Source organism: Myiozetetes cayanensis, unplaced genomic scaffold (genome assembly GCF_022539395.1).
Source record: "Myiozetetes cayanensis isolate MyiCay16 unplaced genomic scaffold, myiCay2020 scf26, whole genome shotgun sequence".
NCBI classification, from domain to species: domain Eukaryota; kingdom Metazoa; phylum Chordata; class Aves; order Passeriformes; family Tyrannidae; genus Myiozetetes; species Myiozetetes cayanensis.
The window spans coordinates 7,236,732-7,304,082 of NW_026087477.1; the positions used below are offsets into that span (position 1 = coordinate 7,236,732).

Below are 67,351 nucleotides of genomic sequence, written 5' to 3' on the forward strand. Positions count from 1 at the left end.
CTTGCTTGAAATCCCCATTGGGCAAACGGCCCCAAATCCTGAGCTTTTCACCCAAAATAGACTCAGGAACTTGAGGAGAATCATCCTCCTGCCTTTGGGACTGCAGTTCCCGCCCGGGGCCCTGGCAGCAGGGGGGCTGGGTGTCCCTGGGGGTGTCACAGGGACTTTCCTTGGTGGGCAGAGGGGTGTGGGTGTTTGTGTGCCAGGGTTTGGGGTTGGGCCTGGCCGGTGCTTCCCGTGGGGATCCCTGCCGGGATAACGCTCCGTTCCCGTCCGCCCCGCGCCGCAGGTACACGGTGCTGTTCTCCCACGGCAACGCCGTGGACCTGGGGCAGATGAGCAGCTTCTACATCGGGCTGGGCACCCGGATCAACTGCAACATCTTCTCCTACGACTACTCCGGCTACGGCGTGAGCACGGGGAAGCCCTCGGAGAGGAACCTCTACTCGGACATCGACGCCGCGTGGCAGGCGCTGCGGACGCGGTGAGCGGGGCAGGGCAGGCGTCGGTGCTGCTCCCAGGAAAACCCTGCTGTCCAGGGGGCTGGAAAACAGGAAACCTGCCCCGAGAGGGAGCGCTGGGTCGCTCGGAGCAGGGAGGGGCGATTGGAGGGCCGGGGGACCTGAGGGCAGGGGTGCTGCAGGGCAGGAGCTTGGCACAAGTTCCTGCACTGGGTTTGGGGTGCAGACCTGCCTGCTCTGCCCTGGCCTGGCAGCGTGACCCAGAGCTGGGGGCTGCCCCACAGGGCTGTGGGACCATCTGGGGTCTGTGAGCCCCCCATAGCCCTGCCCTTGGCAAGGGAGAGCCTTGACACCCTCACAGCTCTCCTGGCAGCTCAGCCCTGGCAGCCCCCTGGTCCTGGGGGTGCAGGGAACTGCCTTGGGCCCAACCGGGGGGACAGACACCCTTGGGAGCCTTGTGTGGGGCTGTGGCAGAGCAGGGCGACCCCTGAGCTGTATCAGGCACAGGGTGGGGTTCTTGGGGTGTCCCACACAGGGCTGGGAATGGGACCGGATGATCCCAATGGGCCCCTTCCCACTCCAGTCACAGTCCGTGATCTCCTGGCGCTGTGACTCAGGTGTGAGTGGGTGCTGACCTGCCCTGTGACCCCTCCCAGGTACGGGATCAGCCCGGAGAACATCATCCTGTACGGGCAGAGCATCGGCACCGTGCCCACGGTGGACTTGGCCTCCCGCTACGAGTGCGCGGCCATCGTGCTGCACTCGCCGCTCACCTCCGGCATGCGCGTCGCCTTCCCCGACACCAAGAAGACCTACTGGTTCGATGCCTTCCCTAAGTGAGTGCCCTGGGCAGAGGGGCAGGCAGGGCTGGCTCTATCCTGGACACCAGCCCTGGCCACACCCTTTCCTGTGATGGGCTTTAACTCCCTCTTTCAGGACCCTCGGGGGGTCATAACCCTCCCTGGGGTCACTGTACCCTCCCATGAGGGCTGTGCCTGGTGGACACCCCAGTCCCCTCTGGCATCACCTCCCAGCCACCCTGTCCCAGTGTCGATGGCCACCAGCATTGGGGCTGTTCCACTGGCCCCTTGTTGGGTGTTACAGGTCCTGGGACCCCTCTGTTCCCCATGGTCATTCCTCCGGGGTTTTAGGTGGCAGGAGCAGTGCTGAGGGACGAGCTCTCCCTCGCAGCCAGGCCAGGGGGGCCCAGGGGACGGTGCCCAGGGTGGAAGCTGTGCCTGGGCAGCCACCAGCCCACGCTCTGTGTCCCGATGACCTCGTGTGGCCTTTGGGGCCGGGCTGGGAACAGCAGGGCTGATCCTGGCAGGGGAGGGATGTCCTGCAGCAGTGCTGAGGTCCCCTGGGGATGTTGTCACTGCTGGCTGCTCCTCATCTGTCACACCAGGGCAGATCTTGTCCTGGGGCTTGTCCTTGGCAGAATTTCCGTGTCCCTCCCTGTCCCTGCGATCCAAGAGCATTTCCTGGTCCCTCTCCCACGGGATGTGCGTGGAGGCGGGGGGCGGGAGAGGATTGGAAGTGTCAGTCCCCGCACTCACCCCCCCTCTCCCCTCTCTTCCCCACCCACCCTCTTGGCAGCATCGAGAAGATCTCCAAGATCACCTCTCCCGTCCTCATCATCCACGGCACGGAGGACGAGGTCATCGACTTCTCCCACGGGCTGGCACTGTTCGAGCGCTGCCCCAAGGCCGTGGAGCCGCTCTGGGTGGACGGGGCCGGGCACAACGACATCGAACTCTACAGCCAGTACCTCGAGCGCCTTCGGAAATTCATCTCCCAGGAGCTGCCCAGCCAGCGCAACTAGGGCGGGGCGGGGGGCTCTGCTGGTCCCCCCGCTGTCCCTCCCCAGCCCCAGGAGCAGTGACTTTGTTCGGGCTCGGCGGCGCGGGCGGCGTTTCCTCTGGGACTCAAGCACAGCTCTCCCGGTGCCAGCCCTGGCGCTGCTGGCACCCCTGGCACGGCTGGGCAGACACGGCAGCTCCCTCCTCACCCCCTCCCAGAGACACGAGAGCCCCCCCTCCGACGGCGGATCCTTGGCTTCGGACACGTCCCCGTCCCCTCTCCCAGGACAGCGACCCCCGAGCCCCTCCCGGCCGCTCTGCTGCTCTGCCATAGCAATAATGCGAGCTGGAGAGGGGCTGGGGGGCCCGGCCCCCTCCCCGCTGGCCCAGGGGGCGGGACAGAGCAGGTGGCAGTTCCCACTCCACGGAGCTTTCCCGGGACCAGCGCTGGCGGTGCCCAGAGTTCACCCCAGGGCCGGGGCAGAGCCGTGTCCCCACGGGGACGATGGGGATGTGTGGAGGAGGTGCCCTCCTGCCCCACACCTCCTCCAGCCTGGCCCTGCTCAGCCTTCCCAGAGCACTCCTGGTGTTCTGGTCACCCCTGGCAAAGCTCCCCGGGGAGCGGGGCGAGGGGAGCAGGCACTGAATAAAGAGCAGAGGTTTAACGTTTGATCTGAGTGTGCCCTTGCCCGGGGTACCCCTGGGGGGCCCTCCCTGGGACCCAGCACCTCCCCTGGAGTGACCTGGGCTGGATCCCCAACCCTCGTCACCCTCCTCTGGGTTCTGGGAGGCCCCAAGGTGCCTGTGGGGGGAAGGTGCCCTTGGCCCCCCAGGACTGGGCTGCAAAGGTCTCTGTGTGGACAATGATTCTCCATTCCCCTGCCAACCCCTGTCCCTGTTGTGTCATTAGGGGATCCCAGGGGCAGAGGGAGGATGGTCTCAGCCTCCTGGGAGCTGTGGCATGGGGGACTCAGGTGTGCCACGGGGCCAGGGGGACATCCCCATGTCTGGCCATGTGCCAGGGCCAGCACAGCGAGGGACATGGGGGGTCCTGAGGGACACAGAGGGATCCTGGGGGCAGCAAACCTAATTTTTGACCTCGGTGATCCCTGGGATGTGCTGGCCATGGAGGTGTGGGGTGTCCCACGGTGCCCTCCTGCCACCAGATGGGAGCTTTGCCCCACAGAAGGGCAGAGGCTCAGGTTTGTGCTTTTGGGGTGAACCCCCCTTAGGTTCAGAGTGTCCGTGGGGAATCCCTGGCCCCAGCCCAAACAGCAAAGCTGCTCTGCCCTTCTCCTGCAGGGACCCTCGCTGGGCTGCCCGGTGCCAGTCCCCCCTCCCTGTCCCCCTGGTGTCCCCTCCTCCCCGGCGCGAGGCCGAGGGGCCCGGCCGGCTCATGTGAGGAGGGATAATCTCCTTAGGGAATGCGGGGCCGGCCGGGGGGGCCTCGCTGCACCCCCCCTGCGCTCCCGGCACTCCAAAGCCCCCATTGTTTGGGGCTGGGAGGTGAGGGGAGCCCGGGCAGGGGGGCACAGGACCCCTCGCTCCTCACACACTCTTCCCCTCCCCCAGGACCACCACGGGGTGCTCCGGACGAGGAGGAGGGGAGACCCTTCCTCAACGCTGAGGCTGTGCCGGAGCTGCAGGAGGATGTGGATGTTTTGGGCTGCCTCCTTTCCGGGGGGATTTGGGGATCCGGGAGCTGGGATGCCTTGCTTCTCCCCCAGCATCCCCCCCAGCCGTCCCCTCCTGTCCCATCGGGGTGGTTCGGGAGCTCTGGGCTCACACGTGCTGGAAGCCAAAGCTTGGTCGGGGCTCCCTAATCCCGGCACAGAGCCCTTCTGTTCGCACCCGGGGGAGTTTTATCCTCTTACTGCTGCCGCTTTCCTGTCGAGCCGCGGATGCTCCGGCCGGCTCAGCATCGGCGGTGGGACGGCCCGGGGCCACCGGAGGGGCAGGGAGGGGAGCCCCGAGCTTGTGTTTGCTGCCTCTCGGTTTAAAACAGAGGCAAAAGGTCAGGAGCGTTCAGGCCGGACCCCAAAATTTAGTGCCAGCTCGGGTGTGTGAGACCCCAAAGGGGAGATGGACATCACCTGGGGGTGAATTCCATGGCAGGGAGCCGGGGATGGCATCAGGGATTGGGGCTTTTTGGGTCTGGATCCATCAATGCTCCCGGTCCAGGAGGGCTCAGCTCTGTCCTTGCCTGGCCCTGAGCAGCTGGAACGAGGAGGGGGAGATGGGCACTCACCCCTCCCAGAGCTGCAGGGACCCCAAACGGTGGGAGCTGGGGGTCCTGGTGCAGCAGCCCCCAAGGTGGGGCCAAACTGGGCCACAATCCACTGGGATGGCACTTCTGCCCCCACTGGGATGGCATTTCTATCCACACTGGGATAGAACTCCTGTCCTCACTGGGATGGCACTTCTGACCCCTCTGGGATGGCACTGCTGTCCCCCCTGCTGGTGCTGTGGTTGGAGGGCAGGAAGGGGGCTGAGTTGGGTCAGTGTTGGACGGGGTTGGTGCCTGGAGGGGACTCTGCAGGGTCCTTTCCAGGACAGAGCCAGGCCTCGAGTGTCCCCACAGTCCCTCCTTAGCAGGGCAGGGCCAGGGCAGGTGTCCCCTGGGGCGGTTTGAAGCCCCCCAAGGGGGGCCCAGGGGCCCAGGCCAGGTGTGGGGGACGGTGGGTGACCGGCCAAGAGGGGTTTAAGTCTCTTTTGGGGCATAAATGAGGCTTTTGATGGCCGGGGCCTGCGTGTCATGAGACCCCGTTCAGAGGCCGAGCTCAGTCATGGGATCCAGGAAACTGAATTAAAGCGTCTTAAGGAGCTTTTTTCCGAGCTCTGCTCTGGTTTTCCACGTGCTTGTCATATGAACAAAGACGGTATAAAAGGGCAGAGGGGAAGGATCCCGTCGGTGGTCGGGCTGGGAGAGGGGAGGGCGCCACAGGGTGCCAGGGGGAGGTGGAGGTGGAGGGCAGGGGACAGGAGAGGACAGAGGGGAGCCCCTGGCTCTGCCCTGCCTGGGCAGGGAGGCAGAGGGCTGGGGACAGCAGGGACAGCGGGGACAGGGATGGTGGCAGAGCCAGGGGAGCAGAATCTGTGTCCCCTCTCCTCGAGCAGCACAGAGACCCCGACAGCGGCGGCACCTCCCTGGTGAGACACTGAGGGGGCATCGCGGCACGGGGAGGGGGCACGGGGGGCAGGGGGCACCCAGCACCCTGGGGGGACACCCAGAACCCTGGGGGGACACCCAGAACCCTAGAGGGACACCCAGCACCCTGGGGGGACACCCAGAACCCTGGGGGGACACCCAGAACCCCGAGGAGGCACCCAGCACCCTGGGGGGACACCCAGCACTCCGAGGGGGCACCCAGAACCCTGGAGGGACACCCAGCACCCTGGGGGACACAGCCCAGGGCACCCAGTACCCTGGAGGGCACCCAGAACCCTGGAGGGACACGCGCTCTCAGGGCACACCTGACCAGTCTGGGGACACCCGCATCCCAAGACACTACGATCCGAGGGGACACCCAGAACCCTAGGGACACCCATGACTCTGGGGACACCCAGCACCCTGAGGGGGCACCCAGAACCCTGAGGACACCCAACCCTGCACTTCTGGCTGGGAGGGGACAAGGATGGGGGCAGGGGGGCCCTGGGGGTCCCTGGGCTGGGTTGGGTCCCAGGAAGGGAGCCTGGGACTGAGAGGGCACCCACGGGATGGACCCCCCAGCTCTGTGCTGTGCACCCACACATGTGTGCACAGACCCCCCAACATGTGTGCACACACGTGTGAGCCTGCAGGCACACACACAGACACAGACACACACACACACACACACACACAAACCCCACAGTCACTGCTGGGCTGTGGCCCCACTGGCACCTTACTCCCCCCTCCAGGGGCTGGAGGGTCCCCAGGGCTGGTGGGTCCCACCGGGGAGACCTGTGGGTGGGTTTTCAGCTCCTGGAGATGTGGGGCAGGCTGGGGATCCCGGTTCCCCTTGGATCCCCCTATTCCCTGGGATCCCCCCACTCCCCTTGGATCCCCCAGCTCCCCAGGATTCTGCAGATCCCTGCAATCCCCCAGCTCCCTGGGATCCCCCAGCTCCCCAGGATCCCCCAGTTCCTCAGGATCCTGCAGCTCCCGGGGCTCTTCTGTCCTACCTTCCCCTCACGTGTCTCCTCCACCCACAGGAGCCCCTCGGAGTGCGGGGCCGCAGCCCCTGCCCCCTGTGAGCTTCCCTTTGTCATCCTATGCCTGAGCGATGCCTGGAGGCTGGGACGGCCAAGGGAGGCCCACGGGCTGCCACAGCCCCGCGGTGACGGAGCCTGGACCAGCACGCTGGGACCCCCCCGAGGGGATGGGACACGAGTCCTGGGGGGCTGGGAGCGCCCCGAGGGCTGCAGCGTCCCCACGGGACACCAGGAGCACCCCGGGGGGCTGGGAACCTCAGAAAAGCGTCCCTGTGGGGTGCCAGCAACATCCTGTGGGGTTGGAGCGTCCTCCTGAGGAACTGGGACGTTCCCGTGGGCTGGGGCTGGGCAGGGGGGACGGCAGCCGTGGGTGGGATCGTGGGGTGTCCCCTGGCTGGGGAGGAGTCTCCCACACGGGCCAGGGTGGGTTCCACGTGGGGTGGCACCAGGACGGGGTTCCAGGAGTGGCGGTGTCACCACTCCAGCCAGCCCCCCTGCAAGGACACGACCCCGTGTGAGGATGCTGCGGCAGCTCCGGGGGTGCCTCCTGTTCCCCCACCTCCCTGCTTCCTTCTCCAGCTGGAACCTCGTGTGGGGGCCACGCTGGGACGATGGAAAACCGCCCGTGTGGATGCAGAGAAAAATCTGTGGCTTCCCCCCCAGCACAGGGAGCAGAACCCCCCGCGGAGGGCTCGGGTGTGGTGCTGCAGAGTGAGGAGCAGGGCGCGGGGGCTGCGGGGGGGAGGCTCCGGTCACGGCAGCATCTCCGGCTGGGTTCTATTTTATTTTAGTCTCTTTTCCCCCCAAAAAAACTCGCCCCGGCTCACCTGGCTGTGGGTTTGGGGCGGGGTCGGCTGTGGGGGGGGCAGGAAGGGGGGGATGAGGTTCTGGGGAGAGCCAGGGGTGGGTCCTGCTCCAGCAGGAGCATCCCCAGAGCCACATTCCCGGGTTGGATCCTGGTGTGTGTGGGTGCCCAGCACGGCGTGGGGCCACCCCAGCCCCGGGAGGGTGTCCCCTTTGTCCCCCGGCAGCAGTGACAGTGTGATGTCACCCCGGCAGCTCCTGTGGGGGTGGCCCAGCGGTGCCATCCCCCTGCCTGGCTCTCCCGGGGAGGAAAGGCACAAACCTGTGTCCCCCACCCTGTCCCTCAGGGTGACCCAGGGGTGCTGGCACAGCCCTGCCTCATGTCCCACGTCCGGTCCCCTCCCGAAATTGGGGATGTGAGCCCAGGAGGGGCGGCCTGGAGGGGACCCCTCACCTCTCTGAGGGGGCTCAGGAGCTTTGGGGGGCTGAACTCAGCTTTGGGGACCACCTGGATGGCTGAGGAGGCTGCAGTGGGTTGGGGAGATTCCTGTGGGATGAGGGGGTGGGCTTGCATCCAGCAGGAGGGGTGAATTTGGGGGTCCCTGCTCTCAGAGGAGCTGCCTCGGGGTGCAGAGGGGCCTTTCCCAGCGCTGCTGACTGGGAGCTGAGTGGGAATCCCAGTTAACCCAGCTGCCCCTTCCTGGGTTGGGGAGGCAAAAGCACAGTCAAGATGGCCCTGGATCAATTTTGGGGAGGTTTTCCACATTGGGTCCTCCAATTTAATTTTATTATTTATTTAATTTTATTATTTATTTAATTTAATTATTTATTTAATTTTATTATTTATTTAATTTTATTATTTATTTCCCTTCATTTTTGCTGGTTGGTGGCTCGAGGAGGCACGGGGTGAGAATTAAAAGGGAGGGGAATGCCCCATGTGTCTCTGGGTCTTTCTGAAATCCTTTCTACTAAAGCTGAAATTCTATAAAATAGATTTATCTGTACTCTGCTGGGACACCATGGGCAGGGAGAAGGCAGCAGCACGTGCCGAGTTTGGAAAATAAAGTGTTTGTTTTTTTTTTCCCCACCCAAGCCTGCTGTGAAATATGAATTTTGCCACCCTTCCCCTGTCCTTCCCTCTCTCCTGGCACTGCCCTGGAGGTTCCCACCTCTCCCTGCACAAGCCATGAGCCTCTCCTGGGCCATCCCTTCCCTCTGGGCTGGGCTGTCCCGCTCCATCCCACGGGATTTCTCCTCGGAGGGCTCGGTCCTTGCTGCCATCCCAAAACCTGCTGAAGGTGGAGACCCCAAGGCAGGGGCAGCTCCAGGCGATTCCCAGGATTTGCAGATGCCCCTCACATGGGCGATTCCCTCCAGGATCGGCTCCGAGTCCCTGCTCAGCTCAGACAAACCTCTGTCACCACCTCTGTGTCCCCAGGGGTCAATTGGGGTGTGGTGACACCCCGGGGCAGGGGGGGCTGGGCCCTCATGGGGGCTGAGGAGCCAGTTCTGGGCGAGGCCTCAGGGGAGTTATTTGGGCTCAGGGCCACCTGCCCACACCTGTCCCCTGTCCTGCTGCTGTCCTGGAGGCAGAGGGGCTGTGCTGGGGCAGTGGGACACGTTTGGGGTGGTGGGTCATGGTGGTCCATGCTGGGGACACTGGGACAGGCTGGGGCTGTGGTCCATGTTTGGGGTAGCTGGTCCATCCTGGTCCGTGCTGGGGTGGTGGCCCACGGCAGGGCTCAGGCTGTGGTCCATGCTGGGGACACTGGGACAGGCTGGGATGGGGGTCCCTGCTGGCCAGTGCTCCGTGGTGGTCCATGCTGGGCATGCTGAGCCAGAGGGCCACAGAGCAAGGAACCCAGGATGTGCCTCAGCCTGCAGCTCTGGGGGACTCTGGGGGTGCTCAGGTGGGTGCTCAGCAGCAGGACAGGGGTGCTCTGCCATCCCTGTGTCTGCTCTGCCATCCCCTGTGTCTGCTGCAGCTCCTCAGCCCGGGCAGCGGGTCCAGGGATGTGCCAAACCTGGCTGAGCTTGGATTAGAGAACCACAGAGCATCCTGAGCTGGGAGGGACTCCCAAGGACCATCCAGTTCAATCCTGGCCCTGCCCAGCACACCCCAACAATCCCCCCTGTCCCTCAGAGCGTTGTCCAAACGCTCCTGGAGCTCTGGCAGCCTTGGGGCCGTGCCCACTGCCCTGGGGAGCCTGGGCAGTGCCCACCACCCTCTGGGGGACCCTCACGGTCACACCATCCCAGGGGCTGCTTTCTGGCAGCAGGCACAGCTGAGGGGCCTCCCCTGAGCCACAGACAGGATCCAGAGCTCAGGCTGGGGGCACAAACCCAAGGGGTTCTCCACTCCTGACCCGAGCCCAGCAGCTGCAGCAGCTCAGGGTGCAAATCACACAGAGCTGCAGAGCTCTGTCCCTGCACCACACACACCCAGCCAGGCACCTTCCAGCCCTGGCATCCAACCTGCAAAGCCTCGGCCATCCCAACACAACATCCACACAGCAACAAAACCGCCCCACGAGCTTTGCACCACTCAGGAAAGCACCGGGCAGCTCAGGAACCCCCCTGAGAGCGAAGCACTGCGGGAGGGGCTGAAAGCCTGGCTCTTCCCAGCTCACGGGAACACAAGGATCGGGATGCCAGGGAAGGGCTGGAGCTGTGCCAGGGGGGTTGGGATGGATCTCAGGGAAAGGTTCTTCCCCCAGAGGGTGGTGGGCACTGCCCAGGCTCCCCAGGGCAGTGGGCACGGCCCCAAGGCTGCCAGAGCTCCAGGAGCGTTTGGACAACGCTCTGAGGGACAGGGGGGGATTGTTGGGGTGTGCTGGGCAGGGCCAGGGGTTGGACAGGACGATCCCTGTGTGTCCCTCCCCGCTCGGGACGCTCCGCGCTCTGTGGCGGCCCCGCCGTCCCCTCACGCTTTCCCCCCGGCTCAGGCGCTGCTCGGGCAGCCCTGTGAGGGCAGCGGCTTCGCGGGGTCCTCGGCGCGGCCGCGGCGCTGCCAAGATGGCGGCGGGGCCGGTGCCGGCCGTGTGAGGCGGGAGCGCTCCCGGGCCCCTCGGCCCGCCCGGCCCGGCCCCGCGCCCCGCCGCCGGCATGCTCCGCTCCACCGGCTACTTCCGCGGCATCGACTGCCCCTTCTTCAGCGCCGGCGGGACGGGGTCGGGCGGGGGGTGCCGCAGGCCCTACTGCCACTTTCGGCACCCGCCGGCGCCCCCCGCGCCCTCCGGAGACCCCGGCGCGGGGATCCCGCTCGGACACGGCGCAGGTATCCCCCCCTTCCCCCGGCTCCGTCCTGCTCCTCCTTCCTCGAGCTGTGGCTCTTCCAGGTCCTGCCGCCCCTGCCTGGTTTCTTCCTCGGCCCCCCATCCCGGTCCTGCCCCCCATCCCGGTCCTGCCCCCCATCCCGGTCCTGCCCCCCCATCCCGGTCCTGCCTCCCATCCCGGTCCTGCCCCCCATCCCGGTCCTGCCCCCCCATCCCGGTCCTGCCCCATCCGGTCCACCCCCCATCCCGGTCCTGCCCCCCCATCCCGGCCCCCCCGTTCTCCCCCTGTAAGGGCAGGCCCGTGCCGGGTCTCCTCCTCTCTCCGGACGCCCACCAGGGCCTGGATCCGCCTCCCCCTCCCCTGAAACCCCCCCGGTGCCCCCGGGACCGGCTGTTTTCATTCCGCTCCTCCCCGCTGGGCTCCGGGGGCATCACCCGGCGGGGCAGGCGGGCCCCCCGCGTGTGCTCAGCCCTGCGCTGTCCCCTCGTGTTCCCACCAGGGAGCTTTCCAGCCCCGTGGGCGCCTCTCCCACCGCTCCCACCGCACAAAGGGCTGTGTGGAGCCGCTTTCCGGGGTGCCCCGGGGTTTGGAACGGGCCCGCTTGTCCCCGGCGCGGCTGCGGGAGCTCCGCGCTGCCCTCAGCCCGCTGTGTTTTTGTCGCTCCGGGCGCTGAGGTGTCCGGGCCCCGTTCCAAACGTGCTGACAGCTCCGGCTCCCGTCAGATCCCGGCAGGAGGAGCTGGAGGTGCCCGTGCCCTGCGGCCGGGGCAGGGAGGCAGGGCCCGTGCTGGGCTGTTCTGGGGGGCTGTGCTGAGCCAGGGGGGTGTGGGGGGAGGCACGGAGCACTGCCAGGCTTCCCGCAGGCAGCTTGGCACAAACCTCCCCGGGAATCAGTGAATCAGGGACTGCCCTGGCTTGGAAGGGCCTCACAAGGATCAATAAGTGAGTTATTGTTCTCCCTTCTCCCAGCAGCTCCTGTCGTTCTCCTTACACGCATTATCAGCTGCTCTGCTGATTTATCCAGGCAGAAAAGCCTTCCCTCTGCTCCCCAGGAGATCCCTGCTGGCTTTCCTTTTGTTAAAGCTTTGTAACTTTCTGTCGGTTTTCTCTCAAACCAGAAGCGGAAATTGCCAAAGTGGAGCCCCACTCGTGGGGTTTTTGGGTTCTTGCTCAACTCTTTGGGTTGCTCAGGAGTTTGGAAGAGGATTAACTCTCTGTGTCCCCTGGTTACCAGATCAGCTCAGCACCACCACTAGTTTAGTTTAAAATAAAAGAAGCGTAAAAGTGCTGTCGCAGGCAGGTAAAACACATCAGAAAGACAAAGGGTTTTGCCTTTTTCTGTGCTCTTTTCAATTTTAAAAGCTCCCTGGAACCCTTTAGGATGGTCCTTTAGATGACATCATAAATGCCTTGCAGTGTGCTGTTCCTGTGTGTCTTTAAATATCTGTGGGGTGTCAGTTTTGGAACCAGAACTGCTGATTTTGGTCTGTGCCAGGTGCTTGGGAGCAGCTGGGGCTGGGTTTGGGTGTGGAGATGGGGAAGTGAGAACAGGTTTCCAGTGAATGTTCCTGGTGCCCCTGGAAGGTGTGTGCGGCTCCTGGAAGGGTTGGGGTAAGAGCTGAGCGTGGAAGGCAAAAAAAACCACCCCAGTGTCTTGCTGGGCCTGGCCTGGCTGAGCCAGAGAGCCAGGAGAGGCATCCTGAGTGCTGGGGAGTGAGGGTGGTTTCCTTGGAGTCCTGAGGGTTGGGAAAAGACCTCCAAGATCAAGTGCAGCTCTCAGTGCAGCCCCTCCACCACGGTCACCACTGACCCCTGTCCCCAAGGGCCACATCCACACCTTGTTTGAACACTCCCAGGGATGGAGACTCCACCCCTGCCCTGGGCAGCTGTGCCAGGGCTTGACAACCCTTTCCATTCCGAATTTTTTCCTGATGTCCAACTTAATCTACTCTGCTGTGGCTCTTGGAGAAGCCCTGGCTGGTGACTGTAGGGTGGGCCTGGTTTCTGCCACCTGTGAAAGGAGCAGGATCCCGGAGGAGAGAAGGCTCCAGGGAGACCTTGGAGCCACTTCCAGAGCCTCAAGGGGCTCCAGGAGAGCTGGAGAGGGACTGGGGACAAGGGATGGAGGGACAGGACACAGGGAATGGCTTCCCAGTGCCAGAGGGCAGGGAGAGATGGGATATTGGGAAGGAATTGTTGGCTGTGAGGGTGGGCAGGCCCTGGCACAGGTTGCCCAGAGCAGCTGTGGCTGCCCCTGGATCCCTGGAAGTGTCCAAGGCCAGGTTGGACGGGGCTTGGAGCACCCTGGGCCGGTGGGAGGTGTCCCTGCCCATGGCAGGGGGTGGGATGGGATGCTCTTTAAGGTCCCTTCCCACCCAAACCATTCCAGGATTCCATGATTTCAGCTGAGAAATGGGAGATGAGCAATGGACCTGCTGCAATCCCTGGATTTCAGAGGGGCCCCCAGCGGGTCATGGAAGGTTCCTGATTTCTGAAGGAGCAGAAGACACACCCTGGCAGTTGCTCTGTAGGCAGTGCTTGGCTCAGCTTCACCAGCAGGATTCAGCTCGAAGTGCTCCTGTCATTCCCCTGCCTGCCTGGAGCTCCTGGTGCCTGGCAGGATCTGTAGGATTTACACTAGAGGGTGTAGTAGCCCAGCCAGAACCAGGCAACCATCTTCTGGGAGCAGGATCTCCCTTCCAGCAGGACTTGCTCCCTGCCAGGGGAGCTGCCTGTCTCCTTTTGAAGCAGCACTTGGGCAGGTTTGACCCATTTAATCACATCACTCGATAAATAAGCTTTAAAAGCGTTGTTTGTGTTTTTTTTTTTTTACCAGAGCAGGTGGGTCTCTGCAGCCCAGATCGGTGTTTTCTGGGATGGTGCCTGGAAATGAAGGATAACATCTAAGGAAGCAGCCTGCTAAGCATATTGATTCCAGGCTGGGGCTGGCTTTGATGTCTGGGAGGACTGGAGGACTGGCAGGAACCCCCAAAACTCCTGGTACAGCTTTGGAGCCTTTGAAAAGTGAGAGTGGAGCTGGCCCTGGCAGGTTGTGGAGGGAGGAGGCTGTGGGCACGGGCCAGCCGGAGCAGAGAGGATGTGGAAAGAGGAATTAGTGGGATGTAGCACCGTTCCCCCTTTCTTTTGTGCCACCCTCACCATTCCAGCCCTCTCCGAGGGCAGCTCGGTCAGTGCAAAGGTGTGGAGGGAGGAGGGAGCTGTTGAGATGTGTCTGGTCTCTAGGGCCCGTGTGAAACAGGGCCTGGAATGTGGGATATCTGGCATGGGAAGTCTCTTCCCATGTTTTGCTGCCCAGACTGTGGCTCCCTGGAGGCTCCTGGAAATCCCAGGCTGGCTGGGCACTGAGGAAGGGGCTGGAGCTTGTGCTGGGTGAGGGTTGGGGGGGAGGAATTTTCTGTGCAGGGCTGGGAATCTGGAGGTTGCCAATTCTAATCCTGACTTGGCTGAAGTGCTTTTTCCATCTGTGAGATGACTAAAACCCACCTGCTTCAGAGCAGGATGAAAAGATTATTGAATGTGTGTGAAGTGCTTTGAAAGCGGGTGGTGTAAGGAGGAGGGAAGAACTGCCTTCAGTCCTAAAAGCGTCTTTTCAAGAGCTGTAGAGGGGAAAAATAGGTCTCTCTTTAAAGTCTGGGTCCTGAGTGTGCTGAAAGACATAAAAGAGGCATAATTCAGCTCTTCAAAAATATCTTAAGGGAAGCAGCTCTTTGGTTTGCTGGGTTTCAGGGCTGTCAGGAAGGTGTTTGGGGTGGATGTTTTTGAACCCAGAGCAGAAAGTTGTGTCCTGGTCTGGAGCTCGGAGTTCTTTTGCCTGCTCTGATCGTGGAATCCTGGAATGTCCTGAGCTGGAAGGGACCCACAGGGATAATCCAGTCCAATCCCTGTCCCAGGACACCCCAACAATCCCCCCCTGTCCCTCAGAGCGTTGTCCAAACGCTCCTGGAGCTCTGGCAGCCTTGGGGCCGTGCCCACTGCCCTGGGGAGCCTGGGCAGTGCCCACCACCCTCTGGGGGAAGAACCTTTCCCTGAGATCCATCCCAAACCCCCTGGCACAGCTCCAGCCGTTCCCTGGCATCCCGATCCTTGTGTTCTGTGAGCTGGGAAGAGCCAGGCTTTCAGCCCCTCCCGCAGTGCTTCACTCTCAGGGGGGTTCCTGAGCTGCCCGGTGCTTTCCTGAGTGGTGCAAAGCTCGTGGGGCGGTTTTGTTGCTGTGTGGATGTTGTGTTGGGATGGCCGAGGCTTTGCAGGTTGGATGCCAGGGCTGGAAGGTGCCTGGCTGGGTGTGTGTGGTGCAGGGACAGAGCTCTGCAGCTCTGTGTGATTTGCACCCTGAGCTGCTGCAGCTGCTGGGCTCGGGTCAGGTGTGGAGAAACCCTTGGGTTTGTGCCCCCAGCCTGAGCTCTAGATCCTGTCTGTGGCTCAGGGGAGGCCCCTCAGCTGTGCCTGCTGCCAGAAAGCAGCCCCTGGGATGGTGTGACCGTGAGGGTCCCCCGGAGGGTGGTGGGCACTGCCCAGGCTCCCCAGGGCAGTGGGCACGGCCCCAAGGCTGCCAGAGCTCCAGGAGCGTTTGGACAACGCTCTGAGGGACAGGGGGGGATTGTTGGGGTGTGCTGGGCAGGGCCAGGATTGAACTGGATGGTCCCTGTGGGTCCCTCAGGGATCTGTGGTGCTTGGTGGAACCTAAAGAGGCTCTTTAAATGTTAAACCCCAACTTTAATTACCCCCTGCCCAGGTGTCACTGGGGGATCCTCACGCAGCCCTTTCTTGAGGGGATCTGCTGGGTTTGGTGGGAGCAGCCTCAGCTCAGTCTGGGATTGCCCTTCTCTGACTGCCACTTGCAGTGTAGCTCCATTCCACGGGTACAAAGGGTGACAAAAAGGGTCTTTCCAGCTGCGTTTTCCTCCCTGTTTTTTATGTTGTGCAAGATCAGCTCAGGAAAGAGCTTTTATTATTACTGTATTTGCTACAGGGAAACTGAGGAGAGATGGAAACCCGTGAGGTGCCTTCACTGTCACCCCTGATAGAGGAAAAAGTTGGTTTAGTGTTGGGCCCTCCAGCCCATGGACCCTGTGTGGGGACATTAATTCTGCTTTTTCTGTGTTCAGGGCAGTAATAACCAAAATGTCAATAATAACTAAAATTTATTTTTAACTGAAGTTTTTGCAATGAAGACTGAAAACCCAGCTGGTGGTAAGGTCAGGATGTGTCTTTTCATGCCGTGGCTCCCCAGCAGTTTGGGATTTGGGATTTGGGGTCATTTAACTGTCCCAGCAGTTTCCCGTGGGTGGGCAGGGGCAGCTGGGGGATGTGCCAGGATTTTGGGGTGGGGCTGACAGGACACTGGGGTTTTTTGCTCTTTCTGTGGCTGTGGGCAGGTTCAGCCCCAGGTCAGAGTGTCCCCACGTGGCTGTTCCTCGCTCCAGTGGAAAAGCAGGAGGTGGGAGCAAATCTCCACCAAACCAGAAGGGTTTTGGGAGGTGAAGGTGCTGGGGCGCTCCCACAGGAGCCCTTCGTCCACTCTCAGAGGATCTCCCTCCACCGTGCAACACCTTTTGAACACTTCCTCTGATTGGTTTTATTTTATTTATTTTTTTTTAACCTCCAGCCAAGCCCTGCCCCGCTGTGCTAATGGGCAGCACGATTCCCTAATCCCGGCTTTCCCAGCCCACGTTCCGGTGCTGGGCGAGGCCGGCGTGGGTTCGCGTGGGTTCGCGTGGGCCTCGGGCAGGCGCCGACAGGCATGGCCAGGCTGTGTCCCTTGTCCCTGCCCTGCTGGACGGGGGTTGTGGGGCCGGGGGCACGGGGGGATGGATGTCGGGGAACCCACAGCCACTCGTGGGGGGCCCGCGCCGAGCCAAAAGCCGCGTGTGCAGCTGGGGAGCGGGCACAGCAGGTGGAAAACTGCCCCGGGGGTGACGGGAGCAGCTGTAGGAAAGAGGAACCTGGTCAGAAAACCCCCGGCGACACGGAGAGCCCGGGCGAGAGCTGGCAGGGAGCGAGGGGGAAGGCGGGTCCTGCCCCGAGTCTCTGCCCCTGCGGGTGCAGTGTCAGCACACGCGCGGCGTGGGCAGCCGGCAGCCCTCGCCGCGGTGCCTCGGCATGAACAAATACCTGCAGTGTTTGTTGAGCACGGGGAGCTCAGGTAACTCTTCGGGCCGTTTTTTTGGCACGGGGTGGACTCGGGGAGGGGGGCGCGGCCGGGAAGGAGAGCAGAGAAGCGGCTGCTCCGGGAGGCTTTCCCGGGGTGCCGCTCATGGAACAGCAGCCCCGGCTGCTCGGGCTGCTTCCCCCGGAGCACAGCGACCGTGCAGGCAGCTCTGCTCGCCTTGGGGGGATCTGCTGGCACCGGGGTTTTCCCTCTCCCTGCGGATCGTGGCTCTTTATCGAGGAGAGGGTTGTGCTGAGGGGGTTAAAAGCTGTGGAGCTGCAGGAGTCCCGAAGGAGCTGCGAAGTTTTAATTCTGCCTTTCGGGTTGTCCGAAGCCAGACAGGTTTTAAAACCAGCTTAACTCTCCCTTTTAACCCTTCATAACTCACAGCTGAAGTTGTGTTTTGGTTTTCTTTTTTTTTTTTTTTAAATATAACACAGCTTGAAAGGTGCTTTTCTTTAGCTTTTGACATTATATTTCAAGGTGTCCAGTTGTGGCTGTATTGGAATAGTTGTGGGGGTTTTTTTCCCCCTGAAATAGTTAAAGAAACAAGACAGGTGTTAAGGAGATAACTTATCTTGAGCACACCAGAGAAAGGCTGGAAAATTAAAGCACTGGTGGGTGTAGCTGCTTTTGACTGTGCTGGTCAGAATAAGTTTTCAAGGTGGAGTTGAATAGAGAGAAGACAACAGATAACTTGAAACACCTAAATATTTCCTTCTTTCCTTCTTCTTTATAAAGAACTCTTGCTAATGCTCTGCTGATGAGATTTTGGAGCAGATCCCAACAATTTCCCCTTTTCCTGTATTTTGAGGGATAACTTTAAAGCTGGGATGAGAGGGAGAATGGCAAGATCTCCAAGGAATCCAGACATTGAATATCCAGATTAACCTTATCATGGCTCTTCAAGCAGTGGGATGCCTCTGACAGGCTGTGGGGTGGGGGTGGCTTTGGGGTGCCAGCCTTTGCTCTCTGGCAAATGCACCAGTTATGGCTCTCAGTTCTTTCCTAAGTCATGGGAGAAATGTGCCAGTGGAGTGATTTCCTCTTAGGAGAACATTCCCACCCATCACAGGCCTGGATGTTCTTTGCTGTTTCACACTGGGGCGGGTGGGACTGTCAGGGCTGGTGATGGAGGGGTGGGAGGGATGGTTTTGTGTGGCTTTTCCCCCCTTGGATTCAGCTGGTGGGGCCGTGGGAGGCAGTGACAGTCCCAGCTGCCCCCCAGGGCTGTCTCTGAGGCTGTGGATGGGGTGAAGCTGCCACGTTCAGTGGCTTGAGGATGCTTTAGGTGTTTGTCTTGCTGTGCCAGAGGCAAAATTGCCCAAATTTGTGTTCCCATGAATGGAGTGGGGGTGTGTGCTGTGTCCTGGGGTGTTGGTGCCTGAGCTGCCCTGTGGGACGTGCCCTGACATTCACCTGCAGGAGCTTCCCAGCTGGAGCTGTTCCCTGCTGGAATGAGCCCACTCAGGCAGGGCTGTGTCTCAGGAGAGCTGGAAGGGCACTTAGACAAGGGATGGAGGGACAGGACACAGGGAATGGCTTCCCAGTGCCAGAGGGCAGATTAGCTGGGATATTGGGAAGGAATTCTTGGCTGGGAGGGTGGGCAGGCCCTGGCACAGGCTGCCCAGAGCAGCTGTGGCTGCTCCTGGATCCCTGGAAGTGTCCCAGGCCAGGCTGGACGGGGCTTGGAGCACCCTGGGCTGGTGGAAGGTGTCCCTGCCCATGGCAGGGGGTGGGATGGGATACTCTTTAAGGTCCCTTCCCACCCAAACCATTCCTTGATTCCCCCCTGGCAGGATGGGATGGCCGAGCTGAGGGAACAGCCTGTGGATGGTCCAGGGGGGATGTCTGGCTGCTCTTGTCCCTTGCTGTGACCCCCCCTCCCCATGCTGGTTGTGGCACCTCTGGGAACCCCCCGCTCAGCCCCTCAGGCTCAGGTGGCACCGTTGGTGGCTACAACACCAGCTGGAGAAACCAGCCCTGACCCAGAGCAGGGTTAAAAATACCCTGTGAGAGATGACTGTTCAGCTTTTTTCAGCCTCTCATTTCTCACATTTGAGTCCCTTTTTCCACTAAAGAAATGACTGTAGGGGGGTTCATGATGTACTTTACATTAAAACACCTCCCTTGGAGTAACAAATCCGAGGATTGGGGTGATAGGGACCTCTCAGACCTTGCTGTCTCTTGATCAGCACGAGGCTATCCCTGCTTGTAAAATTTAACTTGAAGAGTTAAAATTTACTACTTAAAAAGAGAAAGAAGGAGCAAACCAAATTCTTAGGACTAAGGTTATATCTAAAGTTGAAGACAACATTTCTTTTAGCTCCCCTTCCCTGCCCTCCTGACCCATTTCCTCTGGACAATTACTCGAAAAGTACTATTTTAAATCTCAGCATTAATTACTTCCAAGCGGTTGCCTATTATTGTTTGAATTAATTGTTGGGAATTTGCTTTGGGTCCTGGCAAATGAGCTTTTGTGCCAAGAGCTGCCATTTCTTTTGCACTCTGAAGAGGAGCAGAGCTCACTCAGCCTGCTGGTAAAGCCTTTTCTGAAACGTGTTTTTTTTTTTTGTTGTTCTGGAGGAGCCACTGTCTCCTCTGTGAAGCATTAAATGAGAAGCAGAAAGCACCTTTCCAGGGGTGCTAATTTCTGTGTGATTGCAGGGGCTGTCCATTTGCTGGGTGCTGGCACAGGCAAACACAGGGAGCTGTTAAACCAACAAAGCTCTTCCGATGACGTGAAATAAAAATACCTTTTGTTTGTTGGGGTTTTTTTTCCCTCCTGTCAGGGATTGCAGAGCCAGAAGGTCCCCCCTGAGCCTCCTTTTCTCCAGGCTGAGCCCCCCCAGCTCCCTCAGCTGCTCCTGCTGCTCCAGCCCCTTCCTAGCTCCCTTCCCTTCCCTGGACACGCTCCAGCATCTCCATGTCCTTCTTGTCATAAAATATTGTCAAGAAATGTTTGCTGTGCAGGTCCCACTGTGCAGCTTGACCAGCAAAGCCTTTTGTTTTGAATTCCTAATTGCTGTAAATTTGGAAGTTTTTAATTTTTGCCACCTTTTTACCTGGCAGCAGCAGCAGCTCAGTAGCTCTGTCAGGTCTGGAAGGGAGGTAGTTGGTTGTCACCCAATTGCCCAGAGCAGCTGTGGCTGCCCCTGGATCCCTGGAAGTGTCCAAGGCCAGGTTGGACAGGGTTTGGAGCACCCTGGGCTAGTGGAAGGTGTCCCTGCCCATGGCAGGGGGTGGCACTGGGTGGCTTTAAGGTCCCTTCCCACCCAAACCCTTCCAGGATTCTGTGCCCCACGTTCTGCACCTGCAGGTTTGCACTGACCAGCAGCCATCACACATTTTGGCTTTGCTGTGTTCAAAGCATCTCAGGTATGTGTTGTGGTGGGTGCTGGGGGAAAGAAAAAAAAAAAAAAAGAGACATCTTTTTCTCCAGAGTGATTCACTGCAGAGTAAGCTTTACCATCACACAGGTGACCTTGTCCTCCCATTCTTCTGTAATGTCAGCTTTGTTTACTGCCCTTGCCTGTTGCCCAAACTAGAAGGACCAGGGAGGAGCTGCTGGATTAGAGGAGCTCTGTAATAAAAGCAGCTCCACCTCAGAGCTGAGACCTCGTGCTCCCAGGAGAAAGCCCAGCCAGCCCCGTGGTTTTGGCAGGATCTTGTGTTGTGCCCCACATTCTCTGGGCTGGAGGGGCTGACTCGAGCACAGCTCAGTTTGATGTGTTCTCAGGTAGTGCTGGGTTAAGGAAGATCCTCAGTGGGGTCCTGTGGAAATCAGTAATGACTTGTTTTGTGTGCTGTTGGTGGGAACTCCACCTCTGTGTGTCTTAGGAGGGTTATTTCGTGTGTCTGAGGTACGTTAATTTATTAAAATTGTGCTTTAAGGAGTGCCCTGATGGCAGTTTTCATAGTTCTGTCAGGGCTTGGCATCTCAAGTCTCATTATCTCCTGATTCCCAAAGGACAGTTTAGACTCTTTCCCAGAATCCCAGAGAATCTCCTGAGCTGGGAGGGACCCACAGGGATCATCCAGTCCAACTCCTGGCCCTGCCCAGGACACCCCAACAATCCCCCCCTGTCCCTCAGAGCATTGTCCAAACGCTCCTGGAGCTCTGGCAGCCTTGGGGCCGTGCCCACTGCCCTGGGGAGCCTGGGCAGTGCCCACCACCCTCTGGGGGAAGAACCTTTCCCTGAGATCCATCCCAACCCCTCTGACACACCTTCATGTAAAACACCCCTCCAAAAGTGTTATTTCAACGTGTGATGCCTCTCTTTGGCTTCAGCAGGAGCCACAGACATCTCTCACATCACAGCAGCAAACCCAGTGCAGTTCCTCCTGTACTAATCCCCCTTTACATCCTGAGTGTCCAGATGAGTGAAATAAAAAGAGGAATAAAAGCACAAGGTGAACAGGCTCCTTTGAGTCCGGGATCCCAGTGGTACAAAGGGATCTGGGCTTGGGCACTGAGGGATCCCTTCCCTCTGCTGGGTTCCTGGGAGTGTAATCAGGCAGGTCTGATTTGAGACAGCAGGTTGATTTCTCTGGCTTTGGAGGCTTGATGGCTCTCTCTGTTTATGTGTGTGTGTGTGTTCATACAAACAAACCTCCCCTCCTGCTGTGTTTCCTCTGCATTATCTGCAGATGCTCCCTGACCAGAGGTGCTGGTGCTGATGAGCTTGGTGGAGCCACTTAGAGAGTCTTTCATGGCCAGGCAGGCTTTGATCAGCAGTGCTGGGTGATCCATCAGGCCCCCTCCACAAGAGCTCTTTCCTGGCCTGTCTCAAAACCTGCTGGCACGTCTGGAGGTTGTAATGTGTGTTTTCATCTGCTCCCTCCACCCAGGGACACAAAAGGTGCTGTTGGTTTTGTCCTGCAGGTGAACAGCGGGGGCTCAGACACCAGAGCTGTGCTTGGCTTGCCTTCTGCTTTTATCTGATCCCGACTCATTTAAAGCAGTTTGGTTCCCTGGGTGGACAGGATGCCTTTTGTGCGGTTTGGGTTTGTGTTTTTGCCCATTTTGGCAAGTCTTTAGATCCAGACTCTTGTGTTCTCTCTTTCCAGGCTGCCAGGCTTTCAGCTGTTCCCTGGAAATGCCTGTGTGCTAAATTTGAGGTCTCAGTCTCGATTCAGAGGGTGATAGCTGACTCCTCAGCTGGTCTTCTGTGGCCCCACGGAGCTGATGTTTCACAGGGTGGGGAGGGAGATGAGGTGGGGGGTATGGAGAGCTCCCTGCTCCTTGTCAGCTCTCAGGATGGTGTTTACACCTCCTAGTTTTGATAATCTGCACACACACTCGCCTTGATGCTGCTGCTCCTTTCATCTGGGTTTGCTCCTGGTTTTCCCTTGTTACCCTCATTTCTTCCTGGTTTCTGACTGGGCTCTGCAGTCAGCCTGGGCAGTGTCCACTGCTCTGGTTTGCCACCTCCTCCCTCCCTCTCCTGCCACGTGTGAGCTGTGCTGGGTGTCACAAAGGGGAAGGGCACTCACTGCTTTGGGAAATGCTCTTGGTGTCGTCACTAAAGCTCTTTGCAATAGCTGGAGGGGAACTGCTTGTAGAAATAACCCCTTGTTCCTCCTTCCCCTCCTTCCTCCTTCCCCTCATTCCTGGCTCTGACAGTGCCGTGGAAGGTGGTGACATCACTGTGTGATTGCCCAGAGGCCTGTTCAATCAGGAGCTCACTGGTTTGGAAAAAAACTTGGCAAACCCGAGGGGGGTATAAAAAGTATTTTCAGAAATCACTGCCTTTGTTTTAACCTCTCTTACTCTGCTTCCCCAGGGGCTGATTTTACCAACTGCTGGACAGGTTCTTGTTACCAAAGGAGGCTGTGCATGTGTGGATCCTCTATCAAAAAAATACCCCAAAAACCCAAAACAACCCCCTCAAAACCCTCAGTCTTGCGGGAATGGGAGAAACGGCTCCTTTAACGCTTTCTGACTTCCAAGGAATTCTCTCATCCCTCTTAGAGCTGAGAGGTTTTTTATGTTCTGTCTTTTATCTCTCTGCCTGTTGTCTGGTTCTTCTGCGTATCCATGTTGGAAAGGCAGTGTTACTGCTGTCCTTGTAGGAGAGAACAGAAGGTTTCTCTGGGATATATCCAGAGGCACTCTGATAAAACAAGCATTGAAAACAGTTCTGAGTCCAAAAGCAGCTGTTAATGCACCTGTAGCTTCTGTCAGCTTGCTAAGTGTGGTTTTTGTAGGAATCATGGAATGCTTTGGGTTGGAAGGGACCTTAAAGCTCATCCAGTCCCACTCCTTTTCTTACTGGAATCCTCTTCCCACCTTGGTTGCTCTGCTGAATTAAGCAGATAATTCTGTGTGCACTCAGCTCCTCTTGGGCCTCATTCTGTGATTATTCCTTGGTGCCCTGAAGAATATTTAATTTACAGAGATTTCCATGAGTAGCAAAAGCACTTTGTTAATGGATCTTTAATCCTGGGAGCAGTTTGTGCTGTCTGGTCTAGTCTAGGCCAGAGAACATCACTGGTGGCTTTTGGTATTCAGTGTTTATTTATTCTGTGGTGCTTTTGCTTGTCACTCAACGTTGGGTTTCGATAAGAGCAGGCCTTACAAAGACCTCTTTTAGATTTTACTCCAAAGAAAATGCCCCTTGAATTGCTGGCAGTAAATGATGTTTAATTCCTTTTTTATAGAGCGGGGATATGATCCCTACAACCCAGAGCTTCCCAGGGCCTCGCTGGAGACGGAGGATGGCACCCTGGCCGACCTGACAGACGTGACCCCCGGGATTCTGGAGCTGGAGCTGGTCAACAAGGCCATTGAGGCTGTGAAGAACGAGGTGGAGAGAGAGCAGAAGAAATATGAGGAGCTGCTGGAAACCACCAAGGAGTTTGGTGCCTCAGAGGGCTCCTCCCTCCTCTCCAGCTCGCCCGTGTCGGCTGCTGGGACTCAGAGCGATTCCTTTGCCTCCTTGGAGTACAATCCAGGGAGCTACAACTTCAACAGCAACTCAGACTACAACCCCACCCCTCTCAGTGCTGCTGGCCGGTCGAGTAAATACACTTTGGACTCCTCCCGATCCAAAGGGAGCTCCCTGGAATACATTCCCAAGGCTGTGGTGCAGAGCAAAAAATACAGCAGCACTGTCGCCACCAACAAGTACGTGATTGATGACTCCAAGCCTTCCACAGACTTGGAATACGACCCCCTTTCCAATTACTCAGCCAGGCTTTTGAGCAAAGCCTCAACCAAGGAGCCCAAGGGGTCCAAGAGGGAAAGGGTGGCTGATTATGAGGACTCCTACTCTCCCTCACAGAAGAAGCTCTGTGAAGACCCCGATGACTACGAGGTGTTGGCCAGGTTCTCCTCCTCCGAGGATGAGGCTGATGTGGAGTACAAAGCAGCTTCTGGTAGCTCCCCATCCAAAGCTGGCTCTGAGGGTGAGTCAAACGAGCTCTCCAGCAAAGAGCTGAGCACCAAACTGGATGGCTCTGCTTCCCAGGAGAGCAGGGAGGCGGCACAGCGTGGAAGGGAGGACCTCCCAAGCTGGCAGAAAAACGTGGCCAAAAACCTGCCGGACAAGAGCACAAAAGCTCCGGTGAAACCCTGCTCTGGTAAGAACAGCCAGGAGGCTGAAAATAAAAACAAAGACTCGAAAGACAAAGCAAAAAGGAAGAAATCAGACCTTAGTAAGACACCAGGCCTCGGTGAGGCCGGGAAGAAGGAGAAGAGTAAAGAGACAGAAAAGGGCAAAGTGCTCAAGAAAGAAGAAAAATTGAAAACCAAGAGCGAAGAGAAAAACTGCAAAGATAAAAGCGTCAGGGCGAAAACAGAGGGGAACCTGAAGAGACCTGAGAAGCAGAAGTCAGAAAAAGCAGATGGGCTCAAGAAGGAAAAATCCAAGTCCAGCAACAGCAGCAGCAGCTCAGGAAAAAGCAAGAGCGAGGGCGTCCCCAAGGGCTGCGGCTCCGAGAAGCTGGGGAGCAGCGGGAAGGACTCCCAGAGCAGAGCGGGGGACGTGAAAAACGGGAAGGAACCCTCGGGCCGGAAAAACAAGGAGAAAGGGACCAAGACCGCGGGGGCGGAGAGGAAGAGGGAAAAGGTCAGTCCTGCGGGCCAGGGGGAGCCCAAGAAGGGCCGGAAGCAGCGGAGCTTGAGCCACGTGGACCTGTTTGGGGACGAGAGCGGCGAGGACGATGCCGAGGGCCGGCCTTTGGCCTCCTCCCGGCGCGCCCCGAGCTCCGACTCGGACGGGGAGGGCTCGGGCTCGGCCTCGGAGGGCACCGGGGAGAGGGCACGCAGGGCCAAGCGCTCCCGGCTCTCCAGGTCCTCCTCGTCCTCCTCCACCTCCGACGACATCGACTATTCCATCCTGGAGAAGGACGTGGACTTCGAGTCGGACCCCATGGAGGAGTGCCTGCGGATCTTCAACGAGTCCAAGGATGTGAAGACCGAGGACAAGGGAAGGCTGGGGAAGCAGGTAATGCTGGGGTGGGTTCTGCCTGGGTTCAGTGGTGCTGCTGCTTTCAAGAGGCTCCGTGGGTTGGAAGAATCTCATCCTTGTCCTGGCTGAGTGCTCGGAAGAGCTTGCACCTGAGTTTTCACCTGCGGGATTGAAAGGATCCAGTTCTCTTTTTGTGGGGGAGGCCTTTAGCTGTCAGAGTTATCAGTTACTTCTGTCTCCATCTGGCCTGGGTGGCTGGAGAAGAGGCTTCAGAGAGCAAGTTTTGGGGGTTTCAGAGCTGAATTTGCCAGTTTGGGAGATGCCTTCTTGTTGCAGCAGAGTTTAAGGAACACAGGGATGAAACCTGGGCCGTGTATTGGGGCAAGTAAAGTCCATGTGCTTGTCACTGGATACTTTGGAGACTCCACAGATATTATATAATATTTACTATTTTGTGTTGTTTGGTCTCAGTAGTGAGTCAGGAGAGGGTTGGGATGGATGTCAGGAAAAGGTTCTTCCCCCAGGAAGAACACTCTCAGTCACAGGGTGGGACTGCTGGGCAGGGCCAGGAGTTGGACTGGATGATCCTGGTGGGTCCCTTCCCACTCAGGATATCCCAGGATTCTGTCATGCTGCAGGAACAGGGCACTGTGGTGCTTTTCCACCAGGAGGAATGGCTTTGTGGGAGGGTTCATCAGGGGTGTAAGTGAATTAACAGACCCTGGAGTTCCCAGAGTAGTTCAGTGGGAAGTGCTCATCAGAGTCAGATCCCAAGTTCTTCAAAAAAACCCCACCCCAAACACCCCTGGCTTTTGTAGGAATGCCAGGAGAGGTGAGGGGTGTGAGTGGCTGGCAGGAGAGGGGTGTTCAGGTCTCCTGTGGCGGGTGTGGGCTGTCGGCAGTTGTGTCACAGCTCGTGGAGTGGGGACTGTCACGCTGCTGTCCCTTGGCTTTCCTGGGGGCTCCTGGGGTTACAAACCAAGGTTTGTGTCAGCATTTCAGCAGCTGAGCACATGTTCTCACCTGCCAGCTGCCAGGTTAACCCCAAAGGAGACTTCTCCCATCTCCCTGTTGAGAGGGGTCTTCAAGTCTGCTTGGTTTCAGGAGCTTGTTCTTTTTCTTTTTCCAGCCATCCAAAGAGGAAGCAAACGAAGAAAAGGCAGAAGATAATTTAACTACCTTGTTTCCTGGCCAGAAAAGGAGGATCTCCCATCTTGTCAAACAGGGAAATGTAAGTGCAGATTTAGAAGCAGAAGTTTAGATCCTTTCAAGTGAGGATTTTCTGTCCTGACCCTGGAAAAAGATGCAGTCCTGGGGCCAGGCAGGGGCACGTGAGTTGTTTGTGCTGGAATCAGTCTAATTCCTAAATAATCCCCATGTTTAGGCATCTGTTAAAAATGGCAGCAAAACCCTAATAAAATTTGTAAGCTGTGGAAGAGTGAATGGATTCTGCAGTCTGTAACCCTTTGGGATAGGTTGAGATGTTCATTTTTCTCCACTATGGTTCCGTTCAGCGATTCAGATAAAAAAGGAGCTGGACACAAGGTCACTCTGTGCCTGATGGGGCTTTTCTGTGTCTTGTGGACCTGAAAGCTGCAGGAAATTTTGTCAGATGTTTAAAACCATTGCCTTACATTTGTTCTGAATCAGCCCAGAGCATCAGCAGTATCTGTTTGGATACTCTTCTTTCCCAACTGTAAAAATACAGAGATGAGAAGAATTAAAGCCAAAAAAAAACCAAAGAAAAGGCAGGGAAGATGTTCTGATTCTTTCATTCCTTTCTCCCTGGGATTTTAATTCATGTTTTCTCTGAGGGTTTAATGTGTTTCCCTCCAGGTGCTGAGCACAGATTAGTTTTATGTTCCAGCAGGATAAGAGAGTGGAGACTTACACACTGATTTGAGCTGGGCAGTCCAAATTAATTGTTCTTCCTTTCCTCTCTGCCTAGGAAAGGTTTTTTTTTTTCCTTTTTGCTTTTAATAATTTGAAGCCCTGAGGTCAACACAATGTGTTTTATTTAACTACATATCTTCAGCCAGTTCGTGTGGTTTGATAAGGGCCCTTTCTTCCCAAGTGAAGAGATAAGAGACTGAAGCAAATGGCTTGGAAATTCATTAACTCAAATATTTATCGTAAAGAGGCGCCTTTTAGGCATGCACAGCCCTTTAAATATATTTTCTTAATGTGACAGCTGATCCCAAAATGCTTTCCAAAGATGGGAGCCCCAGCACAGGCCCTGCTTGGGCAAACAGAGCCAATCTGGTGACTCGGCTCTGGGACCGGCATTCCCTGGCGTGGCCCAGCTCCCCTGCTCAGCAGGTGCTGGCAGACCTGAGCTGCTGCTTTTCCACCCAGAACTGAGCCCTGTGCTTTGCCATGGCCCTCCAAGGGCAGTGTTTGCTCAGTGCTGCTCATGATTTACGGCTCGAGCGCTGAGGGGAGGGAGCCGAGGTGGGGGAAATGATGGGCCAGAGGAATTGGAGGTGAGGCACAAAATGAGTGACCTGTGCTGCTCAGAAGCCTGTCATTAGAATTAATGTCTGACTGCACTCAGTTTGGCATCCAGAAGCTGGTGGCAGCATCAGAGAGCAGGAATGCAGGAGGTGCCAGCTTGCCCCCGATTTGCCGTGTTTGCACTGAGCCTTCTCCGAAGGGATTCCGGGAGGCAAGGCCTGCTCCTCAGATTTCTGAGGTTTTAAGAAGTGTGGAGAAGTTTGTACTGCTTCTGCTGCCAGAAATCTTCTCTCTTTGCTGGCATCATTCCTGGCACTTTTCCTGCAGCCCAAATTTGGGCATGGGAGGAAGTGCACGCGGAACCTGTCGGTGCTGGGCACGGCTGAGGTGCCTCCAGAGGTGGGCAGGGACAGAGCCTGCTGGAAGTGCAGAGCTCAGCTTGTGCACTGCTCTAACCCCATAAATACATATCTGTGAGGCTTTCAGGTAGCTCCAGAGTAGAGACCTGGAAGGAGAGTGCCGAGAACTGGGTGTGCAGGGAGAGAGCTGGGAAACTCAGCGTCGTGCACAGAGGGGAGTGGAGACTAATTGTCACTTCTTCCTTGCAGTACAAACCCAAGCAGGCAGCACAGGGCTACATTTGTGTTCCAGTGCAAGCCTCAGTGTTGGCAGAGCCCACAAGTGGGTTAGGCACAGGGATGGGGGAACATCCCACCATTAAGAGCAGTTCAAACACCACCTGCCAGCCGAGGAGCGTGCTGGGAGGCCTTCCCCGAGGGTGAATCATTAATGCCGTGGGTTTGGATGGGTGACTCTGCCTGTTTTGCTCTGAGAGACAGTTGGCATCCTCTCCTCCCAGAAGCCTGAACGTGCCCAGAGGAGGGGGGGTGAGGAGAAGAGGCCTCTGTGGGGCGGGGATGGGGCCGGCGGGGGTGGCTCTGACGGCGGTTTGTGTGTGCAGGCAGAGGCCCCGAGCAAGCCCGTGGTGCGGCCCTACCGTCCCCCCACGGCCCAGGAGGTGTGCTACCAGAGGATCCAGCTGGCTCAGCAGCAGGCAGCTCAGCTGGTTCAGAAGGCCTCTCTCTCTTTGCCAGGAGAAAAGAGGAGGATTGCCCACGTGCCAAATGCCGCCCTCACCGCAGCAGCCAAGCAAGGTAAGTGGTGCTTGGGATCGCCGTGCTGTCCTCCCCCCCTGGGAAAACACACTGCCTGGGGTTCAGATTCCTCCAGGGCAGATGTGAAGCTATCAGGAGATGTGTTGAGACTTGAATCTTTGCTGACAGTGACCAGTGGAAGGCCTCTCTCTGAGGACTTCCATCCTGTTCTGAAAAGCAGCAGGCCAGACGTCCAGCCCCATCTCTCACCCTGCCTCCCACACTTCAGCCTTTCCTTTTTCTGTTTCTTGCTTGGGTTGGGTTTGCTCCTCATTCCCCCTTCCACTGAAGCCTTCAGAGGTGGCACAGAGCAGGAGGGAAGTGCTAATTGATGCTTAGTGCTGCCCCTTTGTAGTCAGAGCTGACGTGACTCAGTCAGTGCCTTGCAGTGACAGTCACCCCTTTTAAACTCTGCTGACTCAGTTACCCCAAAACAAACAGAAATGAGGCACCTTTCCAGGCAGGAGGTTCCTTCATCCCTGCCTGGGAGCTGGTAAAATTACCCAATTTGTATCCCTTTGGAGACTTGGCTTTGAAAAAAAAAAATCCCAGCTTGCAGCCTGTGATAGCGAGCTCCCTCTGGCAGCCCGGAGCCCGTGGCAGGATTTGTACCTGGCTGTTTCCTGTCCCCTGCAGGCCTTGGGAGCAGCAAGGCAGCTGTTGCTGGCAGGAGTGTCACACCTTCCAATGACTCTGAAGCCCCCAGCCTCCCTCTCAAGGCTTGCACATTAGCTGGGATGGCTTCCAAGACCACCAGCACCGTCGTGCCCAAAAGGGTCGCCCACGTTCCCTCCTTGCAGGTAAGGGAGATCTGAGTTCTTCTCCTCTCGTTCCTCGTTGAGGGTGGTGTGTTTGATCAGGCTCTTCCAAACTTAGCATCCCCTGGCAGGGGGGTTTTGACTGGGTTGATGAAATGGGTTTGTTTCTTCCTGGGGTTTTCCTCGATGGCATCGCATTAAAGAACGGAGCGCTCTTGGGGGCAGGAGTTAAAACAGCCAGAGGGACCTGAGTGCTGCTCTGATCTCTTTGGGAATTGATCCCTCCTCTCCTTGTGCTCGCTGCCCAGGTGTGCAGCTCTTTGGGGCAGGCACTCAGAGCCCATGGAGTTCAAAGGACACGGATGGATTAACGGCCTTCCCGGGCTCTGCGGGCCAGGCTGGGGCGTTGGGAATAGGAAAATGTGATCACTGAGCCTCGTGCTGCTGTAAATACTTTGGGGAAAAAAACCTGTTTGTTTGTTTGCTTTTCATGGTTTGCCTTTTTTTTTATTATTATTATTTATTTTTGTGGGAGGAGTGCCCAGGCTTTGGGTGCTTTTGCTGTGTGAGTTTCTCAGCAAAGAAATCACTTACCAGAATGGCAGGAAGAGGGGGAATGGCCTGAAGATGAAGGAGGAAAAGGAGGACAGGGTTAGATGGGATATTAGGAAGGAATTCTTGGCTGTGAGGGTGGGGAGGCCCTGGCACAGGTTGCCCAGAGCAGCTGTGGCTGCTCCATCCCTGGGAGTGTCCAAGGACACTTTGATCCAGGTTGGATCAAAGGAGCAACCTGGGCTACTGGAAGGTGTCCCTGCCCAAACCATTCCATGATTCTACAAGTCCCTCCTTTCCCCATGAGCACTGGGAAAACACTGAGACAATTCAGAGTAGAATTCCTGATGGCAGGAATGTGGTTGGTGCCCAGATATTCTTGTTGCTGATATCTTGTGTCAAGATAATGGGGTAACATGCTCTGATTACTTCTGTAAGAGTGAAAAGCCGTTTTCTTCTTTCCCCACCCAAACAGCAGCCCCAGTAACACAGAACTCACAGCTGATTAAAAATAGAAGAAACAACTGAAAGGATAAAATATTTACCAGTGTTACAGAGGTGCTTAAGGGTATCATGTTAGAGATTGAGAAAAATGTATATATATATTTAATGGAAAGGACCAAACCCCCTGGAACAGGGCATTGAAGTGGAAATGTCCTGGGTGAAATGAGCACTTTTCCCATTGAGGAAGGACCAGTTGCTCCCCTTGGAACGTGCTCACATCTTCCCAGAGAGCTGTTTTTACTCCAGACTGCAGCAGATGGTTTGGTTTGTGGATGTCTCTGGGGTGGGGTGGAGAGCAGCTGGGTGTTTTAGAGGTGAATGTGCAACTTCCTCTCTGCAAAAGAGGCAAACTCTGTGATTTGGGGGGGCACAGACTGGTGTTAAATGGAAAGCTGCACTGGAAGGTCATAACATGCTGTGCCTGAGGAACTTGTCATTCTGCTGAAGGGGGAAATCCTTTCAGCAGCACCATGACTGGCATTAAACAAGGAAGAAAGCCCCCAGTGCAGTAAAGCTGCAGGAATCCCCCGGGAAGTGGGGTGGTTTTCTTGGCTGCCAAGCCTGGCAGGAGGGGCCTCCTGTTCCCTCCTCACAGCCAGAGGGCCAAACCCCACGTCTGTGACGGCACCCCAAACTGGTTTCCCGTGTCACAGCTCCAGTTCAAAGCCTGGCACCGTCCTCCTCCTGAATGTCCCGGTGGGAATGTCAGCATTTTCCTGCCCTGGAATGCTGTGTGTGCATGCAGGGCTGTGACTAAGGCCACTGGAGGCCTTGCCCCATGAGTGAGTTGCAGAAAAAAACGCTTGTTGTTTTCTGGTTGAAGTGCTGCAGGTGCCACAGGACCTCCAAGGGGTATTTTTAGTACCAAAAATGGTGCAGGTTGTGTTTGGCTCCTGGCAGGTTTTCAGAAGGGAAGTCACAGCAGTATTAATAACAGCAGGAAATGGGAGAGACTCAGAGCAACTTCCTAAAGCCTGACCAGCCCCTCTCTCTCTCTCTCTCTCTCTTTCTCTCTGTCTCATCTCCAGAGCCCCAGCTTACAGAGGCCTGTTATTCCCACAGAATTTGGTGCTAAAGTCCCCACAAACATTCGTCAGAGGTATCTCAATCTCTTCATCGATGAGTGCCTGAAGTTCTGCCCCTCCTCCCAGGAAGCCTTTGACAAGGTCTGTACAGCTCCTTCCTTCCCAGCAGGGAATAAAGGCCAAGGCCTTCTGAAATCGTGGCAGATCCAGAAAACTGCCTTGGGTTTGTCCACCTGGACAGCAGGAGCTGTTGCTCTGGCACAGCAGAATCCACAGTAAAATCCACGGTGCTGAGCAGGGGGAAGTGTCTGAGATACACATAATTGGTTGTGAGCTGTTCCCTGCTCCTTCTGAAGGCTTTTAAGGAGATTTTTAAGGAGTAGGAAGAGTGGAGTAGGATTTCCAAAAGCAGAGTTGAGGCAGGAATAGGTTTTATTGGAAAGCTTTGGCTGTTAGTGTAAGCTGGGTAAATGCAGGCCATTGTGTGGTGTGTTCTGTAAGCAAAGCAGGTGCCCACGGGGATTTCTCCCGTGGGATTTCACCCTCACAGCTCCCTGGGGAAAACGCTCCTGTTGCATCCCAGGAGCCACCATTTGCCAGACTTATTGTTCTTAGCAGTGAAGATCTTGTGCTGCACCAGAGTGGGGGACACAGCCTTTCCCAGGCAGTTCCAGAACTGCTTTGTTCATCTCTCAGGGCAAGCTTCCCATGAAAATGCTTTTTTCAGCACTTTGCTTAGAATCCATTATTTTTTTCCCTCTGACCCTCCTGAGCAGGCCCCAAACCAGTGCATATTTGTGCCACGTATTCATGACTCAATTCCTTTGTCAGGCAGGGTTTGTTTTTTTTGCTGTCTGTGTTTTTGGAGTCTGTATTTGAAGAGCCAAACATTTCTTTTCCCCGAAAGCAAGAGCAGCTGTGGCTGCCCCTTCCCTAGAAGTGCCCAAGGCCAGGTTGGAGAGGGCTTGGAGCAACCTGGGCTAGTGGAAGGTGTCCCTGCCCATGGCAGGGGGGGTGGAAAATGATCTTTAAGGTCCCTTCCAACCCCAACCATGGTGTGATTCTGGCAGGAGGGTGTGGTGGTGATGGGCTGTGCTGTTCACAGGCTCTGTCAGAAGAGAAGGTGGCCTATGAGCGCAGCACCAGTCGCAACATCTACCTGAACGTGGCCGTCAACACCTTGAAGAAGCTCAGGAGCCTCGTGCCCAACTCCCCATCCAGCACCAACAGTAGGTACCACCCTTGTGGTTTAATCACTGTGAGCCCTGCCTGGGGCAGAGCCCAGGGAGAGGAGGGTGTAGAAGATCCAGCCCCCGTTTCTCAGCAGCCCCAGCTCAGCTTTTTATAGCCTGGCAAGCCCTAATGGGCCTTCAAGAGGCGAGTCCTGCAACGCTTTGTTGGCTCTCTGAACCTAAATGGAGATAATGCCACACGGATTCATTTATATATATATTTTTTTTTTTTAGCACAAGTCCTTTAAAATGAAAAGCCCTGCTAATGGAGTAACTTTCACATGATGCCTTCAAAGTGATAGACTCGTCCATCACCCCAGAAATCTGTTACACACATTAAGCTTCAAGAGAGAAACGAAGAGGGTTAAGACATTTCATTATTGGCTCTCGAGAGGGTACATTAAACAATCAATTTGTGCTGTTCTTGTGGATTTTTTTTTTCTTCCCCCTGGTCTCTTCCCTTTTCTCCCCTCTGTCTTCATTACGTTCCTGGCCATTAGTCGGAGCGGCTGAACTTGGGAAGCCGGCCTTTGTGAGAGGGCTGCCAGCTAATGATTAGTAAAAAGCCCCCTCTCTGCCATTATCTGATGTGCTGAGCATATCCCAGAGCTCTGAAGCTCCTTTTCTGAAAGAGCTTGAAAGATCCAGCGTGGGAGGCTGATCTGCAGGGCCCCAGCAACAAAGCTGCTCTCGCGGGTGGCTGATGTGATGGGGTCAAGTTGCTTCTCTGCTTGGTCCTGTCTTGCTTTTGGTCAGTGCAGGGTGAGCAGGTAGAGAGCTACGAGGTTCTGGAAAAACTGTAAAAGTGTCCTTGCTGCCCTTGTGGCCTGACAGTGAGAACTGAAAACTCTCCATAGTGCTGGGATGAAAAGGCTGGGCCGGCACTTTACACACAGAATCCACTTCTGCAGCAAAGCAAAGAATCCAAGAGGATAAACACAAAGTTCCTCTTGCCCACGTGCAGTGCCCCAAACTGGGACTGAAGTCACTTGCTGCTGCCTGATCTCTGTCCTCCTTTGCTGCTCCCTCCTTTCTGCAGAGACGAGTAACAAGAAGGTGGTGTCCCACGAAGCTGTGCTGGGGGGGAAGCTCGCTGCCAAGACAAGCTTCACCCTGAACCGCTCAGGGAGCCTGAGAGCTGAGGATTTGACAGGTGAGACCCTGCTCCTGTGGGGCTGTAAGGTGTAGGGCAGAGCTGGAGGTGCTGCTGTGACTGGGGGAGCAGGGTCAGGCTGGTGTGTTCACCTCCACACAGCTCACCCCAGTCCTGGGGGCTGTTTTGGGGGCCACGGTGTCAGAGGGATCTGAAGCTGTTGGAGAGTGTCCAAAGGAGGGACAGGGAGCTGGGGAAGGGTGTGGAGGGGAAGGGTGTGAGGAGCAGCTGAGGGCACTTGGCTGGCTCAGCTGGAGCAGAGGAGACTGAGGGGAGACTCCTCGGGGGCTGCAGCTCCTCCCGAGGGCAGGCGGAGGGGCAGGCGCTGAGCTCTGCTCTGGGACCAGGGACAGGAGCCAGGGAAGGGCTGGAGCTGTGCCAGGGGGGTTGGGATGGATCTCAGGGAAAGGTTCTTCCCCCAGAGGGTGGTGGGCACTGCCCAGGCTCCCCAGGGCAGTGGGCACGGCCCCAAGGCTGCCAGAGCTCCAGGAGCGTTTGGACAACGCTCTGAGGGACAGGGGGGGATTGTTGGGGTGCCCTGGGCAGAGACAGAAGCTGGACTGGATGATCCCTGTGGGTCCCTCCCAGCTCAGAACATTCTAGGGTTCTGTGATTTGAAGTGCTGGCCTTTGTCTGAGGGCAGTGTTAGATTTTATTACCTGGGTGCAGCGCAGAGTCCCTCAGTGGGGGGGTGGCACCACTGACCAGTGCCCTGCCCGCTTCCTCCTCCTGCTGCGAGGTCACCGCTGCTCCCAGCCTGGCTTTGATGGAGCATCAATAACCACTCAGAGCTGCCTCTGGGGTCTTCTGGGTATTATTTTAGTTTAACATTTCTTGCCCTGCAGCAGTGCTTTTACACCGGGCCTGTCAGATTGAAAGGCAAACTTTACAGATCTGCAGCCGCTCCCACCAATGCCACTGGAAGGTCGTATCGTAGCCAAAGGGCTGTGCCACGAGCGTTAATTCACGTGGGCTCCAATCACTTGATGGGTGTTGTGGTTGCCAAGAGATGCAGGCAAAATTGTTGAGGAGATCAGAGGAAGAGAACGGGGAGGCCACGGAGCAGAAGGAATTGACGTGGAGGAAGCTTGAAAGGGCCGGCAGAGCTCGGCTGAGCGACATCAAAGGGCACCCAGCGCTATTGGAAGGGTTTATCCAGCAGAGAGGGCAGATATTGAGCAGAGGGGGGAAAAGTTGGAATTACTCTGTGAAGTGAAACGAGCAGCCTGAGATGGGCAGCAGGAAGAAAGCTGCAGATAATGAAGTTTTTAGGGAGCTGTGGGTGGTCTTTGAGGGGTGCTCTGTGTGGCAGAAGACTCACATTTAGGGGTAGGACAGGGGAGAATGGCTTGAAACTGCCAGAAGGCAGGGTTAGATGGGATATTGGGAAGGAATTGTTGGCTGGGAGGGTGGGCAGGCCCTGGCAGAGGTTGCCCAGAGCAGCTATGGCTGCCCCTGGATCCCTGGAAGTGTCCAAGGCCAGGTTGGATGGGTCTTGGAGCAACCTGGGCTGGTGGAAGGTGTCCCTGACCATGGCAGGGGGTGGGAATGAGATGATCTCATTGAGAAGGTCCGTTCCAACCCAAACCATTCTGTGGCTCTGTTGGTAACAAAAAGGCCTGAAAATGAGCCTTTTGGATGAATTCTGTTTTCAGCTGTGCTTTCCAAGCTTAATGCTGCTTGTTCCAAGTGGTTAAAAATCAGCTGGTGCACCCAGTGACCGGATTTTAAAATATACCACCCGACAGCTATTTCCCTGTCCATCCTGTGATGCCTTAAAACACACATTATGTAGACACTTTGGAATAGGACTTTTAGCTGATTACCTTTTGCCCCAAATTCCAGAGATATTCTTCAGTGTTCTTCTCAGGAATTTCAGTGGATAAAGATTCCAGCAGGACCATCCAGTCTGTAGGAGGTGCACCTAAAGAACACAGGAAGCACATTCCTTGATGCAGCCTTAGTCTGAACTGCCAGAGGAGGCCCAAAATCCCTGACAGAGAGCCAGGCAGGGCACAGGTTACTGATGGAGACATGGGGGCTTGGGACCACCACCCCAATTCTGGGAGCTGTTGCCTGTGGCAGGACCTGGAGGACAGACAAATTTGGGGCTGGGTGTATCCCCCTGAGATGACAGTTAGATATTACAATCAGATGGTACTGTAAGTTTGTAAAACCTGTGTGTGGGTGTGCATATACCATCTTTGTGCACCTAAGACTTCTTACTAAAGAGCTTTTGTAACCTTTCAATACCAACACCGTCCAGAGAATTATTTCTTCGATTTTTTTAGGCAACACAACGGGCGGGAAACGCATTGAGAGCAGTGGGAACACCTGCCAGGGGGGGCTTGATAAAACCAAAAGCAGTGAGAGGAACGTTAAAGATCTGCCTTGTGTGTGCAGGAGCTGCCTTGTACCGGCGCCTCAAGGACTACCTGCTGACGGAGGAGCAGCTCAAGGAGAACGGGTACCCGATGCCTCACCCCGACAAGGCCGGCCGTGCCGTCCTCTTCACTGCAGAGGAGAAGAAAGTGCTTGACTGTAAGCCCTGCTGGCTCTTTTTCCTTCTCTGTGCTGTGGAGAGCAGAGCCCTGTGGCTGCACAGCCCTGCTGTGTTCCTGGAGGATGAGCTTTCTCTCCAGCTTGGGAATGTTGTTTTGGACCCGAGGTTTATGCTTTGTGGCGTGTGGAGGTTTTTAATTTCTAATTCCCCAGGTAATAGGGTCAGAGGAAACGGCCTCAAGTAGTGCCAGGGGAGGTTTAGATTGGATTTTAGGGAATATTTCTCTATGGAAAGGGTGGTCAGGCAGTGGCACAGGCTGCCCAGGGCAGTGGTGGAGTCACCACCCCTGCAAGTGTTTAAACAACATGTGCACGTAGCACCTGGGGACATGTTTTAGTGGTGACCATGCTGGGGTGATGGTTGGACTCTTGAAGATCTTGAAGGTCTTTTCCAGCCTTAGCAATTCGATGATTCTGTGCTGCCAAAGAACAGGAACTGGGCAGGTTGTCTCCCTGGCCCAGCTGCCTTTGTCCCCCCCTGCAAGGACACATTTTCACTTGGGTTTGGACCCCAAGGCAATAAGTGCAAGGGAAGTGGCTGGAAAGAGGCTCCTGTTCCACCCCTGAGGATGTTCACCTCTTCCAGGGGAGGATTTTTCCTGTCTCTCTGTGTGAGCTGCTGCTGTGTTGGGATGTGCACCAGCCTTGGGCCAGGCTGGGTTTGTGGTGGGTCCTGCCCTGCTGGGCTGGAAGGGACCTTAAAGCCCATCCAGTGCCACCACCTGCCGTGGGCAGGGACACCTCCCACTGCACCAGGGTGCTCCAAGCCCTGTCCAACCTGGCCTTGATCCTGCTGGTTTCCTCAGGATGGGATGGGCTCCTTGTCTGTCTGAATTTTCTGAACTCCTGGCAGGGTTTCAGCTCCCCAGACACTGATTAAGGCAGTCTGTGCTGCAGCAGGGATAAAACCCAGAGTGAGGATCTCTCTTTGGAGGGGCCTTTCCACGCTCCTCTGAGCATCTCCTTGGAGAGACCTCTCTGGAGTGTGTTAAGTGCTCATCCATGTTAACACCTTGTGCCTACATTTGTCCCGTGGTTGCTGAAGCAACCTGGACTAAACCCTCCTGCATTAACACTCTCAAGAGCTGTGTTTGTTAGAGCCCTTTTCTCCAGGTGACCATCCAGCTCTCTTCTGTGCTCCTGAGCTCGTGTTCCTGTAGTTTTCCTGCAGATGTTGCAGGATGTTTTTAATTCCTTCTTGTTCAGCTCGAGCTGTTGCCGGTCTGTCGATGCTGTGAGCAGTGGGCACCAATGGGCTGGGAATGAGCTGAAATGCTCACACTGGCACTCAAAGAACTGTTGGAGATCAGAAGGGTGATAGTCAGCTCCTTTACAGTGGCTTTTTGCATCCCCCTTCACCAAAATTCGGGCAGCAGGAGCACAGCTGGCAGGAGAGGACAGTCCCTTACTTGCTGGGCCAGGCCCTGCTGGGAGTTGTTCCTGTTTTTAGGTGCTGGGAGTCCTTGCAGAAAAGCTGTGCCCTGGAAGGAACTAAGATGTCATTTGGAAGTGACAAGGCACAGATCCCCTGGAAACCAGGCTTCATTAGCCCTGGTGTCCAAAGAATGACTTATTTATCCTGTTTCTTAAAATAACCGTGTTAGAGTCCAACGTAATTTGCTGAGGATGGGGAAGCAGGGCAGCAAATGCTGATGGAGCTGTGGTGCAGCTGATGCTGTGCACCAAACCCACCAGAGAGCCCTGTTATTCACCCCTGGGGAGCGTTCAGTGGGGCAGGTGCCACGGGGGGTGCATTTTCAGAGGGATTGCTGTGCCTCTGGGGGAGCTGGGAACGACATTTTCGGAATCCTTTCCAGCAGGGAAGCGTTTCGCTGGGTGAGTCTGGTCTGGCTGTGCTTGGGTGAGGGATTTCTGGTGACCTGACTGTTGTTTCTCTGCTCTCCCCAAGCCTCCTGCAGGATTTGCTGTCGCTGTGGCACCGAGTACATGGTCTCAGCCTCGGGGAGCTGCATCCGCAAGGAGGAGTGTGTCCATCACTGGGGGCGGCTGCGCAAGCAGAGAGGTCTGTCCCTGCCAGGGGGGCTGTGCTGCAGCCCCAAACACGCAGGATTCCTCCTCTGGGGGCTTGGCACCTCCTGCTCCTGTCACTGCTGGCCCTGCTGCTGCTGAAGTGGCCTTGCAAAGAGCTGCTGGGCAGCGGGGCGGTCCCCAAAATGTGGCACCGGGGGGTGGAGCAGAGGTGGTTCACCTGTGTGTAAAAGAAGGAAAAGAAAAATCAAACCTCCCTGTTCCTTTTGAAAGAAAAACCAGCCCTTCAGGAGGCTGGCTGGGAGCACTAGAGGTCTGTCCCTCCCAGGAGAGTTTGCTGGCCTTGGTTGAATTCATTTGCAGTGAGACACTAACCTAGTTTGAGCTCTGCTCTGGTTTTCCATCAGATTATCCAGGTGGCTTCTGGACTTTGTCTGGCTGAGCACTTGAACTCCTCAGGCTGCTGCCTGTGAAGCCAGAGTTATCTCCCCCCTGTGTTTGACACCTCAGTGTTGCTGTGCTCCTCCAGGGCATCTCTGCACGGGAGAGCTGCAGTTCAGGCCTCTTGCTGACCAGGCTTTTTGACTCTGGATCTCTTGCTCTTCCAGTGCCAGGTGGATGGGAAACTCACTACAGCTGCTGCTCTGGAGCTGTGGGGTCACCAGGCTGCCAGGTTGCTAAAGTAAGTCATTGAGCAGCACCTTTTTATTCTCTCTGGCATTTGTGCTCTGCTGGCAGTGGCAGTGGCTGGGTAACACTTGTTTAAGCCTTTGCAAGAACAGTGGCTTCCCCTAAAGGGGGGAAAGCAAGTGCTGCTTAAATATTTTTTTGCCATGCAGAGGCAGGGAAATGCAATGTTTGGCACTCAGCTGTGTGGGGTGAGGTGGTTCCATTTACCCCTCAGCTCATCTCCTTGGGGGATGTGCTCATGTTCTTCAGGGAATCACAGAAATGAGAAATCAGAGGTTTCTGAGTGTGCCAAAACCTTTTTCCCATCTTCTCCTTGCCCAGATTCCCATGCTGAGGTAACTTTTCTGCTGGAGGTTACATCTTTTCTAAGCTCTGCTGGCCCTTTGTTGTATTCAAGGGAGGAACCTTCCCCAGGAGCCTGGTGTAACTCATAAATATCACTTCTCCTGAGGAGGGAGCACCAGAAAACAGAATGAAAATCCAAGTTTTGTGCTTAGATAAAGCTGAGCATTGTTTTGGATGCCTTTTGCCTTGCCTTTTTTCTTTCCTTAGGCAGCAGGAGTGTTGGTTCCCAGCCTGGCATCACCCAGTCCTCTCAAGCCATGGGCTGAAGGGAGCAAGTCTCTCTTTTGCCTCTCCCTCAGCTCCTCTGGGGATGTTCCTTTCACTTGTTTTAGTGGCATTTTTATATTTGGGGCTGCCACGCTGGGGAGAACCAAAAGCCAGAGGTGGGAAAGTCAAGGTTTGTTAAAATAGGAAGAGTTTGCTGTCTGGGCACTGTAAAAGCCTGCCCTGCACAGGTGGAAGCATGAGTGGGCTCAGCCTGCTACTTCTCTTCCTGCTTAATGTAAAATTAGGTTCTTTTTTCAGTCAGTGTTAAAAAAAAAACAAACAACAAACCCAAAACATCCAGTAGGGATGAAAGTGAGGACAGTTTGATGGGGCTATAAAAACACAGCTTGTGCCAGGGCCTCACCGCCCTCCCAGGGAAGAATTCTTTCCCAGTGTCCCATCCCTCCCTGCCCTCTGGCAGTGGGAAGCCATTCCCCCTTGTGCTATCAGTCCATGCCAGTGTCAGAAGTCCCTCTCCCTCCTTTTTTCCCAAGCCCCCACTTTTCCCAGCATCCTGGGGTAGATTGAAGGCTGGGGGGTGCCCATCCTGCTGGGGATCAGTGCCCGGTGGGATGTTGGGATGCTGGGGAGCACAGCATCTTCCAGCTTGGGCACTGAAACCAGAAAACACTTGTAATGAGACGCCGTTCTCAGCAGCCTGGCCCGGAAAAGCAGGCGTGTGCCTCCCCGAACGCCGTGTCTGTGGCTGTCCCTGCAGTTCGGCAGGGAGGCAGGAGATGGCAGGAAGGAGCTGCGCTCCCGGGGAGCCTCGAGCGGCCGCTCTTTGTGCCACCCGCGGCTGCCGCTGCTGCTGCTGCCTCTGGGCTGAGAAACGGGAGCAGCTCCTGTGCCCTCCTGCCAGCCGGGAGGAGCTGGGATGCTGTAGTGTAGAAAAACACCGAGTTGTTTTTCTTCTTTCCTTCCCTGCCCGGTGTTGTTGTTGCACTGCAGAGGAAGGGGAGGGCTCAGGGTGACCTGCTCTGCCCATTCCCTCAGCAGAACAGCGGGATCCCTGCCATGGATGCAGGGTGGGCAGGTGAACCACGAGGCCTTGGAGCAGTGCTGGCTCTGGATCCAGGCAGAGCTGCCCTCAGAGCTGGCCCAGCCACCTCACTGACTCCAAAGGATGCAGTTCCTGGCTCTGGCTGCACCTGCAGCAGTGACCTGTGCAGGAAAATATGCAAATCCTGCTCTGGTTATACCCCTGCAGCTTTGCAGGGGCCTCAGTTCCTCACCTCTCTCCAGCCTTTAATCCTGAGACAAACCAGTTTGATTCCTGGTAGGGTGAGATCTGTGGGAAGCTCTGCCCTGTGCTGGGCACTGCTGAGGCACCACCTCGAATCCTGGGGGCAGTTCTGGGCCCCTCAGGACCAGAGGGACACTGAGGGGCTGGAGTGTGCCCAGGGAAGGGGCTGGAGCCCCAGGAGCAGCTGAAGGAGCTGGGGGCGCTCAGCCTGGAGAAAAGGAGGCTCAGGGGGGACCTTCTCACTCTCTGCAACTCCCTGACAGGAGGGGGGAGCTGGGGGGTTCAGGCTCTGCTCCCAGGGAACAGGGACAGGAGGAGAGGGAATGGCCCCAAGTTGTGCCAGGGGAGGTTTAGATTGGAGATTAGGGAAAATTTCTTCACTGAAAGGGTTATAAAGCATTAGAACAGGCTGCCCAGTGCAGTGGTGGAGTCACCATCCCTGGAAATGTTTAAAAAATATGTGGATGTGGCACTTGAGGACGTGGGTTAGTGGTGACCATGGTGGTGGGGATGCATTGACTTGACAGTGTTTGGGGTCTTGGATCTTCTGGGATTCCATGATTCTAAGCACAGTGCAGGAGGCTGTGCCCAGGCTGCTGTGATTTGTGCACAAACACACTGAGATTTAGGGACAGACAAAGCTTAAACACAACCAAAAGCCCCTGGTGCTGCAGGTTCATCTGCCCTGAAACCTTGTCAGTGGGCAAAAGGGCAGCCCCAGCCTCTGCCCTGCCCTCAGCTCCTGCTTCCCCTTCAAACTCATCCAGCTTAGAACTCCTGCTGCAGGGAGGGCTTCCAGGATCACCAGGGAGGGGTGGGATCTGTGACTGTGGAGCAGTGTGGGAGTACCTGTTGCAACAGCAGCTCAGTCTTGCACTGGCTTAAGCCACTTGTGAAATCACTCCCCGAGTTTTCCTGCTGGATCTTGTTGACCTTTAGAGCTTAGGAGTGGTTGGAAATACCCTTCTGTTGCCTCAAGTGCTGTAGCTCCTGTTTGCCCGTGGGCTGGCTGGATGTGGGGCACAGTGGCTTTGATTTTGTGCTCACTTTTTGACGTTTTCTGGTGCTCGGTTCCCCCAGTTCCTCACGGCATCTCCCCTGGTGCTCCTGCTCACACAGGCATGCCTGGCACTGGAGTCCTGCACCAGTTAGATCGGTGTGAGACCTCAGTGTGTCCCTTCCTGACTAGTTCTACTCCAGACTGAAAGCTCCCTGTCCCCTGATGATGTTCTGCTCCTCCTTGCGCTGTCATTGTGATGCCACCAGCCCTGATCTGGGAGCTGGGGTTGCACGTGGCTGTGTTTGCTGTTGGGGTGAACTTTTCAGACCCACTGTAGGCAAAACTTGCTCCCTGTTAACCTTTAGAAATGATTAAAAACCCACTTTTTTCTCAAGTGGAGGATCACTTAGTGGAATTTTTGGGTTCTTGCTTTTATCATCAACAAACCCCTTGTTTTTTTTTCTTTCCTTTAAGCAACACGTCCATGATGGGAGGAAGGAGAGCCTTGATGGCTTTGTGAAGACTTTTGAGAAGCTGCCTACAACTGATGGGTACCCTGGGATCTACGCCTTAGACTGTGAAATGGTGGGTCCATAAAGCTTTTTGGGGCAGGCCAAGCTCTGTTTCCTGACCTTCTTCTCTCCTTCCTCCTGTGGACTCTGGACCAGACCGGTCCTATTCATGCAAATTGTGGGTTGGTGTGTTTGAGCTGGGGACCTGTGGCTGCACCCTGAGCAGTGTTTGCTGCCTCTCTGCTGCGTTTTGGGAGCTGCAGCACTTGGGGGAAGGGCTGCATTTGACCTAAACTGTGTCAGTGGGCAGGAGGGCAGGCACAGCCTCTGCCGTGTCCTCAGTTCTTTGCTCCTGCTGCCCCTTGAACTTCATCCCATTCAGAGCTCCTGCTGCAGGGAAGGCTTTCAGGATAGCCAGGGGGGCTCCCACGCTGTGGTTGGTGCTTCCCTTCACCCCTGCCCTGCTCCTTGCAGTGCTACACGAAGCAAGGGCTGGAGCTGACGAGAGTGACGGTGATCAACTCGGACCTGAAAGTGGTGTACGACACCTTCGTCAAACCGGACTCCAAGGTGGTGGATTATAACACCAGGTAGGGATTGGAGCACCAGGGAAGGACTGGAACACCAGGGAAGGAATAGAACACCAGGCAAGGGTGGTTCTTCCTTGGGACAGAGCTCTGTGCTCTGCCAGGAGCTTGGAGGGAATGGCTGGGAGCACTTGTTGAAACCCCTGACCGAAACAGCTGAGGTGCTTTGGGGCCTGGAGGTGTTTCCTCTCTCCCAGCTCCCTCCTCTCGCTCTGCAGATTCTCAGGTGTGACAGAGGAGGACCTGGAGAACACGAGCATCACCCTGCGGGACGTGCAGGCCGTGCTGCTGAACATGTTCAGTGCAGACACCATCCTGATAGGGCACAGCTTGGAAAGCGACTTATTTGCACTAAAGGTAACTCGGTGTCCTGCCTTCTCCTCTCCCCACCCCAGGGGCTTTACCACCCTGGGGGGTGTTAAATGCCCCCTTTCAGTTTGGGAGGTGTTCATTTCCAAGAGCAGATCTGATCTCTGAGCTGGTGGGGTCTTGTCTGTTGGTGGGTCGGGTGTCACTCGTGGGGTCACCCCAGCTTTTTGTGCCGGTGCTGCCCAGGGTGACAGACCTGTCTGGAGGTGACAGGCTTGGATGGGCTCAGAGCAGCCTGGTCTAGTGGAAGGTGTCCCCTGCCCCCAGAATGAGATGAGTTGAAGGTCCTTCCAACTCAAACCATCCCAACATGTTCTGTGACTGATCTGAGATCATTTGCCTTTCGCCTCTGCCACGTTTGCTCTCTGCTCTCTGCCTGCTTTGCCGGGATTTGTGGTGTTACTTTGAGCACTTTGGGTCACTGCTTTGACCCCTTTTCTGGCTTGTTTCCTGCCTGACCCTCATCAGTCTGGTCTGCACGTCCCTCAGCCATCTCTGCTGCCCTGCCAGGAAGGTCTGTCCCCTCCCTTGCCTTCTGCACGTCAATCCCAGGGGCTTGTCCGGGGCCACTAAGAAAGCGTGTGGAGTCAGGAGCTGAGTCTTTGCTCTGTGCTCACAAGCCAGAACTTCCTGCAGCCATCCTTCATCCCACAGCCCCCCTGCTGCAGCAGCTGTGGCTGCCAGCTCACGGCTCTGGGCTGGGAAGCAGGAGGTTTTAATGCCTGTAAAACGCTTTACCTCTCCATGGCACCCTTTATCCCGGCCTGGGAGAGACTTCATCATCATCACAAAAACATCACTCACGGGTTTATCAGCTCGAGATGACTGCCTTGGCCTCTCAGAGGCACGATTTTCTCTTAGCACTGCCAAGGGAGGGAGCCCAGAGCCATCCAGCAGGGCCTGACAGGCAGTGGGATGTCAGGTTTTAATGGCTCGGGGCTGTGGCAGCGCAGTCGACGTCTCGCTAATGGCCCTGGCCAGCTCCAAATGGTGACAGCACTTCAGGTTTTATTTAAGGCTTTATTACCCCCTTTCCTCAGCCTTCCTGATCTACATAAGTAATTACCATTGTGGCTGGGATGGTGCCAGAGCTGAGTGCAGCCCAGGAGAGATTATCCATAACTGTTGGCAGTTTTACACTCCGGAGAGCGTGGCAGGTTGTTTCTGTTCAAGTGCAGCTGTTCTCAGGCATTTTTTAGTTAGTTAGTGATGGAGTTACAGGTTGTCCTGCAGTATTAACTGATGCCTCAGAAGAGTTGAGGCAGGCAGGGAGACTGGATTATCCGGGTCCTGGAGGAGTCATCCCGTGTCGAGGCTTGCAGAGCTGTCTCTTGGTCAGACACAGGTTTATCTTTTAGATCCTGCATTTTAGTCCTGTACTCAAGATGTGGGATTGCTTCATCCACCTCCCTTTAGCTCTCACTGAACACAGTTCTTGTTAGACCTTGGAGCCCCTTCCAGTGCCTAAAGGGGCTCCAGGAGAGCTGGAGAGGGACTGGGGACAAGGGATGGAGGGACAGGACACAGGGAATGGCTTCCCAGTGCCAGAGGGCAGGGAGAGATGGGATATTGGGAAGGAATTCTTGGCTGTGAGGGTGGGGAGAGGCTGGGATAGAATTCCCAGAGCAACTGTGGCTGCCCCTGGATCCCTGGAAGTGTCCAAGGCCAGGTTGGACGGGGCTTGGAGCTGGGCTAATGGAAGGTGTCCCTGGCCATGGCAGAGAGTTGGAAGACCCTTCCCACTCAAACCATTCTCTGATGTGATTCAGTGATAGCATCTCCCTGTCCCAGCTCATCCTGGTCTGAGCTGGTTAAAAGCTTCCTGGTGACTCAGTGTTGAGGGATGGGAGGATTTGGGGTTGGTTTGCACCCTGAAGGTCAGGCCTGCTCTGCAGCAGCAGGTCCTGTACACTGGGTCAGGTGCAGTCCTATCTTGCCCATCTTCCCCACTTCTGTCCACATCTTGGAATCATCCCAGGGTGGTTTGGGTTGGTTGGAAGGGACCTTGAAGATCATCTGGTTCCAAACCCCTGCCATGGACAGGGCTGGCACTCACTGGGTCAGGCTGCCACTCAGTAGATCAAGCTGCTTCATCTTGAAAAGCAGTTGAAAGGCTGTTACAGGTTGTGGGGTCAGTTGAAAGGCTGTTCCAAGGTTGTGGGGTCAGCTGGTTGCCCAGTTTAGTTCTTCGTTGTGAAAGACTTGGAGCGTTATTCCGGCTTCTCCAGGCCAGGGGATTAAGGACTGACCTGTCCTGTCGGGTTCCATGGACTGAGTCAGCTGCCCTGGATGTGGGATGGGCAGGGCTCTGGGGGCAGAGGGGACTCACCCTTCCTGCAGGACTGGTTGGGTTGGAAGCCGCGGGGCGGCCCCGGAGCCTGACCGGAAGGTTGGTCAGTGCTGGGGAGTGTCTGTCCGTGTGGGAGCAGGACAGTAACCCTCTTTCTCTGGTGCTCCCTCCCCCTGCAGCTGATCCACGGCACCGTGGTGGACACTGCCATCGTGTTCCCCCACCGCCTGGGGCTGCCCTACAAGCGGGCCCTGCGCACGCTGATGGCCGACTACCTCAAGCGCATCATCCAGGACAACGGTGAGACCTGGGGGGCTCCCAGCCTGCCCCCAAGGCTCCTGGGCTCTGCCTTCCTCTGCTCTCCTCTCGCTCCTAAGCTGTTTTCCCCTGGCAGCAGCTGGGGGTGTTGCAGGATGTGGAGTCTCTGCCTCTGTGTCCTTCCCTGTGCCAGCTGGGAGTGAGAGGGCTGGGGGTAGCTCTGCCAAGGCCAGGGCCTGCCCTTCCTCCTCTCTGGGGTCAACTGAGATTGGCCTTCCTGTTGGAATTTGGCCTGTTCCTTTCTGTCCCCCCTGACCAGGGCAGTGACACCTGACCAGTGTCCCGCTGTGCTGGCACTGCTGAGGCCACACCTCAAATCCTGGGGGCAGCTCTGGGCCCCTCACGACAAGAAGGACATTGAGGGGCTGGAGAGTGTCCAGGGAAGGGTCTGAAGAACTTCTGAGGGAGCTGGGGAGGCTCAGCCTGGAGAAAAGGAGGCTCAGGGGGGACCTTCTTCTACAACTCCCTGACAGGAGGGGGAGCCGGGGGGGTGTCGGGCTCTGCTCCCAGGGAACAGGGACAGGAGGAGAAGGAACGACCTCAAAACTTGAGGCACCGGAGAAGGTTCAGGTTGGATGTGAGGAAAAATTTCTTCACTGAAAGAGTGGTCAAGGATTGGCCCGGGCTGCCCAGGGCAGTGGTGGAATCCCCATCCCTGGCAGCGTTCAGAGAGCAAGCAGAGCTGGCCCTTTGTGATGTGGCTCAGTGGGTGCAGCGGGGCTTGGTCCGAGGTTGGACTTGGAGGGCTTTTCCAGCCTAAATGATTCCATGTGCAGCGTGGGGGTCACTGCCAGCCTTGTCTCTCTGTCCCCAGTGGAAGGGCACGACTCCAGCGAGGACGCCCGGGCCTGCATGGAGCTGATGGTGTGGAAGATCAAGGAGGACGCGAAGGTGAAGCGATGATGGCTCACGCCCGGTCCCTCCTGCGCCTCCGTGAAGCAGTGCAATAATTGCTCAGAGTAACACACTGTCCACCCCTGCACAGCAGCATGCTCAGCTCCCCCTCAGCCCCCACGGCACCCCTGGGCTGCTGTGGGCACAGCTCGGCCGCCCCAGCCCACGCCCTGTGCCCGGGCAGGGCTCTGGGATCCTCCTCGTGCTCCATCCGAGCCATTCCCTGCTCCAGCTGCTGCCTTGTGGGCCCAGCAAGGGGGGCTTGGAGCAGCACAGCCAGGGAGAACTTCTTGGCTCCTAAGAGAAGCTTGTAGAGGTAGGTTGGATATGTGCAGAAGGATCTTTTTGGTTCGGTTTAAAGGTAGATCTTGTACTTTTTTTTTCCCCCCACAAGTGTAACTTAAGTTGCCTCTGTGCTCCAGAGCTGGTTGGAGATGGGGGAGATGGAGGAAGGCTGGGCAGGAAGCTGTGAATTGAGTGGGCTGCATGGCTGGTGTGTGACTGGGAAGCAGGAGCCGAGGATCAGGGGCCTGGGAAGAGATCCTGTGGAGCTGCAGGAGGGGCAGGCTGGCTCTGAGCAGCAGCTGGGAGAGGAACCAGATGGGATCGGGCAAGTGCTGTGACCCAGGGGAGGGCTGGCTGGCCCCTGGTTCTGCAGGGAAGCTGTCACACCTTGCCCAGACCTCAGGGACACAGAGAGCTGCCAGAGCCAGGCAGGAGAGCAGGCACCCTGTCCTTCCTCAGCCCTGTCCTCCCTCAGCCCTGAGCTTCCAGCAGGTCCCCAGCGAGCTGTGCAGGGATATCAAGGTTTTGGGGGATCTCAGATTGCCCCTAAGGGTGGCCTTGGCCATCTGCAGGACTCCCCCCCGGCCTGTCCCTCACGCAGGGACTCTGTGCAGGCAAGAGCAAAAGCAATAGGGAAAGATCCTTCTCCCAAACTGGTTTACATGTTGGGGGGGGTTAAGAAGAGCAGAAGACCCCGTTGTTGCCTGTCTGGCCCCTGCAGAAAAGCAGCTGCTGAGGGTGTGAGTGTCACCCTGGTGTGACTGGAGCAGACTGGGAGGCTCTGGTGGTCCCTGCACCCAGACTGGGGCTGTCAGGGGACAGCAGAGCTCAGTGGGACAGTCCCCATCAGTGGGGTCTCAGCTGGGCTCAGGCAGCAGTTTTGCCCTATTGTCAGAGCAGTGACCTCCCCTCAGCACCCTGGTGGCACTGGAATTGTGTCCCCTGGGGGCTGCTGTGGTCCCCCTGTCCCTGGCATGGGCTGGCTGGGTCCCTCTGGGGGCAGAGGGGGCTGCTGGGCTTTGGCTCCTGTCAGAGCTGGGTCCTGCTCACTCCTTTGTGCCCCGCTGGGCTCAGGGTTTGGGGACACGGTGAGTGAAGGTTCCTGTGGCTGCTGAGCCCATCTGTGCTGCTGTTCCTTTCCCCAGGATTTGGGAATGCAGCTCCCTGCCCCAGTGCTCCACACCCAGCCCCGCAGCCCCTCCTGCCCCTGCCATGGGGCTCCCACCCCAGGCAGCCTCGGGACAGCTTGGCCTGTCCCCCCTGTCCCATGTCCTGCTGGGAATGGTGCTGTTCCTGCCCAGGCTGCGGGAGAGACATAGTCCAGTGCTTCCTAAGCAGGGAGGGAAGGTTTGTTCCTGCTTCTGCCTCCTTTCCCATGTTTATCCCCCATTTATCTTCACCCCTGGCTGCAGCCATGGAATGTACCTGGAGCAGCCACGTCATTTCAGATCTGGCTCTTGCCTCGAGGTTCCCCCGTTCCTTGACAGGCAGCCCCCTCTCTCCAGGCCTCCCACAGCAGCTCCTGCCCTGGAAAAGCTGGAACATTCTGACATGGACCCCCCCCAGGCAGGAGTTGGTTGCTTAGCTCGGTCCCACTGCCTGGGGCTCAGGGGAGAGGCAGGACGTTCCTCCAGGCAGGAATCCTGCCAGACTTCCACCACTTCCCCTTCCTTTCCCAGCTGGGACCCCCTAAAACGAGGCTTTTTTGGAGCTGGTGTGGGGGGAGGTTGCCTGTTGTGTGGGATGTCTGTGGGAAGGCAGCACCATGTCCAGCCAGGCCGTCAGCGTGGGCAGAGCAGGCCCTGCCGTGGCCTCCCCGGGCACCCCAGCACTGCCAGCTCAGGGGGTTTGTGGTGGGCAAGAGCTGTTTGGGTTGTACAGAACGACTGTAACCTGTCACTTTTTGTAATTGTTTTTAATAAAAGGGTGTTGACTAGATGCACGTTCCTGAGTGTGGGGCTGCTCTGCCTGGGACCGGCTCGGGATCGGGGGGTGCTGGAGCCTTCCTGGAGCTGGGGAGGGCCTGGACAGGCTTCCCTGCCCTGCCTGGGCTGGACCAGTGGGTTCAGCTGTCCCAGTGCACTGGGGCAATCCCAGTCATGAGAGAGGAACTCATGGAGAGCAGCCCTTGGGAAGGACTTGGGGTGCAGGTGGGTGAGAAGCTCCACACGCCCCAGCCATGTCCTGGCACCCAGAAACCCCCCGTGGGCTGACCCCACAGCAGGGGAGGGGGGATTCTGCCCCTCTGCCCACTCAGCTGAGACCCCCCTGCAGAGCTGCCCCATCCCTGGGGAACAACAGCACAGGGACGTGGAGCTGCTGGAGAGAGTCCAGAGGAGGCCACGGAGATGCTGCCAGGGCTGGAGCCCCTCTGCTCTGGAGCCAGGCTGGGAGAGCTGGGGGGTTCAGCTGGAGAAGAGAAGGCTCCAGGGAGACCTGAGAGCCCCTTGCAGGGCCTAAAGGGGCTCCAGGAGAGCTGGAGAGGGACTGGGGACAAGGGATGGAGGGACAGGACACAGGGAATGGCTTCCCAGTGCCAGAGGGCAGGGTGAGATGGGATATTGGGATGGAATTGTTGGCTGTGAGGGTGGGCAGGCCCTGGCACAGGTTGCCCAGAGCAGCTGTGGCTGCCCCTGGATCCCTGGGAGTGTCCAAGGCCAGGCTGGAGCACCCTGTGCTGGTGGGAGGTGTCCCTGCCCATGGCAGAGGGTGGGATGAGATGGGCGGGTGTCTTTAAGGTCCCTCCCAACCCAATCCATTCCATGATCCCTTCAAGTTGCAGGTGCTGTCAGTCCCTCCTTGTCCCCCCAGTGGCTCTGCAGCAGATCCCTCTGGTTTGTGCCCCTCCCTGACCCACCAGCAGAGGGGCTGGAGGAAAAGGAGTTTCAGTGGTGCCAATTGGAGTGCCCGAGGAGGGGGTGCCACGTCCATCCCCCCCTCTGTGCAAACCCTTCCCAGAGCAGGGCAGGTCCCGCCTTCTCCTGCCTCTGTCCCGGGGCTGGGATGGAGCCTCTGCATCCCCCCAGCCTGCCCGGAGCCCTGAATCGATCTCCCGAACGGGGCAGGGATTCGAGTGCCAAGCCGAGGAGCTGACTCAGCACGGAGAAAGAGGTGAAGGTAAAAAGTTCAAATAAAGAAATAATGGCCCATTAGATGACCTCACTGGCAATGTGTTTCATTTAACGGGCTGCTGATGGCTGGGGGTGCTCGGCAGGGCTGTGAAAGTCACGCCTGACCAGTGTTCTCGGCCACCTCCTCAGGCCTTTGGGGCACTGGGTGCTCTGGCATTGCCCTCCAGGAGCCCTCCCAGCCCCTGGGGGTGAGTGGCCGGTCCCCTGCTGCCATGCAGGGGTGCTGGAAGGGGGAGGTGACAGCCCGAGGTGACAGCTGGGACCCCCCCGTGGTGCTCAGGGCACTTTGCTTTGTCATCGTTCCGGAGCCTGGAGGGTGGCAGGGACCTGTCCGAGGCTCCTCTGGCTCCAGGGTGGGGTTTTTAGGCTTGGAGCAACCTGAGGGGAGAGGAGAGGGGCGAGCTCAGAGGTGCTGCTGCCTCACAACCCCCTCTGTTTGTCCCCCCTGATCCCACACCTCGACCCACGGGAGCAGCCCCAGGCCCCTGTCCCAGGGTAAGCTCTGCCAGGGGGTTGGTGTCCCAGGAGTGGCTGTGTCCTGGGAGCTGTCACACACCCAGAGGCCCGCAGAGTCCCCGAGGGTGCCCTCAGGGTGTGTTTCCACCTGGGAGGGGGTCCCTGCCCGACCCTCCCTGCTCCTCCCCCTGCCTTTCCCGAGCAGGGAGGGAGTTTCCAAACCTGACTCAGCCCCAAACCTGCCCCCTGGCAGGAGGAGTGGGGGTGTTTTGGGGCAGCCTGGGGGACTCCTGGGTGTGCGGGGTTGTGGTGTGGTGAGGTTCATCTGCCAGAGCCAGGGGGGGACAGGGATTCTCCTGGGTGGCAGTGGGGGATACCTGTGCCCCTCCATGGCCCTGTGCCCTTCCGTGGATCACCCTGTGCCCCTCCATGGATCACTCTGTTCCCCTCCATGGCCCTGTGCCCTTCCATGGATCACCCTGTGCCCCTCCATGGATCACTCTGTTCCCCCTCCATGGATCATCCTATACCCCTCCATGGATCACCCTGTGCCCTTCCATGGATCACCCTGTGCCCTTCAATGGATCACCCTGTGCCCCTCCATGGATCACCCTGTGCCCCTCCATGGCCCTGTGCCCTCATGGATCACCCTGTGCCCCTCCATGGCCCTGTGCCCCCGAAATGCAGGGCAGGGGGTCTGTGACACTCCCCAGGCATTGGGGTCCTCGTCCCCAGCCCTAAACCTGCTGCAGGGTGAGGTGGGTGACACTTGTGTCACCTCAGGGACTGGGATCCTCCTGCACCCCCTGGCCACCAGTGAGAGAGAGGAACTGGCCAGACCGGGCAGCAGAGGCCAGAAATGGGGTCAGCACCGGTGACCAAGCACCAGTGACCAACCCTGTCCCCTCCCCTGGCCTGAGGGGGCTGCAGGGTGGCCCGGGACAGAGGAGGAGGTGGCAGAGGAGGGTGGAAGGAGCAGGAGGAAGGGTAGCAGAGACTGGTTGTGCAGGTTTGGGGAGGGGAGCTTTCGGGTGATGGAGGTGGGTGCTGGGTGCTCAGGGCATCGCTCGCTCCTGCCGCCGCCTCCAGCCCCCAGTCCGGGACACCCGTGGGAGCCTGGGAGGTGGCAGCTTGGAGGAGGCCGTGGGGCTGCACCCTGAGGCTGCTCCCAGGCTGAGAAACAACCCCTGTCCCGCAGGGAAACGCTCCTAAATTATTATTATTATTATTTTCCCCAAACAAACGGGGCTTTGTAGCTGCTCGGCCGCTCGGAACGGGGCAGCTGGAGCAGCCTGGGGAGTGGGGAAAGCCGGGTTCCAGGATTAACTCCTCCCTGGGAGGGCAGGGTCTGCCACGGGGCAGCTCCCACCCAGGATCTTCTGCACCCAGAGAGGGGACACGCCGGGACAGCCATTGGAGTGGCGGGAGAGGGAATGGATTCACTGGGACAGCCTTTGGAGTGGCAGGAGAGAGAATGGATTCACTGGGACAGCCGTTGGGATGGCGGCAGAGAGGACACACCAGGACAGCCACTGTGGTGGCAGCAGAGGGGACACACCAGGACAGCCATCGTGGCGCCCCGGGAGCATCCTCTGCCCGGCCTCCCGGCGCTCCCTTAATTGCCCGGGGGGGACGTCACTAATTGCAGGGGGTGATTGATTGCTGAAATGTCACTTCTCCCGGCCGCTGTTGCCAGGGTGACCTCGGCCGCTCTCTCTGCTGTCACGGGTTCCCGTGGCCCAAAAGCCACCCCCTCCGTGTCCCTGTAGGGGGACACACACACAGGGGTGGGTGGGGTGTGGAAATCCCTTTCCTTCCTCCAAATCCAGCCTGTTGCTGCAGGAAGCAGAGAGGGACTGAGGTTTGGGGCCGGGGCCTGTCCCTGCTGTGCCCTGGTGGTCCCTGGCCCTTCCCGGTGGTGCCACCTTGGTCTGAGGGGGGTTGGCAGGTCCTGGTGCTGCTCGTGCCACAGAGGGAGCAGAGGGTGGCAGGTGAGGGCCACGGTGCTGAATTTCCTCGTGGCTGCTGCTCCAGGGCAGGATTCCGGCCCTGCTGAACCCACCAGGGGCCACGGGCAGGGCATGGGCTCAGGGAGAGGGAAGGGAGAAGGAGCTTGGAGCGACCTGGAATAGTGGGAGGTGTCCCTGCCCATGGCAGGGGGTGGAACTGGATGAGCTTTAAGGTCCCTCCCAACCCCAACCAGTCCTGACTCCAGGACTCCCCAGCCCAGCCCCACTCTGGCCTTGCCCCTCTCTCTCCACTGGTGTCTGCTCAGACCATCCCAAACGTCCCCTCCTTCCTGCCCTTTGTGCCCCAGACCCGTCCCCTTGAGCTGGAACCCCCCCAGCAGCCACCGTGCTTCGCTTCCAAAGGTGTGTCACTGTCACCAGCCCTGTGTGACAGCGAACAACAACTTGTTTATTTGGCCCATCACGCCTTGGGAGAGGCTTTTCCCTCCTTTCTCAGGGGCTGAGGAGCAGCCCCAGGATGGGGACGTGCCCAAATCTGCCCCCACTGCTGTAGGTCAGGTGCTGCCAGTGTCACCCAGGCACTGTGGGGACAGGGGGACACAGGGACGTGGGGACATGTGTGGGGACACGGGGACACAGACATGGGAACAGGTATGGGGGATGTGGGAGTATGGGGACATGATGACATGTATGGGGACACTTATGGGGACGTGAGGACACATATGGGGACAGGGGGACAGGGGACATGGAGGCATGTGTGAGGACACAGGGACATGGGGAAACATATGGGGACACTTCTGGGAAGAGGAGGGCGCGAATAGGGATATGGGGACAGGGGGATGTGTTTGCAGATATGAGGACCCAGAGCCAAGGGGACACAGCTGGGGACGTGGGGACACATTTGGGGCCACGGGGGCACAGCAGGTGCTGTTTCTGGGGCTCGAGGAGCTGTTCCTGGCTGGGCAGTAAATGCTTTATGGACTGTGGGGCCGGCGCTGGGGAGTCACCCCCGTGTCTCTGTGGTTAATTAATCTCAGCCGGCAATTAGTCTGACGATGGGGGGCGGGGGCAGGACCACTGCGGGGGTGCAGGATGAGCGCGGGGCACAGGGCGGGCACCGCGCTGGCTCTGGCCTCGCTAGTTTGTCCCCAGCGAGGTGGCCTCTGTCCCCGGCCGGGGTCGCAGTCCCGGAGCTGCTGCTGCTCGGAGGCTCCGCGGCTCTTTGGTGCCTTTTTCGGCCTCTTCCTCGCTCCTTCCTCGGTCTTCAGGGCACGGCCCGGGAGCCCTGGAGGGACCAGTGCCCCCCAGTGAGACCAGTGCAGCCCCTGGGGTGCCCAAACCTGCCCTGCCATGCTCGTGCCCACCCGTGGCCCTGGCACCCGGCTGGGACCCCCCGGCTCTCCGGCAGGATGGCGACAGGGACACCCTGGCCGTGGCACCGCGGCAGATCCCACGGGAGCGGCTCCCGCGGCAGCAGCTCGGGCTGTTTGGGATAGACACGATCGATCCGGGCAGCGGGGGGGGCGGCCGGGTGTGCCCGGGCAGGGACAGGGACAGGCAGGAAGGGAGGGCGGGCAGGTCCCTGCCGAGCCAGGGTTGGAGGTGTGGCGTGGGCTGTCCCCGCGTGGGGCAGGACGGGTGGCAGCAGTCCCGCCCGGGGCGAGGTGGCAGGAGCTCGGCGCTGCCCGGAGCCCGGGATCGCTGCAGGTACAGGGACCTCGGGGACAGCAGGGTGGCACCCACCCACCCTGGGGCCGCGGGGGGACACGGTTGGGAGATCTGGGGGCTCCCCGGGAGCTGCGCCTCTCCCCCTGGACCCCGGGGAGAAGGAGGGTACCCAAGGCAGCACCCCCTGAGGATGCCGGGCGTAGGATGCCGGGCGTGGGATGCTGGGCGCGGGGATTGGGATGCTGGCACGTTTTGGGACCGGCGGAGCCGCCTTTTCACCTGAAACCACATCCCAAAGCGGGTGGAAAAACAGGGCGAGCGGAGGGAAACTCATGGCTCGGGCACGTCCCCGGCGTGGGGAAACAACCCCCGACAGGCTCTTAATGAGCCGTGATGCACCAGAGCGCGGGGGCGTTTCCGGCGTGACGAGGGCAGGGGGAGGCACCCACCTACCTGCTCTGCGCGTCCCGTGTCGCTGTCACTGTCGGATGTCGCGATGCGTGACACGGGATGGCCCGGGGGCGATGCCGGAGCGGGGTTGGAGGAGGGGGGGTCGCACAGGGACACTGGGGTCAGGTAAACAACAGCAGCACTCACGGAGATGGTTATGGGATCGTGGGGCAGCCCCGGGAAAGGGACGAGGGTCAGGCTGGTCCCGTCCCTCCTGGGTTTGTCCGGGAAGGAGCAGGAGGGGACAAAGGTGAGCAGGGACCCCCCACCCCCGGCCGTGCCGGATCTCCCGGGCGCTCCCGGCGAACCCAACACGTCTCGCACTAATTCCTGCCCCGAGCAACAGCCCGACGTTGATCCGGTGGTTTCAGGAACGGCAGCGGGGTCGGATCAGCGAGGGCCATAAATCTCCGCGTGTTTCACCAGCCTGAGCCAAACCCTCGTGGCTCAACGCCCGGCCCTGCTTAAACCTGACTTTTGTTCAGCCCTGCAAAATATTCGCTGTTTTTGGGGGGGGAGGAAGCCCTGCTTTGGGTCTGGTTGGCACCCAGCAGCACCGTGGGGCTGTTTTGGGACTGGAAACCTCAGGGAGCAGCAGGATGGGACGTTCCCTGCTGGGCTGGGTGGACCAGCTGGTTCATCCCGGTGTTGGGTTGGAGGAACAGCCCCGTGGGTTAAGAAATCCCTGCTGGGCTCCAAGGTGCGGGAGCAGCGGTCAGAGGATGTCCTGGGACCCTCCAGCCCTGGCACCCATTCCCAGCCTGTCCCCCGCCCTCCCCAAAGAGCAGTTTTTATTTCTAATCATTGAAGAGACAGGTGAGGTTTGTCAAGAGCTTTCTTGGAACTGAAGTTTCTTGGATACCTCCATGAATTTACTTTTCAAGTGCTTTAGGTCACCCTTTCCCCCCCCTTTCCCCCTGCTCTGGGCCCCACAAGAGGCGTTTTTTCCCTTTGCAGGGCTCTCAGCCCGTGGAGTGTCCCACATCTGCCAAGTGCAGGTGCTTAATAAGCCATACTTTTGTTTGGCACTGCTTGGGAACAGGGACACTGTGGAGCCACTGAGCCCTGCTGGGTACAATGGGCCTCAGAGAGGCCAGGCACGGTGGGGATGTGGTGGATCAACCAGCTGGTCTGGAAAGAGAGAGCCCAGGGAAACCCCTGGGCACCGATCACTGCCAGCCTCACCCAGTGTCCTGGAGAAGGGAGCGGGGTCAGGAGATGCTCTGAGCCAAGGGCCAGGACTCTGAGGGCATGTACAGGAGTTAATGGCCCTGAGCAGCCTCCCTGGGACCCCTCACACATCGCTGTGGGCTGGGGAAGCTCAGCCCAGGGGTCAGTTCTAGACCAAGGCCCCGAGTGGGTGGGTCTGTCTCCAGCTTGGCCACACTCCTGTGCCTGTCCCTGCATCCTGGGGCTGTTCTGTCCCTGCACCCTGGGGCTGTCCTGTCCCTGCATCCTGGGATTGTCCTGTCCCTGCACCCTGGGGCTGTCCTGTCCCTGCATCCTGGGGCTGCCCTGTCCCTGCATCCTGGGGCTGTCCTGTCCCCGTGCATGGGCTGAGCCTCACCCTGCCCTTCGTCTCCTTTGTCAGCCTGACTGTGGAGTTCCAAGCTTGGACCTGGACCTGCCTCATCATCACAAGCTTGGCTGGAGGTCCAGGCTCGGGGCTGACCCCACCTGCCACCCCTGGCTCTGTCCTAAGTGCTCCTGGTTAGAACCTTGGAATGGGTCGGGCTGGGAGGGAGCTCATCTGGCTCCAACCCCCTGCCATGGGCAGGGACACCTCCCACTAGCCCAGGTTGCCCCAAACCCCGTCCAACCTGGCCTTGGACACTCCCAGGGACGGGGTCAGGGTGGGGATTGTCACCTCCACCCGTACACACCAAGGGGCACTGGCTGGCTGGGAGGGCTGTGAGCAGGTGACTCGGTTTCCCCATTCTGGATACCCTGAGGTCCATCCTGTCTCCTGCTGGATGCTCTCTGTGGAGCAGTGACCCCCCTGAGCCCTCATCTCACGTGTGGTTCCTGAGCAGGAGGCTCCTGGTGCGGCCAGGGGAGCCCATCCCTCTGGTAGGAGGAGGCAGGGAAATGTGCCTGCCAGGAGCTGGGGAGGGAGGGAGGGATTTGTCATCCCCCCTTTAGCCCTTTCCACCCAGATCCAGCCCAGGAGAGTCTGTCTGCAGGGAAAGGTGTCCCCAAGCTGGCAGTGCCCCTGGGACAAAGGGCAGGAGCGGGGTCACAGCGGGGAGGAGGATGTGGGGATTTGCATTTCCCTGGGTCAAATCCCATTTTGCCTCCGCAAAGCGGGAAGGGCCAATGGGGGCACCGAGGGGCTCCTGTGGGCTTCCCTCGTGGAAGAAATCTCATCCCTGAGGTTTCTCAGACTTCCTCAGCCCAGGGAAGTTGTGATGCCCCATCCCTGGAAGTGTCCAAGGCCAGGCTGGACGGGGCTTGGAGCACCCTGGGCTGGTGGAAGGTGCCCCTGCTCATGGCAGGGGTGGCACTGGATGGGTTTTAAGGTCCCTCCCAGCCCAAACCAGGCTTGGGTGCCATTTAGGATCCAAGGACAGTGGCAAACACCAAGCCCTTGGTGGTAAAGGAGGTTTTTGTGGCCTGCAGGGGCCGAGGTGCTGCCCATGTTGGAGTTCAGGGTGTCTTTGACCTGGGATGGGAGCCAGGATGGGGTGACCTCAGGGATGGGGACAGATGTCCAGCTGGTGGCTTCTGTGAGTGTGCTGGGGCAAACCAACATCCAGGAGGAGCAAGAGGGAAGGAGATGCTTCAGTGAAAGAATGGGGAGGGGAAAAAAAAGTGGTGATCAAAGGAGTGAGATAAGAAATAATGGCAGGGACAGACTTGTGGTGGGATTATTTAATAAAAAGGTAATTAATGCTTTATCCCTCACTGACTCCTTTCATGTAAGGATCACAAAGCGCTTCACAAGCGTTAATTAATCTCCCCCACCATCCCTGCAGGAAGGTCACTGAGCTCAGGGAAATGCTGTCACTGATGGAGGGTGGCTGGGGTGTGATGGCAGCACAGGGTGATGACAGCTCCAGTTCCTCACCCAACGACTCCCAGTGATGCCCCAGAACTTCCTCAGAGGGGGGAAAAAGCATCTTTGAGTTGCCCCAGGCAGCTGGGCTGGGTGAAGGCTGCTGGGAGTGGTGTGGGAGTGGTGTGGGAGTGGTGTCCTCCCTGCGTGGTGTCCTGCCCTGGGGAGCTGCAGGGCCCAGCTTTGGGAAGGGGGAGCATCCTGGGGGGATCCTGCTGTGACTGTTCCTGCTGTGACTGATCCTATCACTGCTCCTGCTGTTACTGCTCAGTCTTTCCCACAGCTGGCCTTGTCCTTGCTCCCAGCTCCTGGCACTGGATCCACCATGGCCCAGCAGGACCCACCCCCGGGCTGCCCACGGGGTGAGAAGAAGCTGCCAGGTCAGTGTGGGCAACCAGTGTGGGGTGGGGAGGTGGGGGGGTTTCTCTTTTTTTTTTTTTTTAATTTCTTTTTAGATGGTTTGTGAGAAATCTGAGCGTGGGACAGGGTGGTGAGGTGGGCAAGGAGCAGATTGGAGGTGAGGATGGAGTGTCCAGCTGTGGGGCAGGCGCTGGGGACGGGGCTGGGATGTCCCCTGCTTGGCAGGGCCTGCGAAATATTGGGGTAATAATATCTGGGACAGCGAAATATTGGGGGAGTAACATTTGGGACAGTGAAATATTGGGGTGGCAAAACTCGGGATGGCAAAGATGAAACCGGGAGAGGAACGAGCAGGACCTCAGAACAGACCGTGCTGGGGAGACTCATCCTGCAGTGCATGACAAGCCAAACCCTGAGCCCAAAGGGTGAGCCTGAGGGAGGGGAGGGAGTGTTTGCCACTTTTCCTGCATCTCTGGAAGCTTCTGCTCTCCTGGCCCTGTCCCCCAGCTCTGTCCCAGCTGGGCCTCCAGCAGCACCCCTCAAATGGGAATGCCCCCTACCAGTGGGTCACCACGAGCCCAGTGGCACCCTCGCTGGTCCTGGGGGCCCCTGGCACCCTGAGCTGGGGGTCTGGCTCTGGTGGGAGCTGCTGGGTGTCCCTCTTGCCTTCCCAGCCTTCACGTGGGAGGTGAGGGCCAACGACCGCCGGTACCACGCGCAGTGCAAGAGGAGAGTGGCCTTCTGCCTGAGCAAGAGGAAATACAGGGTGAGCCAGCCCAGCCTGGGCCAGCCCCTCACCCAGCCCCTCACCCAGCCCCTCACTCCTGAGCCCGTGGTGGTTGGGGGGCACACGGCAGAGATGCTCCAGAGGGGTCTCCAGCGGGGTGCAGGGTCCCATGCACAGCCCTCAGTGAGGAGAAGGGCTGCTCCCTCCCTGCCTGGTGCCCCCCAAAGCTGTCAGGCAAGGACCAGAACCGTGCGAAGGAAACTTGTTTGCCTGATGGTCTAACACAAAGATTTTTCAAAAAGCTTTAATTGAACAAAACCAGATTTATTTTTTTTAATTATATATATATATTTTTAGCTAAATAATGACCATCTGTTCAGGGTCAGTTAGGTGGACTTTAATGATCAAAAAGAAATTATTTTGTTTCAGTTTTAAGTGTCCCTTTGCTCCAATAATCCCTTTTTTTCCCCTGCTACTTCATTTATTTTTTAAGGCATCTCTTACCCCATGAAAAAAAAAACAAACTACCAGAATTTTATGGGATTCATCAAGCAGATCCTTGATTTGTGACCTGCCTTTCCCCCTGCAGGGCAATGCCATCAAAACAGCCAAGTACAACCTCCTCACCTTCCTGCCCCTGAACCTCTACGAGCAGTTCCACAGGATGGCCAACGTCTACTTCGTCTTTGTCATCCTCTTACAGGTGAGGGGGACACCAGGGGAGCGTGGGAGAGGTGTCTGCCAGAGGAGGGGTTTGGGTCTGAAAGGTTTCCGAGGATGTTGTTTCTCTGTGGCGTTCGGTGTCTTTCATGAGCTTTGAGGGGTTTAAGTTTGGTTGCTTTAAATTAAAGTTTCCCAACGTCAGAAGGATGTGGAGCTGCTGGAGAGAGTCCAGAGGAGGCCACGGAGATGCTCCAAAGGCTGGAGCCCCTCTGCTCTGGAGCCAGGCTGGGAGAGCTGTGGGGGTTCAGCTGAAGAAGAGAAGGCTCCAGGGAGACCTGAGAGCCCCTTGCAGGGCCTAAAGGGGCTCCAGGAGAGCTGGAGAGGGACTGGGGACAAGGGATGGAGGGACAGGACACAGGGAATGGCTTCCCAGTGCCAGAGGGCAGGGAGAGATGGGATATTGGGAAGGAATTGCTGGCTGGGAGGGTGGGCAGGCCCTGGCTCAGCTTGCCCAGAGAAGCTGTGGCTGCCCCTGGATCCCTGGAAGTGTCCAAGGCCAGGTTGGATGGGGCTTGGAGCAACCTGGGCTGGTGGAAGGTGTCCCTGCCCATGGCAGGGGGTGGCACTGGGTGGGCTTTAAGGTCCCTCCCAACCCAAACCATTCTCTGATTCTGTGAACCTCACTGGGCTTGGATGCAGCCAGAGCTCATGCAGGTGACCAACACAGAAATCCAACCCTCCAGAGACCCACAGTCCATTTCACACATTCCCCTTCAAAAAGAGGTGGAAAATCCATCAATCCAGGTCTCTGCAAACAGAGGTGTTGGTTTGATGGTTCTGAGGTGGGCTCCTCCCACCCTCAGGCCCTGGCTGGGGAGCGGGGGGGTCACTCAGTCCCCACCAGCATCCCAGGGTGGGGTGACAGTGGTGTCAGTGGTGACAGTGGTGTAATGTTCTCCTCCTCCAGACCTTCCCCGAGATCTCTACGCTGCCCTGGTACACTCTGCTCTTCCCCCTGAGCTGCCTCCTCCTCATCCGGGGCCTGCGGGACCTGATCGATGACATCGTGAGTGGGGGGGGCTGGGGGTCCTGGGGGACAGGAGCAGAGAGGAGTCAGTGGCTCTGGGGTGAACTGAGGAGCTCAGGAGTTGCTGCTGCCCATAGTTCCTGAGGTATCAACAACTCCACCACACCCAAAACGCTTTGTGTTCTCCCTGGGCGAAAATGTGACCAGCTGGGTGCTTTTTTGGGGGGTCCAGACCCCCCATTTCTGTCATCTTTATTACCTTTACCACTGGTTGCAGTGCCAGGTTGGTCCTCAGGAGCACCTGGGGAGGATTCAGCCCTTTTATTGATCAGAACACACCTTCTGATGGCTCACAACGCAGGTCTTGCCCCGGGGCAGGTGGTGGCATGAAGGGGGTTGTTTTTTGGGGCAGGGGAGCCTGGCGTGGCCCATCCCTTCACTTTGGCCTCTCTCTCTCTGTGCAGGGGCGTCACCAAAGCGACAGGAACATCAACAGCAGGCCCTGTGACATCCTGCGTGGGAAGAGGTGAGGGGCTTTGGGAAGCTGGGCCCGTGTTTTCCACACTGTGGGACGATGGATCCTCTGAAGGGCTGAGAGCCCTCGAGCAGCTGGGAAGGGTTTTGGTGGGACTGTCCCTGGCTCTGCACACTCCCATCAGCTCCCAGATCGGCTGCAGGTCCAACTGCTCCCCCCCAGGGACGACCACATAGACCACATAGACAGCAGGTCTAAAAAGCCCCCCTTTTTCCTTGGCCACAGAATCCCTCCAGGTCACCACACCTAACCCTGCTCAGCATTGGTCCGGGGAAGGATGAACTTCCCCCCTCTCCGTGCCCAGGGGGCTGAAGGTCCCTGTCACCTGCGGGTCCCAGGGCCGTGGATGTGACAGACAGCCCCTGTGCCACCCGCAGTGCTCAGCCACCCTTCGCTCCCGCAGCTGGGAGCCTGGAGACCCCATTCCTACAGGAATTTGGGGCACAAACGCCCGCAGGGACAAAAATTTTGCCCCCCCCCTTACCAACCCCCCGCCCTCCCAAAAAAAAAAATCTCCCGCAGCTTCCAGCGGCAGAAGTGGCGCGACATCTGCGTCGGGGACATCGTCCGGCTGCGCAAGGACAGCTTCGTCCCGGTGAGCCCGGGGCCGGCTGGGCATGGTGGGGGCGGGCAGGGGGTTTGGTGAGCTGGGAGGGGGTTTGGTGAGCAGGGAGGGGGGGTTTGGTGAGCGGGCAGGGGGGTTTGGTGAGCAGGGAGGGGGGGTTTGGTGAGCAGGCAGGGGTTTGGTGAGCAGGGAGGGGGGTTTGGTGAGCAGGGAGGGGGTTTTGGTGAGCAGGGAGGGGGGTTTGGTGAGCAGGGAAGGGTTCACCCCGCTGCTCTCTCCTCCTTCGGGCTCCTCGAGGCTGACGTGCTCCTGCTGTGCAGCTCCGAGCCCAGCAGCCTGTGCTACGTGGAGACCGCTGAGATCGATGGGTGAGGAGGGGACACGGGGTGAGGAGGGGGCTGGAAACACCCGTGGCCGTGGGGGGAGAGGGGCAGAGGCTGAAGACCCCGATCTTGGGCCCCCCACCCCCCCGGGATGGACACCCCGTGAGGGCTCAGCGAGAAACCAAAGCGTGTGGGGGGAATCCTCCAAGCCCCAAGCCTACAAACAACCCTAGAAATGTGGTTTTTGAGCCCCGAAGTTTGAAACTGGCAGTCCGAAACCTCTTGCGAGGTTGCCACGGAGCGGCTGGTGGAGGTGTCTCCGCGTCTCAGTCCCTCCCAGCCTGCAGGAGGGCAGCGGCTCCCTGTCCCCCCCCGCCTCCATCTGCAGGATGATTTAAAAGCAGCGACCCCGGGCCAGGGCTCTTCCTGCACAGGTGCCCCAAGCCTGGCACAGCAAGTCCCCCTCTGGCCTTTCATTGCCATCACTCCTGTAATCACTCGGTAATTAACGGCCACCTCTGCCCCACGGCTTCACTGCCAGCGGGATTAACAGCTCTGTCACCCCGCAGGTTGTTTCATTTTCCCTTTCCCCGGCTCTCTTTCGCAGGGAAACAAACCTGAAGTTCAGGCAAGCCCTTCTGGTCACCCACCAGGAGCTGGGGAGCGAGGAGAGCATGGCTGCCTTTGATGGTGAGGTCTGCAGGAGCTGTGAGGGGCCATCCCAGTGGGATGGGATGGGATGGGTTCAGCCTTGGGAAGTGATCCCTGGTCCCTTGTCCCCCTCAGCCCATGCATCGGTTCCTCCCACCTGCTCACCTCGAGTGGAGGTGCTTCCCCAGCTGAGTGGTTCTGTCATGGATCCCTGCACGCTGTGCACCTTCCCCCTGCCCTGGATCTTCATTTTCCCACTTGCAACCAAGATATTGGTTCCCAAACCTCAGCTCAGACCCTGGGTTTTTTTTTCCCCCCTCTCCTGCTCCCCAGACTCAGTCTGCCCTCTCAGAGGCTCTGGGGGTGGAGGGTGTTGTGTCAGTAGCTCCTCTAGTTCAGATCCCAGTGCAGATCCTGCACTGACTGACCTGCCAGCACTTCCAGCCTCACCTGAATTTGAGCCTCCAAATCAGCTCGACTTGGGTGCTCCGACTTGGCTGGGAAGGCACCAGAAGAAGAGGGAAATGTGCCCTTAAATCACTGGCTTAATTCAGACAAGCCAGCACAGGTTCACTGTTTCTGGCCTGAGGAGGATGGAGAAAATTGTGCTGGAGAAGCTGTGTTGGAAAGTCAGGGCTACAGCAGCCTTCCAATTTCCACAGCTCTATCATGCACTCATTCCCAGGAATTTAGGCTGGGAAAGGAGAAGGTTCCTTAATTTTGAGAACCTTGAGACTCAGCTTGAGGCCTTTCACTGCAGAGCCAGGTTTTCCAAAGCCAAGCGTTGTGCCTTGGCACTGTCTGTTCCTACACTTAGAGATGGAAGAATAAAAGCTGCTGGAGTTGCCAGAGGCCCTGGAATTCCTGCAGCTGCATTCCAAGAGATGCCCTGACAAAGCCTGGACCCCCAGGCCCCTCTTTGGAGGGGCTCAGGAAGGTCCTGTTGCTCTGCCCTGATGGGTGCCCTGTCCCCCAGGGAGGGTGACCTGCGAGGAGCCCAACAGCCGCATGCACAGCTTCACAGGCACCCTGGAGTGGAGGGGACAGACCCACTCCCTGGACAGCGAGAGGATCCTGCTCAGGGGCTGCAGGATCCGCAACACCCACCTCTGCTACGGCCTGGTGATCTACGCGGGTGAGAGCACGCCTGGGGCTGGGAGTGGGGGAGGAGAACACCACACCTGGGATTTTCAGCTGCCCCAGCACTTCTGGCATCTGAGACAAGGTGGAGGAGCTGCTGCCTCAGCCAGGCCCCCAGATGTTTGTCCCGAGCCTCGCTGGTGCTGGGCTGGCTGGCAGGGACACCACGTGGTGGTGTCAAACCCCTGCCAGGTCATGTCTCACCTGCACCACACCCTGGGTCCTCCAAAGCCTTCAGAGGAGGGGAGGTGCTGCTGTGGGGGAAACCCCCCTCACTTAGCTGCAAGTCAACCCTCTGGGAGCCGTGTTTTAATGTCTAAAACCTTCCCTGTCCAGGGTTTGATTCCAAAATTATGAGGAACTGCGGGAAGATCAAGCAGAAGAAAACCAAGCTGGACCGCATGATGGACCGGCTGGTGGTGGTGGTGAGTGTGCTGCCAACACCTCTGCCCTGCTCCACCAGCCTCCTGGGGCTGCTCACAAGCCTCCTCGTGAGAGGCTGCCTGCTTGGGTGATGCTGATTTTCCAAAGCCTGCAATATTTTGCCCAAAATGTCTTGAGTTCAACACACTTGTAGAATCAGGGAGTGGGTCAGGTTGGAAAGGACCTTAAAGCCCATCTCATTCCATCTCCCTGTCTCGTGCAGGGACACCTTCCACTAGAGCAGGGGTGCTCAAAGCAACGTTGATCCCTGAGAGGTGGTGGGCTCTGCAATGGGATGTTCTCCTCCTGGGACATTCCCATCCTGGTTTTCCCTCCCCAGATCTTCCTGCTGCTGTTGGTCACATCCCTCTGCCTCGCTGTCGCCTCTGGGTTCTGGGCCAGGATGTTCCAGGAGAAGCACAGCTACCTGGCTGCCGTCTACAGGAACACGAGCCCTGCCCAGCAGGCCTTCTTCAACTTCTGGGGCTTCACCATCCTCCTGAGCGTCATCATTCCCATGTCCATGTACATCACGTAAGGATCTCCGGGCTGGGAGGGGATCAGGGCTCAGGATCCCACCATGTGCCACTTGGGTCACAAAATGACCCCCAAAAAAACTGGGGCTGTGCCTGGGGCACCTCATTCCTGTGTGTGAGAGGGGAAGGGTGGGTGGGGTGTGTATCCCACAAACACCGAGGATGTGCCGGAATGGAGATCCAGGAGCTGCTCTGGTGTTGGGAATCACGGGCAGGCCGAGGGTGAGGCTGGTGAAGGTGGTGCTTCCCAGGGTGGGGGAGAGAAGGGCACGGTCGCTGTGAGCAGGCAGTGATCACAGTTTCTGCTGGGAAAAAAAGAGTTCTCCAAACTTTCTGGCCCTTCGCTGAACCTCCAGATCTGCGAATTCTGTCATCAAGGGCCAGAATTCCAGAGGGGAGCCCAGCTGCCTGGGTGGGTGATGAACCTTCTAGAAACCTGGCCATGAGCAACAAAAACCCCCTCTTGTCTCCCCCAGCCCAGAGCAGGCAGATCCAGGTGGGGAGTTCCCCCTGCCCTTCCTTGCTGGGTCAGGTGCCCCCTGGGATGTGAGGAACAGCCTCCTTCTCCCCTGTTTCCTTCTCCCCAGGCTGGAATTCATCTACCTGGTGAACAGCTTCTTTATCAACTGGGACCTGGGGATGTATTATGCTGTGAAGGACATTCCAGCCAAAGCCAGGAGCACCAGCCTCAACGACCAGCTGGGCCAGATCGAGTACATCTTCTCGGACAAGACGGGCACCCTGACCCAGAACATCATGAGCTTCAAGAAGTGCTGCGTCAGCGGCACCATCTACGGTACCCTGGGCTGGCAACCAGTTTGGAGGGGCCAAAGAGATTATCATTCCATTTCAGCTGGTTAATTAGAATGAATGTGTGTCATTGCTCTTCATTTCTCTTCTTATTTTAAATTTTTTTTTCACCCCCTGTTGTTATTTTGAGTGATTCTGCTTGGTTTCCCCCTTAAAAACTTGAGAATTGCCAAGTCCCTTCTACTCTTCTTGCTGTGCTCACTTGAGCTCATTTTTGAGAGCTCTCTTGTTGCTTAACAAGTGAAATTTAGGGGGTGGAGTGAGCCAGAGCTCTTTTTCCTGAGATAAGGGAAAGTTTGTCTCAGGAGCTTGAGACAAATGGACAGTGACAAAAGCAAAAAGGAGAGGGGGGAAAAAAAATGCAGCAAAGTGTTTAAGCAGGAATAAACCCCCAATTTTGCCCTCCCTGCTATATCAGGTTGCACCTCGTGGAGCAACATCTCCCTCATCCCAGCAGCCTGAAATATGGGGGAAAGTAGAGCTGAATTTTTAACGTTAAAATCGTGTCCAAAGCCTGAACAGCCCAAAAGCCAGAAAGATCAGACCTGGATATCCCAGTGGAGCCTGACACCAACCCCAAACCTCTGCCTTCCTGGCTGGTTTTTGGCCCCCAGGAGCAGGGATCCCTCCAGAGAAGCTGCTCCAAGCCCCGCTGGTGCCACTCCCTGTTAACTGCAGCGTTTTTATTTTGGCAGGTCCCGGCACAGGCCACGAGAACAAAGAGCCACCAGTGAGTAACTCCCCCCTCCCCGTTCAGGGGCCATTCCAGGGCTTTAGAAAGGGGGGTTTAGAAAATAACCCAGTTCTGGTTTTTTGGTTTTGTTTCTTTTTATTCCCAACCTCTTTACACTCTCGGGGTGGGCAGGGCAGGGCTGGCTCAGCCTCTGCCTCGGGCTGTGTCACATCCCCTGTGCTCCATCTGCACCCTCACCCTGCCTGTGCCTCTTGCAGGGCTTGGGGCCAGCCTGGGACCACCACGGGGAGCTGAAGGTGGATGTGACGCTCTTGGAAGCCGCCCAGAGGGACAGTGACCCCGTGCTGAGGGAGTTCCTGAGGCTGCTGGCGCTGTGCCACACGGTCATGGTGGAGGAGAGGGGCGGTGGGTTGACCTCGAGCTGCCCCTCAGGGCTCTGTGGTTTTTCGCATTGCCCAGCTGTGGGGGAGCAGGAGGGTGTGAGAGCCCAGGGGTGGCTCCCTTTGTCATGGACATGTGCATTTGGGTGTGTTTGAAAGCTCACCCGGGGAACAGAAGCACAGGGGGATGACCCGTCCCTGTCTGGGGCAAAGAGTGGAAGAGATCATGGAATCCCAGAGTGGTTTGGGTTGGGAGGGACCTTAAAGCCCATCCAGTGCCACCCCCTGCCATGGGCAGGGACACCTTCCACTAGCCCAGGTGGCTCCAAGCCCCGTCCAACCTGGCCTAGGGCACTTCCAGGGATCCAGGGGCAGCCACAGCTGCTCTGGGCAACCTGTGCCAGGGCCTGCCCACCCTCACAGGGGAGAATTCCTTCCCAATATCCCATCTCACCCTGCCCTCTGGCACTGGGAAGCCATTCCCT

At 57.7% G+C, this 67,351-nt stretch overlaps 3 protein-coding genes across 3 annotated transcripts in view; all 3 read left to right on the forward strand.

Moving 5' to 3' along the window:
• Nucleotides 1-2,929, forward strand: part of ABHD17A (abhydrolase domain containing 17A, depalmitoylase) — a 4,860-nt gene extending 1,931 nt beyond the window's left edge. The window contains exons 2-4 of the mRNA XM_050321458.1: nt 290-484; nt 1,118-1,297; nt 2,058-2,929. Of these exons, the coding sequence (XP_050177415.1) occupies nt 290-484; nt 1,118-1,297; nt 2,058-2,283 (601 nt within the window). The 3' untranslated portion in view covers nt 2,284-2,929. The remainder of the gene's footprint in view (nt 1-289; nt 485-1,117; nt 1,298-2,057) is intronic.
• A 7,341-nt stretch (nt 2,930-10,270) lies between these two features.
• On the forward strand, nt 10,271-49,240 carry REXO1 (RNA exonuclease 1 homolog). The gene is made up of 16 exons (XM_050321364.1): nt 10,271-10,535; nt 23,366-25,152; nt 26,246-26,347; nt 28,532-28,724; nt 29,361-29,524; nt 31,567-31,704; nt 32,669-32,792; nt 33,835-33,948; nt 36,352-36,489; nt 38,420-38,533; nt 39,108-39,181; nt 42,522-42,632; nt 43,034-43,149; nt 43,365-43,503; nt 45,985-46,105; nt 46,938-49,240. The coding sequence occupies exons 1-16, from the start codon at nt 10,364-10,366 to the stop codon at nt 47,024-47,026; spliced, it is 3,696 nt and encodes a 1,231-aa protein (XP_050177321.1). The 5' UTR covers nt 10,271-10,363; the 3' UTR covers nt 47,027-49,240.
• A 9,117-nt stretch (nt 49,241-58,357) lies between these two features.
• The window catches only part of ATP8B3 (ATPase phospholipid transporting 8B3), a 16,602-nt gene continuing 7,608 nt past the window's right edge, over nt 58,358-67,351 (forward strand). The window contains exons 1-13 of the mRNA XM_050321529.1: nt 58,358-58,412; nt 59,067-59,158; nt 59,709-59,822; nt 60,750-60,848; nt 61,274-61,335; nt 61,867-61,939; nt 62,207-62,277; nt 62,840-62,922; nt 63,860-64,018; nt 64,360-64,448; nt 64,787-64,980; nt 65,570-65,838; nt 66,757-66,891. Of these exons, the coding sequence (XP_050177486.1) occupies nt 58,358-58,412; nt 59,067-59,158; nt 59,709-59,822; nt 60,750-60,848; nt 61,274-61,335; nt 61,867-61,939; nt 62,207-62,277; nt 62,840-62,922; nt 63,860-64,018; nt 64,360-64,448; nt 64,787-64,980; nt 65,570-65,838; nt 66,757-66,891 (1,495 nt within the window). The remainder of the gene's footprint in view (nt 58,413-59,066; nt 59,159-59,708; nt 59,823-60,749; nt 60,849-61,273; nt 61,336-61,866; nt 61,940-62,206; nt 62,278-62,839; nt 62,923-63,859; nt 64,019-64,359; nt 64,449-64,786; nt 64,981-65,569; nt 65,839-66,756; nt 66,892-67,351) is intronic.

Bases quoted from the DNA above. Each gene is read 5' to 3' on its own strand.
- REXO1 (XM_050321364.1), top strand. From the start codon at position 10,364: ATGCTCCGCTCCACCGGCTACTTCCGCGGCATCGACTGCCCCTTCTTC. The intron at 28,725-29,360 runs GTAAGTGGTGCT...TGTCCCCTGCAG, and splicing joins CACCGCAGCAGCCAAGCAAG to GCCTTGGGAGCAGCAAGGCA. The intron at 43,150-43,364 runs GTAGGGATTGGA...CTCGCTCTGCAG, and splicing joins GTGGTGGATTATAACACCAG to ATTCTCAGGTGTGACAGAGG.